The sequence below is a fragment of the Cydia amplana genome, chromosome 20, assembly GCF_948474715.1.
Source record: "Cydia amplana chromosome 20, ilCydAmpl1.1, whole genome shotgun sequence".
NCBI lineage: Eukaryota > Metazoa > Arthropoda > Insecta > Lepidoptera > Tortricidae > Cydia > Cydia amplana.
The window spans coordinates 41,748-96,439 of record NC_086088.1 but is presented as its reverse complement, the minus strand read 5'-3'; the positions used below and the strand labels follow the sequence as shown (position 1 = coordinate 96,439).

Here is a 54,692-nt window from a genome sequence, read left to right as displayed (position 1 = left end):
TATTGAGTTACTGAGCCTTCTATGAAATGAAAATATTAAGTCAATAAAATGAGAAACAAAATTCTATGAATATGCAGGCTTGGAAACAAGTTTTATATAAACTTAACATTACAAGGAATAATAATATATGACCTGAAATTTTATGACATGAATTTCGAAACATTAATTTTCTGAACTTTTAAAAATCTACAAATACAGCTTCTACAATGTAAGTGCACTGGAAGTTGATCATTCTATGAAATGATAATATGAGAAACATTTTCTATGAAGCACAATTCTACGAAAATGTAGTATATGAAACAACGTACAACCTTTAAACAGATCTGCTTTTTATTCATCCTTCTTTTCATCCCCAAATTGGTGCACTCTATAAATTTTCACCCCATTATTTACACCCTAAATTCCCTAAAGGAATGATTTCGGGGATAAAAACTAATTATATATCCCTCCCCACAGCTCATACTATCCGCATACCAAGTTTCATCTAAATCGATTCAGCGGTTATTGATTTCCCATACAAAGTTCCACCCCCCTTTTCACCCCCTTGAGGGGTGAGTTCTGGGATAAAAAGTATCCTATGTCCTTTCCCGGAACTCAAAGTGTCTCTATGTGCCAAATTTCAACTAAATCGGTTCAGTGGTTTAAGCGTGAAGAGGTAACAGACAGACAGACAGACACACTTTTCGCATTTATAATATTACTAGCTTTTGCCCGCGATTTCGTCTGCGTGGAGTTAGTAATTTGGGTTATTTTTACCCAATCTGCTTTTTAACGATTCCCCATATACAAACTTCCACCCCCCCTTTTCATCCCCTTAAAGGGAAATTTTTGGTATAAAAACTACCCTATGTCCTTCCCCGGGACTCAAACTATCTCCATACCAAATTTCAACTAAATCGGTTCAGCGGTTATTGATTGCCCATACAAATTTCCACCCCCCTTTTCACCCCCTTGAGGGGTGAGTTCGGAGATAAAAAGTATCATATGTCCTTCCCCGGGACTCAAACTATCTTCATACCAAATTTCAACTAAATCGGTTCAGCGTGAAGAGGTAACAGACAGACAGACACACTTTCGCATTTATAATATTAAGTATGGATTAGTATGGATTTCGGGGATCTCGGAAACGGCTCTAACGATTTCGATGAAATTTGGTATATGGGGGTTTTCGGGGGCGAAAAATCGATCTAGCTTAGGTCTTATCTCTGGAAAAACGCTAATTTTTGAGATTTTATATGTTTTCCGAGCAAAGCTCGGTCTCCCAGATATTACTTTAAATAAATAAGGCTAAGGACGTTATAAATTCCCAATTTTCTTTCATTTTGTGACCACATTTGTACATTGTAAACTGAACTGAATAAATTCAATTGCAGAAAGTATACCCGGAATGAGATGATAATATTTAACATGGAAAAGACGGAAAGGAGATGACACTTCCCACTTCCGTTCGGCCCCAACACGCGTAATGTGATTATAATATAGTGATAAACATGTTAAGTTGAGATAAGTCAATATTTAATATGTAAGCATTGCATAACGTGTCGCGTCGGTCAGAGCGAGCAGCAAGCGAGCGGCAAGCGGAGGCGGCGCGGCGCTGGCGCGTCCGATCACGAAATGAAAGTTTTGACTTATTGATTGATACGTACCGCAGGAAACGTATACTTTACGTAGTACGTACACATACCTATATTCAATAAATAATAAATGAGATGATATTATAAAAAGCGGCCAAGTGCAAGTCGGACTCGCCCATGAAGGGTTCCGTATTTAGGCGATTTATGACGTATAAAAGAAAAACTACTTACTAGATCTCGTTCAAACCAATTTTCGGTGGAAGTTTACATGGTAATGTACATCATATATTTTTTTTAGTTTTATCATTCTCTTATTTTAGAAGTTACAGGGGGGGGGACACACATTTTACCACTTTGGAAGTGTCTCTCGCGCAAACTATTCAGTTTAGTAAAAAATGATATTAGAAACCTCAATATCATTTTTGAAGACCTATCCATAGATACCCCACACGTATGGGTTTGATGAAAAAAAAAAATTTGAGTTTCAGTTCGAAGTATGGGGAACCCCAAAAATTTATTGCTTTTTTTCTATTTTTGTGTGAAAATCTTAATGCGGTTCACAGAATACATCTACTTACCAAGTTTCAACAGTATAGTTCTTATAGTTTCGGAGAAAAGTGGCTGTGACATACGGACGGACAGACGGACAGACGGACAGACAGACAGACATGACGAATCTATAAGGGTTCCGTTTTTTGCCATTTGGCTACGGAACCCTAAAAATCAGTCTAGACAATTAATAGGTTTAAAGATCTAATTTCTTTATTCAGACAATATACAGTCCACATTTGTTACTCGGCTACTTATAAATTAGGTTAATTGTACTCACATACTACTTATATTTTTACTTATTTTTAACCCTTTACCGCATATTTATGAAACATTAAGCATTAACTCCAAAGATTCAGGCCTCAGCTAACTCTGCAGCGTAGTTGAAGATAGCACAGAGTGTAGACTGTCAATAAACGTCAAACTTCTGTGAAATTATGACGTTTAAAATAACACTTGCACACTCTAAGATCCTATGAAACACTATATACCATCACAATAAGGTGTTTAAATAGTTAATTGACAAAGTGAACGTTGGTGCTATTCTCGCCCCTCGATTGAAAGACACTATCAAGGCTGATAGATCAGCGTCTATGTATAGCGTCTTCTTGATCGCCTACCATCTTGCCGTCATTATTAGTATTGGTTTGCCGGAGGCGATGCGTCGGTAAGCAGTGACTAAGCTGCCAAATCATAATTATTGTAACGTTTGTTGGCGGAAGGAAGCTCGCTCTAATTTAGTCTAATTATCACTAGTTTATAATTAGCCGCTATCTGATCGCCGCCGCGACCTCGGCTTGGTTGCGTCATGGAGTGGAGTGGAGCTGAGAAAGCTCGCGGGAAACCTCAATTATCTACATTATGTCAAAACGTGACATAATCGGATTAATCAAACTCACAAGACGATGTGCATAATTATGAAGCTAACGCTGGGCGCTAATTGATGGCAGTATTAACAATTCACTATAATGATATAAGATGGGTGAGGGTCTAAGGGTGGGTGCGTGAAATTTGTGAAATTATGTCATAGCCCAGATGTCCGGCTAAAAGCTTGAAGTGATGCTTGATTCAATTTAAGGGTACAGATAAAGACGCTCTACGTGCACGGTCCCTAGTAGTTTGGCAGTTGGCACATATTTCGCCATATTTATGGGGGTGAACATTACACTTTCTGACCTTGTGTCCTTGGATATTGGATTGTGATATTTGAGATAATATATTTCTTGTGCTTGAGCATTTTTTGGAAATGCAAATGCTAACTAAGGAGTAACTGCCGACTTTTTCTGATAAAACAATCACACTTTGTTAAAGAAAGACCAAACATTTTAATCAGAGCTTAGTGCTTACCTGAATTACAGATATGACGGATAATCTCCAGTCCTAGACGAAAACTATATATTACTATCCTGTGACTCCTGAGGCAGGTTAGCGGATAAAATGACCCTGTACCGCTAAACTATCATTACCTAAGATATTAAACATCTCTTCCATCTCAAATGAAACCTCATTTATCAGGCCATTCATCTGCAAGCTCCTGACAAATGTTAGAAGCTTCTGTGTTTTGTTAAACTTTTCAATGAATAGCCACAAAACACAACGAAAGACGCGCTCCGATGCTCACGCCATCTCCGTATCGCCTTCACGTCTATTATATGGTCGATCACAATCACAATATTTGTCCCTTTCACTCAGTTAAAGCCGGAGAAAGATGCCAACACGTAAAGAAACTGCCGCTGGCGCAGATTATTCATAAAGCTATGACTTCGCTCCAAACGACCGCTCTGACATCCAATTTCGTATAGGTACCTACCTCTTGTTATGAGAATTCTGGTCAAGTTATGTCAGTGTACCTCCTACCTACATAGAGTATGCAGACTAATACCATCTTAATTCAACCCTGTTAACTGACAATCATAGGCGTTTTTAGGGTTCCGTAGCCAAATGGCAAAAAACGGAACCCTTATAGATTCGTCATGTCTGTCTGTCCGTCTATCTGTCCGTCCGTATGTCACAGCCACTTTTCTCCGAAACTATAAGAACTATATACTGTTGAAACTTGGTAAGTAGATGTATTCTGTGAACCGCACTAAGATTTTCACACAAAAATAGAAAAAAAAACAATAAATTTTTGGGGTTCCCCATACTTCGAACTGAAACTCAAAATTTTTTTTTTCATCAAACCCATACGTGTGGGGTATCTATAGATAGGTCTTCAAAAATGATATTGAGGTTTTTAATATCATTTTTTTCTAAACTGAATAGTTTGCGCGAGAGACACTTCCAAAGTGGTAAAATGTGTGTCCCCCCCCCAGTAACTTCTAAAATAAGAGAATGATAAAACTAAAAAAAATATATGACCATGTAAACTTCCACCGAAAATTGGTTTGAACGAGATCTAGTAAGTAGTTTTTTTTTATACGTCATAAATCGCCTAAATACGGAACCCTTCATGGGCGAGTCCGACTCGCACTTGGCCGCTTTTTTAGGGTTCCGTAGCCAAATGGCAAAAAACGGAACCCTTATAGATTCGACATGTCTGTCTGTCTGTCTGTCTGTCCGTCTGTCCGTCTGTCCGTCTGTCTGTCCGTCCGTATGTCACAGCCACTTTTCTCCGAAACTATAAGAACTACACTGTTGAAACTTGGTAAGTAGATGTATTCTGTGAACCGCATTAAAATTTTCACACAAAAATAGAAAAAAAACAATAAATTTTTGGGGTTCCCCATACTTTGAACTGAAACTCAAAAATTTTTTTTTTCATCAAACCCATACGTGTGGGGTATCTATGGATAGGTCTTCAAAAATGATATTGAGGTTTCTAATATCATTTTTTTCTAAACTGAATAGTTTGCGCGAGAGACACTTCCAAAGTGGTAACATGTGTGTCCCCCCCCCCCTGTAACTTCTAAAATAAGAGAATGATAAAACTAAAAAAAATATATGATGTACATTACCATGTAAACTTCCACCGAAAATTGGTTTGAACGAGATCTAATAAGTAGTTTTTTTTTATACGTCATAAATCGCCTAAATACGGAACCCTTCATGGGCGAGTCCGACTCGCACTTGGCCGCTTTTTTTTTGTTACCCCTACACTTTTTTTTCAAATTTGGGTTTTTTTTTAATGTTATTTCTACTCAGAATCACGAGCTATTTCTATCCTAATAGGAGAAAAAAAGTGTCCCAAAATTTCCATACATTTTTAGATCTTTCCATTCCGCGACCGCCATACAAAGTCTATGAAAAATGGTGACGTAATGGAAATAAAAACCTTAGGACACTTTTTTTCTCCTATTAGGATAGAAAGAGCTCGTGATTCTGAGTAGAAATAACATAAAAAATCCCAAATTTGAAAAAAAAGTGTAGGGGAAAAAAAAAACGCCCTCATAACCTTTGTGCAAAGATATAAGATCCACGCATAGGTATGATTAGTTAAAAAGAATGTTGCTAAATGTTAGTGATGTTAATGTATAATATAATGTTTCGTGAATGGTGGTATTGGTGATAGACCGCGCCGGGAGGCTGGTCGGCAGCGCGCGCACTATAGTTTGACGCCCCGAGCTGCGCGCGCGTCTCGGTCGCTCTTTCTCTCGATCGCTCGATCTCGCGTGTCTCGCGTGTGCACTTCCATTTGGATTTACTTTTTTTTTCATTGGTGAGTGGTTTTCATTATTGCGATATCTTAATAGAGAAATTAAAGCGATTAGATATCAACACTTTAGAGAATAAAGAGGCAATTTTGTTAGGCTTGTAGTGTTGGGAAAAATGGAACGGACCTAGAATAATAGGTATTTCTGAGTGTCAATATAATCATAGGTACTATTAAGGTAAGTATGGTCGATCTTCTATTCTATAGCCTTTCCTTAAATTATTTGATAATTTATTATTACTTTAAAGGCCGTTATAGGCTGTCCAATTAAGTACTTTAAATGTTTCAGCCGTTTTTGGCTAGACTTGTTGACTGAAGCGTTAGCGAAAGTCTCTGTTTTGACTCGGAAAACTGCTTTCGAATGTGCGGATGTTCTTTTCTACATGCATGTTATAATAATAAATAATACACTAAATGTTTTGCTTACTCAAATTTACTGAAACCACGCTCCCCGCCAACATCGCATCCATAAATTTCAGTCGCAGATATGTATGTCTGTAGCCGGTCTGTAATTAATGTTCAATAAAAAAAGAGATATTTAAACCGTGAAGATGTACCCGATCTATACAAACTGAACTGAAAAACATCTTCGGCACGGCGCGGCGCGGTCGGTGCGAGGCTGCATAATTCCAAGATTTTTTTTTCCAGTTGTGTCATTATTCTATAAGGGCTGAAAGGCTCTCTGAATTCGAATCATGTTTGGTTTTAATAAGCCGTTTAGTAAACACAAAGCGAATTAGTGATTACCGGCGGCCCAGTGGATAAAACACGACGGATTAGGTACCTACCCATCTCTGCGGAAAAATAGTAACACTTTTACTTTGATACCTAATCTTCGTCGTTGCTACTAATTTCACTGATATAAATATGCAGACAAAATTAGCTTCTAGTCCAACTGGTAGGTATCTTTTAAAACGATGTATCACTTTCCATTTCACCCACATCAAGTTTACGGCCATACCTATCGTCCGTTTTGCCCAAAATATGCAATAGCATGGGCGTGCGCGTGCGGCGGAATGTGAGCTTTCCAGAGAGAGCGACAAGTTGCGCGAGTAGGTACCTACGAGTATCCGATACCAGTTCTGGATGTGTGTCGCCAAATTTCACCGCGACCAGATTATGGTATCAAACGGGTATTTTGCTACAAATCACGTTGACGCGTTAATCGTTAATGCGCGAGCCGAACGAAACCCTCGGGCGACGGCGCACTAAGTGTAAGGGCTATTATTGCGTGTAATTTATTTGCAAACGATACACGATGTGGAAGACTTAAGATACCTACATCTTGGACAGGTAAAATAATTTATTTGCTTTGAATTTGAGCGATTTAGCGTTGGTTGCACTAAACCGTTTGAAATGTTACCGTTAAAATTAAAACATAGGTAAAAAGAAAGTTTTGCCTAATTCAGTCAAACTGAATGATTAACTTATCAATATCAATACAAAACAAAAATCATTTATTGTCTTACAGACTAAACGTACAATAATTATAATCTTAAAAATAAAAATCATTTTGGCGACATAACAGTTTTTTGCGGTGCTATCTGTCCTGGTCTGTATCGGCAGATTCCCTCAGAACCGCCGATATTCCGCACCCTTGGGTCAGAATTCCGCGCTTACGATAGCTTCCAGCAGCGTTAAAAATGTGATGTGAGAAATATTGTAATTGCGTCGTCCTTAGAGAAATCCAATTAAAAACATTAAAGAATTTACTATTAAACTAACCAGTAATTTTATTAATGTTTATAAATCACATGCATGATCCCTGAGTAATGTTCTGCAATGATCTAGAATTTGGCACTATTGCGCACCAGCAATAACTAATGCTTAACTGACCGTCAATACGTAAATCTTCTTGACAAGAGATAGATTATAAATGGCAATAAAATGTATTGCCATGGAAAAAGCGCGGGGAAATTGGAAAATCTCTCCTCACGCACACCTCCAGACGATATGCCATGCCATCGTCAGCACAGGTGACTGACCATTCGTAAACCTTTTTGCAAGGAGATAAGGTCCAGGTAGCAATTAGTCTACTGAGACAGGACACATAAACACAGGCTCGAGTAAGCAGCTGTTTGGTCAGACGAGTTTCTCGACTGCTATAATATAAACGCTGCCGTCAAAACAAGAAGTGCGTGAAGTGTTTTTCCATCTGAGGCATTAGGCAAAGATTTAATTGACTCTCCAAACAATTAAAGATAAATAAACGTGTTGTTCCTCGTTTATTTTCATCTTTACATGATTTGTTTGTGAGTGGGGAATATGTATTACGAGTCGATGCGTGATAATCTGATAACGCAAGGGTCCCCTAACTTGGTACACTAACGCGCGAATTGGTACAAAACATGCGATTTTGTAATAATGCAAGAACACGCAAGTGTTGTTCACTCGCGTCTTTTATTCATTATAGACTTCTACATTCGATCTTCTTGGTGTTATAGTACAACAACCTACGCCTCAATAGTAATCAATACTCATCACTAGTTTACGTTGTCAACCAATTAACTTTCAGAACTTTATTGAATGCAACTTTATTGGGGATTATGTAGGTATAAGTACACTATCTTTGAATACATGTTATGATTTGAAGGTGTTATCTGTGATCACGTGCGATATTAATATTTATCACTGCGACAAAATATTGCGGTCGGCAGCGCTCGCGCGCCGAAGCGATCTAAAAACGTAAAAAACATCATTAGCATTTACAGGTTTGATGACAGTGGCACAGTGGCGATGGCGTTACAGTTAGATCATCGTGCGTGCGCGTTATGCGGCAACCGGGGTAGCCGTTACATACATTACGACAAGACTAGCGCGTTCCTTAGGTACTTAATATATCTATTACATCGCGTCATCAGAATAGATAGCGATTAACGCACGTTGATATACCTAATACTATACACTCACGGCGAGAATACCGGAAAGCTACATTACATTACATTTTATAGACTAGGACCGACGTGCTAACATTATGTCGTGTTTCAGATCGCGACGCCACGGTGTCGCGCGATGGGCTGACTCTTCCACCATGGAGAAGGAGAGTCGCGAGCGCATCAGGCGCGGGCGCGAGGCGCGCGGCACGTCGCCCCGCGCGGCGCTGCGCCGCGTGCTGTTGCTGGCCGAGGGCAGGCAGTTCCGCGAGGCGGCCGCCGTGGTGGCCAGGGCGGGCAGCGGGGTGCTAGCGCCGCTCGCCGCCGATCTGCCGCTGGACCTGCTAGCAGACAGCCTGCCGCACTCCGCTGTACTCATCGAGCTGCTGCTCAACAGGTAACCATCAGGGCCATGTTGCATAACAAACTACAACTAATATTACAAGCGGAACTCCTTTTCTAATTTCATTAATTAAATAAAAAAAGCGGCCAAGTGCGAGTCGGACTCGCCCATGAAGGGTTCCGTATTTAGGCGATTTATGACGTATAAAAAAAAAAACTACTTACTAGATCTCGTTCAAACCAATTTTCGGTGGAAGTTTACATGGTAATGTACATCATATATTTTTTTTAGTTTTATCATTCTCTTATTTTAGAAGTTAGGGTGGGGGGGGACACATTTTACCACTTTGGAAGTGTCTCTCGCGCAAACTATTCAGTTTAGAAAAAAATGATATTAGAAACCTCAATATCATTTTTGAAGACCTATCCATAGATACCCCACACGTATGGGTTTGATGAAAAAAAAAATTTTTGAGTTTCAGTTCAAAGTATGGGGAACCCCAAAAATTTATTGTTTTTTTTTCTATTTTTGTGTGAAAATCTTAATGCGGTTCACAGAATACATCTACTTACCAAGTTTCAACAGTATAGTTCTTATAGTTTCGGAGAAAAGTGGCTGTGACATACGGACGGACAGACAGACGGACAGACAGACAGACAGACAGACAGACAGACAGACAGACAGACAGACAGACAGACAGACAGACAGACAGACAGACAGACAGACAGACAGACAGACAGACAGACATGACGAATCTATAAGGGTTCCGTTTTTTGCCATTTGGCTACGGAACCCTAAAAAGGAGTTCCGCTTGTAATATTAGTTGTAAATAGTTTGTTATGCAACATGGCCCAGGCCATAAGTTTCATTTCCAATGAATCAAGTGCAGTCCGGGTAACCCAGTAAGAATCATCTTGGTAATATCCGTAACAACTAAAAACTTACCTATGCCTATGCGAAGCCAAGAGGTGGTGTAACGACTTTTCTCGAATTTCTTGTGATAAAGATGAAACAGTTTTAATGTACCTGCTTAAGTACTTAATTGTAATGTAAAAAACCACATCGTAAAGATCGCGTATAAACACACTTATTTCGAGACTGAGTATGTCTACAGTGTTTATACTTATGCAATGTTTTCATCACCAAGCAATCTGCGGATAAGTGCTTGAAGTGATCGTTAACAACACAATCATTGAAGGGGCCGCGCCGCTAAATAGTGGGTGTCGAAAATCATCTTCAAATCCGAAATATATTTATTAAACAACATAATAATAACAGCATAGGTACCTTCAGATCCACAGCGTCGGCTTCGTCATCATACAGATAGCTCATCCACCTCAGGTTTCGTCAAAATAAAATGCATATTTTCACATTAAATATGTCATCCGCAACACGCATCGTCAAATTTTAAAGAAAATTGGTCATTACAAAATACATAATAATAAGCCATAAACCTATATCCTAATCCGGTAAGTACCCGGCACAGGGCGGCACAAACGTCCCCAAAATACCAGCGGCGTTCCCGCGCTGAATAGCCAACGATATACGCTGGACCAGGTACGAACCAGACCTAGGACCGCAACCCCTATCCCGCAAGCGTTTTCCCAGGTCCCTCACTAAAACCTTCGCCCCGGAACACCAAGGTCCAAAGCAGGGATGTTGCGAACATCCGCATCCGCAACCGCGGAACTTCCGCATTATTTTCAACATCCGCATCTGCATCCGCATCCGCATAAAATCGATGCGGAGCTTATGCGGATGCGGATGTCGAACAAGTCGGTACAGGAACGTCTTAGCGGCGGCGTAAGTGCTAGGTAATTTCGTCATTACCTATAACGAAATCGTCTAGATCCAGAAAAGTCGGTCAAGTTACTGTTTATTAAATATAACGCACCTATATTCTTGCTTAAATACTAAACGTTTAGTTTTTTTTAATAACAAAATACTAAAAATGTAATATTTGACGTTTTCTAAGTACCTAATCTTGACATCCGCATCCGCATCCGCGGATGTGAACCTTTAAATATCCGCATCCGCATCCGCATCCGCGGATGTCAAAAAATCTGCATCCGCAACATCTCTGGTCCAAAGGGTCTTCAAATTGGGCGTGATCGTGACATTATCTCAATGCAACAATGATCAATGGTAATTGAAGTGCGTTGATGTTGAAGATATAAAATAATTAATGTATATTATAGTTACATACAAGCGTTGCACCAGTCGTATTAGAAAGAGGAAGGCGCGAACTGTTATCACTAATCACTTATTAACTTGGCTATACGGTGCTATTATAAATTTTTAACCCATCTGCTAGACGGGTTAAAATATTTGCTTTTGGGAATCGGGAAAAGCCCCGTACATTTTTCAAATTTTGGCCCAAAAATTTCGGCTCCCATGAGTGCCACCTGTTTTTTAAATTCCAAGTTGGCAACATTGGAGTCGAGGCGCGAGGCAGGCGGCGCAAGGCAACCGGTCCAGCCACTTCGGGGACTTTCTCCCAAACTCGTTTTGTTTTACTAATCTCGGAGTGACAGTGCCATCGATCTCATATCGGCGTATGCGATCATTCATTACTTGATTTACATTCACTCGTTCGTTACTGTAGTTAGGTAACGAGTAAATCCGCGCGACATGATGTTATTGGATAACGTTATGTTATGTGATATGACTGGTGACAGCTAGTGTCGAGGGCTGCTGACAGCTCACTCGCATATATAAGCATATAAGCCCATTATGAGCCCAATCAACCATGGATAAGCATAAAACATTTTGGTGAAAGATTAGATAGATAAGAAGACAAGATTATGTTTATGGTTGCATAAAGGAAGATATTCCTTGTTCTTACAATTTAAGCAAAAATATACTGAATAATGACGCTTTGTTTATGGTAGCTTTTTAAATAATTATGATCGTGTCAAAAAAATATGCGCGGATGCGGATCTTCGTCCAGGGTATATTATTACAGATGTACAAATCTAAAAATACTCCAAAATTGTGTCTATTAAAAATGTATGTTAAAATAAAATACGTTCAACGTGGGAACCGCTTGACGAGATTGCACAACCATAATAAAGAGCTACAAAGCGTGTCATATATTTTTTTACGAATAAGAAGAATTCCGCTAATCATTTCCATTACGCGCGCGAACGCTGGCTGCTGCGATGCGAGATCCACGAGATAAGCCATCCCGTAACTCGATGATTAAATATGAGAGAAAACTAATAACAGTGGATAAAGAAAGCGGAGAGCGAACAATGAATAATTAAAGCTGCCACCACACCACCGCGCCATCGCCGCGCCCAGCCCAGCGCTTCTGCAGATCTGCACTGATTTCATGATTTGTTGCTCACTCCACTCATAGGCGAGTCGCACGATTTAGTATTAATATATTTGCACGTACACAATTATACACTCTCGCCGTCATTGTCGGCTGACGGAACAAATATTCTGCAGACATGAAAGTGATTTTGTGTTAAGTGAATAGATAAGAGACGAATGTTTAACAGGCGACACGTTGAGTAAGACACGTTTACTGAGGAAACAGAAAACGCAAACACAGATTATTTATAAATTGTACATGTTTAATACAACAATTACAACAGGATTTGTCGAAACCGACGAGGGGCCGGCTTTGGTTGAAATTGGAACATAAATTTAAACTGAATATGGAAATTTAAACTATAGAGATGACACTAGACATTTTAACTAGACATGACGATTGGAGAAAGGTTTAACCTGTCATGTTATGCCAACTATGGTTCATCTGCATTCCTTACGTCGCAATTCCACTTGTAGAAAATAAGCTTTCATAAAAAAAATGTTCTGAAAAACTTGTTAAGAAAGGTGGAATGGAAGTTCTCTATCTGAATGTAGGTTTATTTACTTAATGTTTAAAAAGAATATTTCAGTCGGCTCCCAACCATACGAGTTTCATTAAACAAATGTTATCACTACACCTTATATAAAACAAAGTCCCCCGCCGCGTCTGTCTGTCTGTATGTTCGAGATAAACTCAAAAACGACTGAATGGATTTTCATGCAGTTTTCACCTATCAATAGAGTGATTCTTAGAGGCTTCAGTGTATAATTTGTTAAAGGTCGTGCCGTGCGAAACCGGGGCGGGTCGCTAGTTTTAGTAACATGTTTGATGTAGATATTTACTTGTCAAGTTTGTCTCTACGTCCACATATTTACTAACGGCAGACAAGTCAGTTTATTGCACACAAATTAAGAATATTAGTAGGAATAGTAGGTAGAGTAATTGTCTACAATTCAAGTACAGATCAAAAATAGATCGGTTTTAGGCGGACTTCACCACCAACAATTGTATCAACTCAATTCTCAACCTTTGGAAACAGAAGCAGCTGGCATACTTATATGTGATTCGGTGCGCAGAAGTGAATGCGACACAGACGTAGCTGCACTGCATGGGAGCCGTGCTGCGCCGGTGCCGTTACGCGCGCGCGCAGCTCGCCGTTCAGCAGTTTTTGCGGAACACTAATCAGAGCGCGCGCCATTGTCTTGAGACTCCCGCGGCGCTACAACTATTTGCCTAAGATGACAAAATAGATAGTTTACGCGTCTGCGAGTTCCTGCCTAATATATCATGGCCCGAACAGTTGTAATACTTGTTTGTAATAGAGAGTCAGAGTTATATTGGCCTGACAGTCTGCCATCTTAATATGAGTAGCGTCTTCAAGTTGGATACGCTTTGAAGCCTGGCGCCGCGATGATGGCCGTAATGCTCAATATCTTAAAAAATATGTTATGTATACTGGCGCAAAGAAAACATACAGTAAGGAATCAAACAAAAAAAAAAGCGGCCAAGTGCGAGTCGGACTCGCCCATGCATGAAGGGTTCCGTATTTAGGCGATTTATGACGTATTAAAAAAAAACTACTTACTAGATCTCGTTCAAACCAATTTTCGGTGGAAGTTTACATGGTAATGTACATCATATATTTTTTTTAGTTTTATCATTCTGTTATTTTAGAAGTTACGGGGGGGGGGGGGACACATTTTACCACTTTGGAAGTGTCTCTCGCGCAAACTATTCAGTTTAGAAAAAAATGATATTAGAAACCTCAATATCATTTTTGAAGACCTATCCATAGATACCCCACACGTATGGGTTTGATGAAAATAAAATTTTTGAGTTTCAGTTCGAAGTATGGAGAACCCTAAAAATTTATTGTTTTTTTTCTATTTTTGTCTGAAAATCTTAATGCGGTTCACAGAATACATCTACTTACCAAGTTTCAACAGTATAGTTCTTATAGTTTCGGAGAAAAGTGACTGTGACATACGGACGGACTGACGGACAGACAGACAGACATGACGAATCTATAAGGGTTCCGTTTTTTGCCATTTGGCTACGGAACCCTAAAAAGGAAAGAGACACAATAAGCACATAAGGTATTCCCACTTCCTAGGATTATGGTGATTTATACGTAGATATATAGTCTGTTGTTTGTTATGTAAGTCTGTACTTTTCACAGCTTGTCTCTATAATAATATTAGACATTGAAAATGCGAGTGTCGTTATAGCTTTTTTACACGAGGCCAATAATCAAAACTCATTAAACCAATATTATAACGTATAAGTATTTAGTAATAATCCACTAAATTCATTAAAGGAGGATTGTTTTTAAGCAGTACTTGACAAAAGTAATTCTTAACCGGTGGTCCCTGAGATCACTTGAAGTGCAAGAATAAATTTCATCGATCGGTGGTCTCTTATTTTCATTGAAAGTTTTTATAAATACTTTAAATTATGAACAACCATGCAATGATTTAGATTTAGACGATGCGATGACTATCTCGGGAGGTAATTGACCTGAAGTAAACTCTGTGTATAACGCATCATTGCGTTTACGAAGCTTCATGTTACGCCGTCCACTTCAAGGGAAGACCGTCTATAAGGGAAGATCATCTACAGGCTCTTTCATTGCCTTTAACTCTTGCATTTGTACACGTAAGCTTCTTTAAGAAGAAGAAGGAGTCGTCACGCTCCTATTTTCTGCCTGAGTCTGACAAGGGATAGTTCGCCTTCGTCGTATGTAATTTACTCTGTAAGTAACTGTGTTTCTCGTGTCTCTGTTTTGTACCATAAAGCATATTAGGTATATATACTCGTATACATATACATACGGTCTTCCCATATTTTTTATATTACCATTGTTCTTCACTTTATCAATTTAACCTTTTTCATGTGTTTGTGCAGGCTGGTGGAGTTGGACGTGTCACCGCGGCCGTCGCTGCCGGTGGAGGCGCTGGCGTGGCGGCTGGCGGCGCTGCTGGGCGGCCCGGCGGGTGCCGGCGAGGCTGCGCGGCTGGCGGGAGCGGCGCGAGCGTTGGCGCGCTACCAGCCCGCGCTGCCCGCGGCGGTGGACGCGCGGCGCCGGCAGCTCGACCAGGCCGTACACGGTATGTACCTATCACACACACACAGCTATACGATAAGGTACTCAGTTACCTAAATTGGGCGCTCCACCACCATACTCACGGTCACAAGGCACATGCATTTACCTACGTGTCGTTATCGCATTGCGAATCGAACAAATACGTGCGCACATTTGTTGCCTCCCCGAATAGTAAAACGAAACATAAATCGTTTAAACTAGGTAAGTACTTATTGAGCTCTAAGCTCTACATCCTACATCTGTCGTATGATCTGTATTAGTGACATTGTCTCGGTTTTCTCTGCTAGCCCACATCGCGATAATGTCGTCTTGGCAGCAACGGGTCCAGCTACGGTTGTTGAGCCAACTGTTAATGCGTCGTTATTGTTTCGGATGCGGCCCCGTTCCCACTCCGACGGCGACGCGACGGCAGGTGCTTGCGAGTGGAGTAAGGCAAGGCAATCATCGGACTTATAACAATTTAAACCTACCTATTAGTGAGTGTCCATTTGATGAAAAAGGAAAGAGACCCAATAAGCACATAAGGTTTTCCCACTTCCTGGGATTTTGGTGATATACTTAGATATAGTTTGTTGTTTGTTATGTAAATATGTACTTTTCACAGCTTGTCTCTATAATAATATTAGACATTGAAAATGCGAGTGTCGTTATAGCTTTTTTTACACGAGGCCAATAATCAAAACTCATTAAACCAATATTATCTATTTATCACGTATAAGTAATTAGTAATAATCCACTAAATTAATTAAGGGAGGATTGTTTTTAAGCAGGTACTTTACTTGGCAAAAGTAATTCTTAACCGGTGGTAGTGGTAGATCACCTGAAGTGCAAGAAGAAATTTCATCGAGTGGTCTCTTATTTTCACTGAAAGTTTTAAATACTTTAAATTAACTGCTTTATGTCATTTTAGTTTAAAATATTTATTATTATTTAGTATTTCTCTCTTTATCCGGATTGGCGGGAAAATGCAAACGACAGGGTTGAGTGGAGGAAGGGAGGGGAGGCCTTTGCCCAGCAGTGAGACACTAAACCAGGCTAACAAAAAAAAAGTATTTAAAACGTAAAAGTAATCTCAAGTTTAGCGACAGCGAAGACGGATGACAGATTCTCAGCTTTCTCCCGCCTTGGGCCATTAGCGCAATTAAAGCGAGTTAATAACATGTTGGCAAACATCAGACACATGGGTGATGGCACCAAGCCCCGGAAGTACAATGACGATGGACGAGTTATCGCATCGCGGATCGCAGCCATCCACTACGCGGTGTACGAGGTACACGCGCCTAACCCGAGGTAATCTACCTAGGTACCTATAAGCTATTACATAGGTACAAGTAACAATTTTACAGGTTTTTATGAGGCAAGCAATATTATACCGACTAAAATGCGGTCCTGTACTTACGGATTCGATGGACGAACTTGTCTACTACGTGACAACGTGACAATGACAGTAACAGTTCCTTGTCTGCCTCTTTAGTGACGTTTATTTATCAGTAGATAACGCCTTGCAGTCGATGCATCCATTAATTCGCCTGCTCGTTAATTGTAAAGTATGTTGCCTTTTAACTAGTCATTGCTCAATGCTCACGCCATGTCAAGGGTAACTCTCCGAGGCAACTAAGCATTCTGACTATTACTTATGAATAATTTACATGAGCCTATTAGGTAGGTACCTACACATTGAAATCTTCCTATTGAAATAAAACTGGCATGGTCAGTATCAGTAGCATTAACTTTATCATGTTTGGATATGTTGAATGGACATAGATGTTTTCTACATATACCTATAATTGACTTTGTGTTAATACTGTACTGTGCTTGGTAAACGATTGAAAAGCTCCTTAAGCCGATTATTTTCAATTTCCCATTGCCAATTAGCTAACTTCTTTAATGATTGTTTTGAGAGATATGTGTAGACCCCAAAAATGTATAGTTTCCATATGTAGGTATTACCATTCAATATTTATACGGTCAATGTGAACCGTGTACACTGTATGTATATGTAGGTATAACAGATCTGCACCAGCAATAGGAATCACTCGGCCACAGTTTAAACGGCCCCGCCCCGGTGTGCGATAAATATCGAAAGCTATGGAAACGATTAAGATTAGCTACGGGTAATAATAATAACATGCAAATGTAATGCCTCATATCCGCGCTACAGCCTTGACTTCAGGCTTACGAAACGACGGCCTTCATACGAGGGGTCAAATCAAATCAAAATACTAAACATAAGCTCATAACATAATAAACATGGCGGACTTAATGGCGGACTTAATGCCTTTAGAGGGAGTGAATTCCAAAGACGGCTAGCCTGGACGGCGAAAGAATGAGTCATGAAACCAGTACGGTGAGAAGGTATGGTCAGTTTGAGAATGCGGGAGGTACGCAGCTCACATCCTGGGCGCGGAGTGTCGAACACGAATTTACTTTTGAGATATCCCGGAGCTAATATCTTATTGATACGGTTTTAACACCCCCTGGCAGGCTGGCACTGACTAAAATAACCGACTTGGTTTCACATTACATCTCAAAACTTTTTTGTAAGTAGTAGAAGCGTTGCGAGACTTGCACCTTTTTAAATGTAATGTTTTTGATGGGTTTCTTTGTTTGTTTGTTGTTTGTTTTTTTTTAGTAACCTGAGATATTTGTTCGTAAGTTACCTAAATTGGTTTCTACTCTTCACTAGATGGCAGTAGTAGTAGAATCAACGCTGCTGAATCCGTCTGCAGGAAATTTCGTATACTCGTACTCGTAGCAGCGTATTTATCCGCCTTTATAAATTATCCGCGGGCACAATAAAATTTTGCGAGATCAGGAAAGATATTAAAATATCAATCCCAACAAAATGTGAAAAAAAAAGAGCCAGGTTCAATATTAAGAATAGGCTGCTATTTAACTGATCACCAGATTTAGTAAAATTTAATACCAAAAATATATATTTTACCACCCTAAAATAATAAATGATCACCAAAATTGTATCTCCATTTTAATGTGAAATGATTACCAATTTTATTACATTTTACTATCCTTTAAAAGGAAATGACACCAAACTAATCATTATTAACCCAAAAATAGTAAATGATTACCAAATTTCAAACCCCATTTTAATGTGAAATGATAACCAAATGTTTAAATCTTGCTATCCTATTAAAGAAAATTACACCAAAATAATCATTGTATACCCAAAAATAGTAAATGACCACCAAAATTTGAACTCAATTTTAATGTAAAATTATAACCAAATTTTTAAATCTTGCTATCCTATTAAAGCAAATAACTCCAAAATAATCATTGTAAACCGAAAAATAGTAAATGACCACCAAAATTGTAACCACATTTTAATTAAAAAGAGACAAATATTTAATATATCGTTATCCTATTAAATTAATTAATCCACTTCGTCACCTTTTTCTAGTAGCATTTTATTTCTGTAACAATCGCAGTTCTAACCTAACCTAACCCACTTTTCTAGTAGCATTTCGTTTCTGTAAGGGTCGCAGTTCAAACCTAACCTAACCCACTTTTCTAGTAGCATTTCTTTTCTGCAAGGGTCGCAGTTCAAACCTAACCTAACCCACTTTTCTAGTAGCATTTCGTTTCTGTATGGGTGGCAGTTCAAACCTAACCTAACTTGCTTTTCTAGTAGCATTTCTTTCCTGTAAGGGTCGCAGTTCAAATCTAACCAAACCCACTTTTCTAGTAGCATTTATTTTCTGTATGGGTCAACCTAACCCACTTTTCTAGTAGCATTTCGATTCCGGAAGGGTCGCAGTTCAAACCTAACGTAACCCACTTTTCTAGCAGCATTTCTTTTCTATAAGGGTCGCAGTTGAAACCTCACCTAACCCACATTTCTAGTAGGTAGCATTTCTTTTCTGTAGGGGTCGCAGTTCAAACCTAGTAATTTTGGCATCATTTTACTTTATTTGGTAATATGTGTACATTTTTTGGTAATCATAGTGGTTTATTTAGGTGAAAATATCGCATTAATTTGGTCTTCAAGATTTGGTGATCATTAATGATTTTTGGTAATCATTCAATATATTTGGTATTCGAATACAATTTGAAGTGCAGTCGTAATTAAAACGGTGGTGCTTTTGTAATTTTAGGCCTTATTTTTTTGGTGTTCAGTATTTTTTTTTGGTAAGCATGATTTTTAGGGTTCCGTAGCCAAATGGCAAAAAACGGAACCCTTATAGATTCGTCATGTCTGTCTGTCTGTCCGTCTGTCCGTCTGTCTGTCCGTCCGTATGTCACAGCCACTTTTCTCCGAAACTATAAAAACTATACTGTTGAAACTTGGTAAGTAGATGTATTCTGTGAACCGCATTAAGATTTTCACACAAAAATAGAAAAAAAAACAATAAATTTTTCGGGTTCCCCATACTTCGAACTGAAACTCAAAATTTTTTTTTTCATCAAACCCATACGTGTGGGGTATCTATGGATAGGTCTTCAAAAATGATATTGAGGTTTCTAATATCATTTTTTTCTAAACTGAATAGTTTGCGCGAGAGACACTTCCAAAGTGGTAAAATGTGTGTCCCCCCCCCCCCCCCCGTAACTTCTAAAATAACAGAATGATAAAACTAAAAAAAATATATGATGTACATTACCATGTAAACTTCCACCGAAAATTGGTTTGAACGAGATCTAGTAAGTGGTTTTTTTTTTATACGTCATAAATTGCCTAAATACGGAACCCTTCATGGGCGAGTCCGACTCGCACTTGGCCGCTTTTTTATTTAGGGTACCAAAGTATTTTTTGGTGGTCATTATATTTGTAGCCTTAAGGCTATTCGTCGTTGTTTACTTCGCCGGAAAAAGAATTGTGATCTATATGGGTGCCAAGTTCTAGTTTGCTTGGGGTGTAATTCAAGTTCAGGATTTGACTGTCTAGTTTTTACGTACACGCTATATTATTTCTCCTATTTCTCCGGCTCTAACGACTTTGATGAAATTTGCTATATGGGGGTTTTGGGGGGCGAAAAATCGATTTAGCTAGCTAGGCCTTATCTCTGGGAAAACGCGCATTTTTGAGTTTTTGTATGTTTTCCGAGCAAAGCTCGGTCGGCCAGGTATTATATATTATTGGATAGTGTCGTCAGTGTTTCCCTCGTCGTCGCTTCGATTGCTGCCACTTTATCGCTGCCGCAAGAGCTAAAGTTAAGTACCTATATATATACTGCCACGTCACTTGCAGACTTGTATTGTAAAGACAAGATGCACCCATGCTCAGTTACGATACACTTTTACTAACGAATGTCTGTCTAGCATTTCTATCTAGCAATTTTTATTTAAATACCTAGGTACTTACTATACCTCATCTTGTTTTGTGTAAACGCCAACACCCCGAAAAATTTAAACCTTAAGGTAACCTTGAAACCTTAACCCGTTACTATAAATAGGGTTTGGTGACGACTATAATTAACTGCGTCATATACCTAATTTTAAAATTTTCCAAACTATGGTCACGGTGGTGCTTCGATTATGTGTGTGGTTGTCACTGTTGTCATCAGTTGCCACGGATGAAAAAAGATTGAATTACCGCAGGAAACACGCGGTCATCGTTTCGTAACGAGAAAGCATCTCCGTATTTCATTACTTTGGTTATTTATTTAACGTGCGACAAGTGGTGATTGCCAGTGTTCGTGGAATAGCAGTAACCTTAAATGATCTTCGAAAGACCTTATCTCCTTATCATAAGGTTTACGATTGGTTAGTTAAGTATGTAACTATGTTGGCGATGCCACTCGTGGGTTAGCTCACTGAAGATTGTATTTGACCGACTTTTTCTTTCAAGCATTACGGTATCATAACATTCATAACATAACGTCATTTTATGCGTTATGTCGTTAATGAACCGCAATAAAAAGTGTTCCGAACGGTTCACTTGAAATACCGTTGGTTAAATACCGGGAAAACGTTAGGCGTCACGTTCACGTAGTTTTTGTACAATTATTTTATTACCGTATGCACCTATTTAATTTATGTCATAATATTTTAACAAATTAGATTGCGATTGTGCTAATAATGTTTTTGTAAATAGGTTCACATAGTTAAACTACGCGTACCTTACTCATGTCAATTCATGTTTAAATGAACAAATGTCACGGGTAGCGGCTAACTATACTTACGTATAGTAATAGACCCTATAATGGACGTGGAACCAGTAATGGGACATAAAACCACAAATCATCTAAAATAAGTATGTAAAAGTAGTTTATAAACACTGGCTATATTTTACCATAAATAAGAGTTATAGAGCTGTTTAAGTTTGACTTTTTATTAATTTCGGTTACTTTTTAAGAAATTGGCGACAACCCAAAGATTGCCGTGTCACTGGAAGAAATAACCAGTAAGAATTCTTAACGACTTCGCTAAGAGAGTTGACTTCATATATTAAATTGTAATTAATTATTACTTGGTGTAAACTAGAATGTGTTTTGTTAATTGCATTTACCAGTAGATAAGGTATACAACACACTATGTTGTGACTCTAGAGATGTATAAAAAATAGTGGTATTTTGCCCAATCCCATTATAGGAGCTGTAAAACTGCATACCTCCTATGATGGGACAATTTACATAATGGTGCTTGCCATAGCGTGATTTCATGTTTTTTAAACAATACAGAAGTATAATTTAGTTACGAACTATGTCAGCAGGTCTCCTCGGACTTCGAATAAAATAATATCGTTTATACAAAATTTTATTTAACTTGCCCTGTTAGTTTGTACTCGTATGTTAGTTAGTGTGGTTCAAATCTTGGAAATGGCATTTGAGCCACTTTCGGATTTCCGATTGAGTTGAAATTTTGGATACGTGTGCAAACCGGATGACAATGCAATATTATGATAACATGGACCAGAACTCATGATGGAGACAGGAGGTGGCCATAGGAACTCTGTGATAAACGCAACCTAATTGTGTTTGGGTTTGTTAGAATTGTCTCGATGAGTATTAGTTGACTGTCAAAAGAAAAATACATTCTTACATAAAAGCTTATACCAAAAATGACTAATAACTAGTTTTTTCCCAAAAACTTATTCCCTATTCCAATATCTTATACTGATAGGGTATGTCCATGTCCATTATAGGGGGCCCATTACTGGATCCACGTCCATTACCGGAGTTCCATTACTGGAGCTTTGGTGTCCATAACTGGAAAAAAAAATTCTTTTAATTTATTAATTGGAAATTATATGGAGTGGGCATTCGCGGAAACGCACACAAATTGCTACGGTCTTACTTGAGCAACAGATCTCAACTAGTAGAAATCCCATACTATGACGAAGAGACAGGGGAACTCAAAAATATTCGATCTGAAACGCGAACAATAAATTCATCCATACCACAGGGAAGCGTTATAGGCTGTATTCTGTTTATAATTTACATAAATGATTTGCCCAAAGCCCTAAAACAACATAGCGTGCTCTTTGCAGATGATGTGTCCCTACTCTTCAAATGCCCTAAAAACTATGACATTGAATATGAGATTAAATCGACGCTTACAGACGCAAAACAATGGTTGGAAGACCACTGTCTGGACTTAAACCCTAAAAAGAGCAAACTGATACAATTCAAGCCATATCAAAAGCTATCTTTGGACCTAACAAACTTAACTAATGAAATCGGAATAGAAGAAGTAAATGAAGTAAACCTTTTAGGACTACAACTTGACACAAGCCAAAATTTTCGCGTTTCGTGTACGCACTAAGCGTAACAAAAAGAAGCACAAATATCGAATGCGCTCGCTCCGCATATTACGCCTATGCCTACGCCTGGCTTCGTTATGGAGTGATCCTTTGGGGACATAGCGTAAACGCTCACGAAATGTTTGTTGAACAAAAAAAATGCCTGCGTATTATTATGAATGTTCATCTGCCAGAAAGTTGTAGAGACCACTTTATACAATTGAATTTCTTGACTCTACCATGCATATATATATATGAAATTAGTATGTTTGTAAGGAAGCACATATATATGTACGAATTTCAAAAAAGTGCACGACGCCAGAATAAGTTAGCTGCCCCAGAATCGAAACTGAACATCTACAAGCAAGGGCCATACTATCGATCAATAACAATTTACAATAAAATACCAGAATTTATAAAGGCGGACAACAAACTATGTATGTTCAGTAAAAAGCTAAAGACTTTTCTCATCCATAAAGCCTATTACTCAATTGAAGAATATATGACTGACATTGCATGATATTAAATTTTTGTACATAATTATAGATACTTACCTATTAGTGAAATAATTATCTTCTCTATCTTATTTTTATTTTTCAAATTTCATTGAATCTTTTTTTGACATTTACTAAGTTATTTGTGAATTGTGCTCCTTATTATTATTTTCTTCTTATTATTATTTTTTTAATTTTTTGACATATTGCAATATAAACTGCTTTACTTTGAATGTGCACCCGTGTAGCGTTAAAAATAGAAATCTGATTTTTGCTTGTTAATAATATTGTTTAAAAAAAAAAACCCTATATGCATGACGTTTGTACCTAAAACTTAGTAGTTTAAGAGATTTTGCAATGCCCTGACAGGGTATCATGTACCATCTACTTTACGAATAACACCTGTGTATTGTAATGTACCTGATTATGCAAATAAATAAATGAAATGAAATAATTATGTGGAAACTAATTGCAGTATCTTTGATACAACACGCCTGAAACATGAAAGAAGGATATTCATAGGAGGAGGATATTCATCTTTTAACAAGCTAAGCGGTAGAACTTTTACAAGTATCAGGGAAATATCACAAATACTCCAAATTTCCTCTTAAATGTCCCATGACTGGTGCCGTTACTATAGGTATGTATTCCAACCCAAAACCTAAAACAGCGATCAAAAGACTAGAGGCCTTTAAAAGCTACCAACAGGACCCCCACGTCATGTACTTATGTGGACGTACAGTACATCCAACTAAAATTAATAATTTCGGAGGATTAATCGAAATTTAGTTCCACACATTGATAACCAGCAGACCAGTTTTCATCAAATCCGGTTAGATAAGTAGTAGTAGGTAGTAGGTCCTGATGGTCTAGTCTGCTGACTATTATTTTGTAAGAGCATTTACTTCCTTTCATACTTTGAAAAAATAAAGTCTCGTCAGTAAGACAACTATATATTTTTCACCTCAGCAGCTCGAACAAGGGTATTTTGCTACTTAAAAACAGTGAGCAAAATCGCATTTTGCTCACTGAGTGAGACAAAATGACATTCAAGTGACCTTAATATTCAAATGTCAACATGCGGGGTCTAATACAAGTTCGAAATACTTGGATTTTATTATCTCTGTCCCTTTCACGTCGTTAGCAAAAAGAAACAGACAAAAAAAAGTTCAAACGACATTCAACGGTATATTGACGGTTTATAGGTAATAGACCCCCGAAAAACGTCAGAACGCATCGTTCCAAAACACATACAAGTATGAATTCTTAATAATTAATTAATTAAAATAAAGTTTCAGATTTGATAAAAACTGATAAAACACTTACGTAAAATACGTAATTTATTGTACGATTAAAATAATGAACTCAAAAATACACAGTATATCACGTAAAATAAATAATTATACTTTTAAGAAACTTTTTTTATTTATTTAGAAACAGTCTTATAAACATGTAGGTAAATAAGCTAAACAGCTAGAATTTTTTATAATGTAGACCGATAGTTTCCTATATGCAAAACATATTTTGTAATAAACTTAATACTATGAAATGCTATCTGAGTAGGTATGACAACTGTAAAAAGTAACAAATAATGAGATAGCTTAACCTAACTTTCACACGAATTTAATAATTAGAATAGACCTTCTTTTTAAATAACCCTAACGAACTGCCAAATATATCTACGTTCATACACTTTTCATTATACAACCTGCATGCGCGTTTAATGTACGATTGCTGAATCTTTACAATAGTTTACAAATAGTAAGTATCCGCAATTCGGACCGTATCTTACAATGTTTTTTTTACAAAAAAAAAGTTGCCGATTCAAATGTCAATCAATTGATGGTCGTTGTTTTCATATTACCTATTTTACTGAAATTTACTACGTTTTGTTTTTGTGTTTGATTGTGGTAATTAAACTTAATTGTTAGTATATCTTAAGAATACATGACTAAATAGGTAAGTGATGAAGAAGGATTCCATTTTTCGGGTTGTCTAATATGTTCTCACTGCTGAGGTGAAAAGTTTTGTGAACTACACGAGATCAAAGTTATTTACATCTCGTGCGCTTTTGAGCACCTTACTACGCTCAAGATTCTAAATTATAGACTATACAGGGTGGATTTTCTTTTTGGGTCAGTGAGGGCAGCTACCAGATCCCGTGCTGCTACGAGAAAATGGTCTTAGAAGACCTTCCCTCGATTTCAAATTAATGAAGATTGGCTTTTACAGATTTTGGAAAAAACATACAGGGTGCGAGAAAAAGGTCATTTTTGACAAACTTTTTTTTTGATGCCAATAGATCTCATTCCTATTGAGGATCAAAAGCTTGTATGGAAGCAAAAAAAAATTTCCGGCTAGAAAAGCCACAAATTGAGGAAAACTTTTCCCATACAATTTGTATGAAAATGAAAACTTTTATTTTTCACATGCTATTTTTGTATGCCAATCGATTCCATTCCTATCCAGTATCAATAGTTTCTTTGGGGTCAACTTACGGTAATGTACTAAAAAGCCACAAATTAAAGAAAACTTTTTCCATACATTTACTATGGAGAAAACGTGAAATTTAATTCACAGTTTTCTATCTGGCCAATCAGTCCCCGTACGGTTGGACTGTAGCAAAGGGGGGGCTGGGACTTATATGCTGTTAGGTATGTGTGATAGAGAATTTATTTATGATTGCGCAGGTCTGGGCACTCATGGCCTGACCGCGGCCGCAGGTGACGGCGGCGACAGCGAGCTGGTGTCGCTGCACGCCGCCCTGCGCGACGCGCTCGCCGCCCACGTGGAGGCGTACAAGCAAGCGCTGCACAAAGTTCAGGAGCTGAGCGCCGTGACGGCGGTGACGGCGCCCGCCGCCTCCTCGCACCAGCGCTTGCTGGCGCTGCCGGCGGCGGACGTGGAGCGGCGGCTGATCGACAACGCGTCGCTGCTGGCGGCGGTGCGGCGCGCGCCGCCCACGCTGGCCGCGCTGGCGGCGGCGCTGGACGCGCGCGTCGCCGCCGACAAGCAGGTGCTGGCGTGCGCGGGGTTAGTGCGCCGCGCCGACCCGCACAACCATAAACCACCGCCCGCTAACGACACTAGGTCAGACATCATTTCATTACTTGATATTTTTCATTGCCGTATAAGTTCATCGTGAAAGATTTGCAAGCTATGGTATGCAAGCTTCTTTGCTTATGGCGTTTTCTGGTTGCCGTTAGGTATAGCGTAAACCATGAAGTAAGGAAGGATAGACTTAAGCCCTTGCTACACGGTTGCCGACAAGCCTTCTAACCGTCTGACCTTGGTCTGACCTTGGTCACTTTTGGTCAAATTTTGTTGGAAACAACTGTCTACACGGTCCGTCCAGACCAAGGCCACGCGGTCTGAGAGGCTTGTCGGCGACCGTGTAGCAAGGGCTTAAGCTGTTATTCTATCGGCTCATCGTGGATATTTAAGTCATCACTTTTTTACTATCCTGGCACATAGCTCCACTACAGCCTACAGCACTATTCCACTCCACCGTTGGTGTTGTGTTTGTTACACGGTCAGAACGCATTCAGAGTATACATTCAACTCAAATCCATTCTTGCTTGTCCTTACGCGTTTGACTAACTAATGAGATGAGACTTGGAATCGGTCATGCCTGTCCTGTTTTAATTAATTATACTTTTATGGTGTGGTCACGTCTCCCGTATGTCTAGTGACAGAGTTGCTAAGCGCATCTTCTACTCTGAGTTGCAAAGTGACAAGCGGAAACAGGGCGGCCAACTTTTGCGCTACAAAGATGTGCTGAAGCGTCACATGCGGAGATGTGACATTGAACCATCGCATTGGGAGACTTCGGCACAAGATCGGCCGAAGTGGAGGCATATAGTGAGTACAAAAGTGCGAGCCTTTGAAGAACAGAGGCGAGTGGAACTCGACGCGAAGCGTGACGAGTTAAAGGCCCGACCACCTGCGGTCATAAACTACAATTTTGTCGGAGGGGTGCTGACCTGCGGTGAGTGTGGACGTACATTCGCCGCAAAAATAGGCTACGTCAGCCACCTGAGAGCTCACGATCGTCGCTCTCAATAGCCAGTGAATATCCAGTCGCCGAGGCCGAAATCGGCTAGGACAGGATGATGAATTATAATTGTTCATAATGGAAAATCATTGATTGCTTTCAATTTCCACAATCCATTAAATATTTACCATTCGTTTCATTGTAATTTGTTGTACCTATGTTACCGTATAGTATAGGTATACGTAGGTAATATCGTGATTCGTGACTTTGTATCCAGTGTGTGGGTACTCGTACAAACATGTGGATTGTGGCCTGTGGGAGTTATTTGATGTTATCCAAGACGTCGGCACGCACTGGAAGCGTCGAAAGCCTTGGACATTAAAATGTTTTCTTACTTCACGATTGCGGCATTTCCTGTTATATAAAGTGTAATTTAGCGATTATAAAGTAGATTAAGTGCTGACCAGGAAACATACAATTTTTTACATGTGTTGTGATCTCGCAGTTTTAACTTAATAACGTTAATAGGGCTTTTAATAACATATTACATGAACATGGCGTATAGTTTACGCGTAACCTACATGCGTAGGTAGATATTATCGCAACGCGTCAAGTAATTTGGTTGGTCTGCGGTAATAAAGGTAAGTAAACAGCGAGAAGCGAGGGCACGCGGTCAGCCCGCGGGTTTGCTCACCTGTTCGATGCGGTCAAATGCCATAATGCACTTACGGTGAGGAAAACTCAGTAGAACAGGGGCTAGACCAGTGGCAATCGTTATAGAAATTGCCACTAGAAACTTAAATACTACTTAATTCAAGGAAAACTTTTCTTTTCATCCAACCCTGGAGCGCGCAAGTGGCCCTATCCGACAGGGCACTATAAGATAAAATTATATTTATCAATTTAAAACTTATGCTAATTTGATGATACAATGGTAATTATCCAATATATGCTTATATACTAGTAAATTCATAGATTCAACTATATCCCTGGTTCGCAAGTGACTTGATTATTCTGCTGCGCTCGCGCTACCAACGAGAACATATGAGTGATGGGCCACTGCACTCGATCGGCATGCGATCAATATGTAATTACATTGATATTATGTATCTACAGTCACCAGCATAAATAAATGACTATGGGCAGCCGTGCAAAAATATCTGATGCTCCATTGGAGGCATAAGTATATGACGACACTACCTCGGTAAAAATATGTGATCCTTTGTGACCAGCAAAAATATCGTTAGTCCGTATCCGCATAAATATCGGATCGGGTCGCTTAAAAATATTTGATTACTCATAAAATTCAAAATTATGTGATTACTCTCATCTGGAATAAATATATCTCCACTGTAAAAGCAAATACATCGGATGAACGACAGACCGCCTATTTATCTGACACGTTGGAAAATCACAAATATGTTATCGACCTTTAAAAACGAACCATACATGTTTGGTATAGAGCCGTAAATTGTATAAAGTGATTTGACAATTCACGAAAAGAGTGCCGACTTGTCATTGTATATGTCTGTCTCATATTATATTCTATCATCGATTTGACGGAATAAACTGGATATAATTTTGAATTGTAACGTATTGCAATCATGAATCTAGTATATAACTGGATCTGGCATGAGGGGTGGGGGAAATGACAAAACGGGATAGTCTTATGTATCTTTCAGTAGGAGTAGCAGCGAAAGCGCTATTATTGTTTGTCCTTGTCAGTCTCACAGGTTGACCTCTTCATCATTCTTTTTTATGTAAGAAGGAGGTTTATTACACATTGTCTATTAAAAGTCTACCTGAATTATGTCACAATTTAAAATTGCAAATGAAATATGTGAGACAGACATATGAAATGACAAGTCTGCACTCTTTTCGTGAATTGTCAAATCACTTCAAACAATGTAAGGCTCTATGCTATCCAGGTACGGTTCGTTTTTGCCGATTGATGACATATTTCATAATAACGTGTCAGATATATAGGCGGTCCGTCTGCCATCCGATGTATTTGCATTCACATTGGAGAGATATTTATGCCAGATGAGAGTAATCACATAATTTTGATTTTTATGAGTAATCAAATATTTTTAAGCGATCCGATCCGATATTTATGCGGATACAGAGTAACGATGTTTTTGCCGGCCACAAAGCATCACATATTTTTACCGAGGTAGTGTCGTCATATACTTATGCCTCCAATGGAGCATCAGATATTTTTGCACGGCTGCCCACAGTCATATATTTTTGCTGGTGACTGTACGTGGTGACAGGAAAACTAGTGAGGCGAGCGGCCACGCGCCGGCTCAGAACGAACACGCTCCACGACGCAAGGGCACCGTCCTCTTATTATAAATAAAATAGATTAGCATTACCACACGTTAGATAACTCCGCTTTCCCTCATAACTTGCTCACAGTTTGCATAAAAATCCATATTTAAATACTCATTATGTGTCAGAATCAACAGATCTGATAGCCACAGCCCACAATGGCTTTATATTGCGTACGCTTAGGAATGTAACTATCGTTTCCTCTTCAGAGTGTTGAACTGCGTTGTTCTGCTGATATCTAAGTTGCGTGAGGGTGGCGACCTGACGAGGCGAGGTGGCTTAGGATCATTTAGCTTGCGAGATAGCTTACTTCATTACTCTCACTTGACATGCCAACAGCGCGTGTTCTCGCGGAAGCGACCGGAGGAAGCGTTTCCCTCGTAAATCGCGTACGAGCATCGTTTCCCATTGTCTAGCGATTTCTCCGCGACATTATCGATTATTGGTTATTGTGAAAACTGAGAGCACATTCTCGTAAAACTTTATGCGTACGATTTCATACGCCTGCGTATATTGTTTCGACCTTTGACTGTTGTTATTGTTAAGAAACATTTAGAAATTTAATCGGCCTTACGTGCTGTCTGCTGTGTAATTACAACATTCCAATATTTCGTGGCGATTCGGTCTCACTGAGGCGCCACGTACCTAATATATAGTGTGAAAATCGCTTTGGTTACTCCAGTTTTATGAAATTTAATCTTTTCGCTAAATCATGATATTGTGTAATAACCTTTTGCGAACCAGTTAGACCCAGTCCGACTCTCAGCATTGTGCAGCGGCGAGCGGCGACTCCGGCGCCGGTATCACTGTTTACTCACGTTCCATTCATAATAAACAGTAAAAGCACAGAACAAGTAATAAAGTACGTATGACTCCTAAGAACTATACCTAATAAAGTCGGATTTATAGCTAGGTATACATATATACTGGCTGGCATGTTCGCTTTCGATTGGTAGAAAAGAAAATAACGGAGCGATAATAAAAGCTACTGTTGCGAGTAAAAGTTACAGCGACACAACATACGTTATAAGTGTTGACAATATTAGACGCTTTTTCAAACAAGTTTACACGTTTTTCCAATATTCTTACAATGCTATCGATATTTACATATCAATCGTGCGATCGTTCTGTTAGAGAAGTTAGTACTTTCTAGTCTATAGTTTATCGCAGGTTTAAGGAGCACTTTTTTAGTACCGTCGGCAATTTCACTATGTTAGTATTAGTACCTACCTTTGTTGGAGATTTTTATCCAATAATCAAAGAAGTAACTTATTTTTATTCCTGTTGTTATATATTACACTTAGTACCTTTGGATTGGACCTACTTTATACAATGATTGCTGATTAGGTATAACTTGCAATAATCTAAATACATAAGTAGATAAAACTAATTATACTCGTATGAAACATTGACAATGAATGACATGTTTCTGTTTGCAGGCCGGTGGCTGGCGTGCTGATGAGCTACTCCCGCGGCTGCGCCACGCTGCTTTCCCTGATGACGGACGGCAAGGGCCCGGCGCCGTCCGGCGCGCAGCCGGAGCCGGGCCCGGAGCCGGAGCCCGCGCCGGAGCCGCCGCGCTCGCCGCCGGACTCGGCCAGCGACGGCTACCACTCCGACAGCGACCACTCGCACCCCGCCCCCGACAGGTACGTGTTGACTCGTCCGGTACGGAGCCCGCGCCGGAGCCGCCGCGCTCGCCGCCGGACTCGGCCAGCGACGGCTACCACTCCGACAGCGACCACTCGCACCCCGCCCCCGACAGGTACGTGTTGACTCGTCCGGTACGGAGCCGGGGCCGGGTCCGGAGCCGGAGCCCGCGCCGGAGCCGCCGCGCTCGCCGCCGGACTCGGCCAGCGACGGCTACCACTCCGACAGCGACCACTCGCATCCCGCCCCCGACAGGTACGTGTTGACTCGTCCGGTACGGAGCCGGGGCCGGGTCCGGAGCCGGAGCCCGCGCCGGAGCCGCCGCGCTCGCCGCCGGACTCGGCCAGCGACGGCTACCACTCCGACAGCGACCACTCGCATCCCGCCCCCGACAGGTACGTGTTGACTCGTCCGGTACGGAGCCGGGGCCGGGTCCGGAGCCGGAGCCCGCGCCGGAGCCGCCGCGCTCGCCGCCGGACTCGGCCAGCGACGGCTACCACTCCGACAGCGACCACTCGCATCCCGCCCCCGACAGGTACGTGTTGACTCGTCCGGTACGGAGCCGGGGCCGGGTCCGGAGTAGTGTTGAGTCGCTCACTCGTGAGGCACCTCATTTGTACCACTCATTTTGTTAATTTGTTGCAGTACTTCGTACCGCAAAAATGTCTTACTTCACTCCTCTATTCATTTTACTCATGCCACACAAATCACCCGTTCAAATTCACTCGCGAGTCTCGCGACCCTCAAAACTCATACACTCCTCACAACTCGCAACAGAGTCCCTGGATCGCGCGAGGCGCTAGGTGCTCGCCTGCTCGCCGACACTTAAAACTCAAATGTCTCAAATGAAGAAACGAGTAATGATCCACACTGTCAACTGCCGAACTACAAACCTTATGGCAACGACAAAAGGTCCACCGAGAAATGCGTTGAGTTTGTACCACTCACCGCCTCTCTGTGACATGAACCCCTCAAAAATCCTTTCAGAATGAAACAATGAATTAGAAATACCCAAAGAGGGAGTGAGACCGACACGCGACGTACTTCAATATCGCTTCGCGTCACCACCGAAAATACGTTAAGCGTTAACAATTAAACACGAAAGACAACAAGCGTAAGCGCTGCAAGCTTTCATACATCTTAAAAAAATTGTCGCTGTTGGAATTAATGGAATAGTTGACGCTGAAAATATGCTAGTACCTCACCTCATTTGAAGTAATGTAACAGGTATTGTCACTTTTGTTGAGCTGCAGACTATCGGTGGTTTTTCTCAGGGATCATAGGTTCGACGCTTTGCTGTCACACAACCCGTCTGTGAAATTCCTTAAGAAATATACTTACTAAACGTATTTATAACTAGGTATGGGCGCCAGCACGCTGTACAGCGTACAAAAAAAAGGTTAAGCTAGAATGAGATAAAGTAAACTATTTCTTTGAGCTTGAGACAGTTATGTATTCTAAAAAAACTATCAGTTAGTATAAGAAGGTAGTACAGAGGATAACCTTACGCTATTATTATGTATCTAAGCTTAATACTATTACAGTAGACTGGTTACGCAGTCTAGATTAAAGTTTATCAATTTCTAATCACTAAAGTATGCACCGAGCATTCAAAGTCTATAGAGAGGCCACTGTCGTGTTTGCTAAAGTTTTAAAATTAACTGAGAGATTAGATTGGACCACACCTGAGTCACGTGTCTGTAGCAGAAGGCAGTGGAGCCGTGGCCACGCTGTTCCAGTGGCGTGCCGAGGATGCAGCCAAAAGTCGCGGTGACACGCGTCGAAACCGTCGGCGCGCGTCCAGTTGGCTGACTCCCCAGTCACGCCAACGTCGCAGTGAGCAGCATGGACCACGAGCCCAAGGCTACAGCGGCATCCAGCATTGACACGTGCCCGGAGAAAGAGTAAGCGTGCCCAAGTAACGGAGTGGACCGATGGGTGGATGGGTAGATAGGTAGAGGGACGGATGGACCGGCATCAAAGCTAAAGAAAAGAATTATTATAAGAAACACGTCACACCTTGACTATGCATGTGCATTTCCTGCCATATCCTACAGAAATAAACCCAGCAATAATTAAAACTCCCATCTTACTTCAAGAATTTAGAGGAAAACTTACAATCTGCCACGTGGTCATTTGCCACATATGAACAAAGACGGAAAAAAAGGAAAACTACACTCCCTACAATAAATATGCGAATTCTTACCCGGATTTTCATTGAAACTGTCTGTGTGTATAAAAATAAGTTTTAATTTGGCCCTTCAAGGAACCACGGTACACGACGCCATGCTTGTGTGTGCTGTAACAAAGGAATGGAAAATCAATAACGTTGCAGAGACTGAATTATATTATTGTAACACTAAACTTTCGAGTTGCTACTTACCTTGCTACACGAAGTGTGGGTGCATGTTTTTAAGGGATGCCTCCCAGGACGAATTGACTCCAGACCACGACGCTGTTCGCTCACATGCCGCCGGATCTCAAGTGATGAGAGGATCGCGTTCGACAATCGATTTCCTTTCATTCTTTTTTAAAGCTTGCGTCTATGACGCGGAGTCGAGAAATTTTGCCATGTAGCAATCGATGTCCCAAAATATTACAAAACAACAAATTATAGACAAATTATATTGCGTGTCAATATTTTCGAACTATTAAACCTAAATATTTAAACTATTAAAGAAGATATCTAAAGTTAAAAAAAATAACCATAAACAATATAGAAATATAGTTGACTTTCACCTGATCGAGTATCTCTGGATGCCAACAGATGGCGTTAAAATTAATCCGTGACGACAGCTATTCCGCCACTAGATGTCGATAGGAGTATCATAACGAGGTCAATATTACCATAGAATTTTGAACCGTTACATTACCACCTAACTTAGATAAAAAAAAATGTTTAACTTACATTTTTTTTTTTTTAATACCCTACTAACTATATTCACCATACCATGAGGCATATGCAACGCTAACTATCAAGTTAAAATATGTTTATACCTAACATGCAAGAAACTATTGACTAATGAGAAGATTGGGAGAGTAAATCTCGGCGGTGCAGCGAGCGAAGAAAATTCTAAGCGGGGTGCACGTCCGAGCTTCGCCTACACCACAACCACTAAAAGCTAAGAGTTGACTGCAGGAACACCACAGTGGGGCGTACAGACAGGAAGAAAACAAAATTTCGACCCTTGTCGACTTCATGGAGATGTGCATCAGAATAACACGAACTCCCCATGCACGGACCGCAAGCGAGAATCCAATGCATGAAATAAAGTAGACCGCGACTTAGCAGTCAAACCCGTTCCTAATTAAAAATAAACTACAAAATTATTCTAAGTGTCGAAACCGGTAGTACATTTTCCCCTATCTCCCCTTTTGTACCAAATGTGTAGAAACACACCGAAGACTTCCGTCCCCTATCAGAGATACAAAGAGAAGTATTCAGAGTCAAGTATTTTATCAAGAAATAAAGTTACGTAAGTATTTGTCCTTCAGAATTTGTTCCAACAGAAGTGAAAACAATATCCTCGTACACTGTTCATAGAGAGAGAAAACAGTGCACAACAAGCAGAACGTACCTACTCAGAAATCTTCAATTTCCAATTAAAGTTTAAAGTCATCACAAAAAATTAGAGTTTTAAAAGAGATGAGCACCGAATTGCCTCAGTCTCCCCTTTTCTAGTGTCAAAATGTGTAAGAACACACCATGAAATTATTTTCATAATATAAAACACAAGAATAACCCTTGATCACAGATGCAATTAGGTTTTTACGTGAAACGGAACGCATATAGCTTGACGTATAGGCTTCCCATTCCAAAAGGTCATAAGCGCCAAAAGAAACGGAAATGGAGGCTATATATAAGTGCTTAATGAAAAATTTCGCTCCAGATGGGACCGAAATTTCCTCCAATGTTCAAGGGAACATGGATAAACACATCACTGCACTTATAACCACCATTTTCACTTCACAAAGCACTTTATCACATCACTTTATTAAATGAACAACTGACCTTCAATTCAAGACAAGAATCCAGGAAATCAGCTGACGCCTTAAGCATCAAAAGACGAAGTCACATCCAAATCTCCTCAACAACGAAACATCAATGTCAAAAAGCAATAGTTACAAGCCAGCAATATTCTCCCTATAGAAGAATTTAAAGTGAAATCCAACATAACAAAAACACTTTATTGAGTTATGGGGAATAAAAAAGTCAAGTTCTAGATATGTTTTGTAAACAGTGGGCTCCGTGCCAAACTATTCAAACATGTAGTGATATTAAAGTAACTAAATAACTTGCATTGTTGTTTTGTTTACAACCATGTTCATGGAACATTTAGATAGCAAAGTTATAAAGTTTAGTGAGACCTAACCTAACAGTATTCTAAGTAAACAGTATTTACAAGAGTAAGTAGGTATTTGTACTTTGCAGAGAGGCAATAGTACAGCGTTCATTTTAGAACAGAGAGAAATACCTATGCAATATTCCTTTGTTGAATATCGCTTAAAATAAAAGAGATAAGTTTCTTAAGAGAATAACTACACCTATAATTAATATTTAAGTTGTCTTGTTTACAGTATACCAACGACTTAGAAAATATGGTAAAATTATAACATACCTATTAAAGTAAGATAAAAATAATATCTAAAGCTAAGAGTAGGTATCGAGTACGGTTATGTTCATCGTTAGAACACAATAGAGATGAGTAACATTTTCTTTATAAATATTACTTCTAGTAGGAAAAAAAAAAAAAAGTTTCTTAGACCTAACTATAGTAAGTAAGTTCGGAGTATCAAGAAAAAGTAAGGCGGTAATGGAAATTACTTTAAGAACTAAGTTTCCTTAACAAAAAAATATAATTAAGTAGGCATTTGCATAAATGACTACAGTAGGTACTAGCAAATGGCTTGGTACAGAGTTCTTATGTTAGAACATAGAAAGTAGCTTCACTTTCAGTAAGTATTGGTAATAAAAATAGAACGCTTTAGCCCTAAATTGCAAGGCCTATAAAGCAATAAATAAATAAATATAAGAATAGTTATAGTGAGACAGAGCGAACTAACTTTGACCTTCGAGTGGAGATGACCTGTGCAGAGAAGACCAGAGACGGCTGCGAGACAACTATGAGAGGTATAACCCACCAACGACTTCTGCAGACCTGAAATTTACCAGCGACCAACAAACTTGAGGAAAAAAAGAAGCAGGTTAATTTTAGTGTTGTCGCTTGGTGCATTTTGAAAAAAATAATGTTTTTAAGTTTTACTTAACAGTGGTCTCTTTTTACATAAAAAAATAGTGCATCTTTGAGCAAACAGTAAGTAGTTATTTATATAAGTCTGTCTTACATACAGAGTTATTATTAAATCATTGAGATAAAATTTAGGTACAGATTGGTACAGAGTAGTCAATGTTTAGAGTTTCATAATCAAAATTTAAAGAAAAAATACAGTTTCTTGTTTTTAGCAAAAAGTATCACAATTTATAAAGTTGTAGTATTAGAAAATAGCTTTATCAGCTTTTAATATATTATGTTGACATACATAGTCAAAGGTCAAAGTATCAAATAAGTTGTAGGCAAGCAAGCAGAACAAACCATGGCGTCTTAAGCTAAAATTGAAGGTGTGCACAGTGCATTAGTGAGCTCAAAAAAATAGCAAAAAAAAAGGATTTCTTTCAGAATCCACAGACTGCGACAGCAATATAAAAGCGAAAGCGTAGCCCCACGAATTGGGATGCCAAAATTGTAACAGGTATTGTCACTTTTGTTGAGCTGCAGACTATCGGTGGTTTTTCTCAGGGATCATAGGTTCGACGCTTTGCTGTCACACAACCCGTCTGTGAAATTCCTTAAGAAATATACTTACTAAACGTATTTATAACTAGGTATGGGCGCCAGCACGCTGTACAGCGTACAAAAAAAAGGTTAAGCTAGAATGAGATAAAGTAAACTATTTCTTTGAGCTTGAGACAGTTATGTATTCTAAAAAAACTATCAGTTAGTATAAGAAGGTAGTACAGAGGATAACCTTACGCTATTATTATGTATCTAAGCTTAATACTATTACAGTAGACTGGTTACGCAGTCTAGATTAAAGTTTATCAATTTCTAATCACTAAAGTATGCACCGAGCATTCAAAGTCTATAGAGAGGCCACTGTCGTGTTTGCTAAAGTTTTAAAATTAACTGAGAGATTAGATTGGACCACACCTGAGTCACGTGTCTGTAGCAGAAGGCAGTGGAGCCGTGGCCACGCTGTTCCAGTGGCGTGCCGAGGATGCAGCCAAAAGTCGCGGTGACACGCGTCGAAACCGTCGGCGCGCGTCCAGTTGGCTGACTCCCCAGTCACGCCAACGTCGCAGTGAGCAGCATGGACCACGAGCCCAAGGCTACAGCGGCATCCAGCATTGACACGTGCCCGGAGAAAGAGTAAGCGTGCCCAAGTAACGGAGTGGACCGATGGGTGGATGGGTAGATAGGTAGAGGGACGGATGGACCGGCATCAAAGCTAAAGAAAAGAATTATTATAAGAAACACGTCACACCTTGACTATGCATGTGCATTTCCTGCCATATCCTACAGAAATAAACCCAGCAATAATTAAAACTCCCATCTTACTTCAAGAATTTAGAGGAAAACTTACAATCTGCCACGTGGTCATTTGCCACATATGAACAAAGACGGAAAAAAAGGAAAACTACACTCCCTACAATAAATATGCGAATTCTTACCCGGATTTTCATTGAAACTGTCTGTGTGTATAAAAATAAGTTTTAATTTGGCCCTTCAAGGAACCACGGTACACGACGCCATGCTTGTGTGTGCTGTAACAAAGGAATGGAAAATCAATAACGTTGCAGAGACTGAATTATATTATTGTAACACTAAACTTTCGAGTTGCTACTTACCTTGCTACACGAAGTGTGGGTGCATGTTTTTAAGGGATGCCTCCCAGGACGAATTGACTCCAGACCACGACGCTGTTCGCTCACATGCCGCCGGATCTCAAGTGATGAGAGGATCGCGTTCGACAATCGATTTCCTTTCATTCTTTTTTAAAGCTTGCGTCTATGACGCGGAGTCGAGAAATTTTGCCATGTAGCAATCGATGTCCCAAAATATTACAAAACAACAAATTATAGACAAATTATATTGCGTGTCAATATTTTCGAACTATTAAACCTAAATATTTAAACTATTAAAGAAGATATCTAAAGTTAAAAAAAATAACCATAAACAATATAGAAATATAGTTGACTTTCACCTGATCGAGTATCTCTGGATGCCAACAGATGGCGTTAAAATTAATCCGTGACGACAGCTATTCCGCCACTAGATGTCGATAGGAGTATCATAACGAGGTCAATATTACCATAGAATTTTGAACCGTTACAGTAAGACATCGTAACACCTCATTTTAGAAAATGAGGTACTCATACAAACTCATTTTAAATTGATGTCCTACCCATCACTAGTCCGGAGCCGGAGCCCGCGCCGGAGCCGCCGCGCTCGCCGCCGGACTCGGCCAGCGACGGCTACCACTCCGACAGCGACCACTCGCACCCCGCCCCCGACAGGTACGTGTTGACTCGTCCGGTACGGAGCCGGGGCCGGGTCCGGAGCCGGAGCCCGCGCCGGAGCCGCCGCGCTCGCCGCCGGACTCGGCCAGCGACGGCTACCACTCCGACAGCGACCACTCGCACCCCGCCCCCGACAGGTACGTGTTGACTCGTCCGGTACGGAGCCGGGGCCGGGTCCGGAGCCGGAGCCCGCGCCGGAGCCGCCGCGCTCGCCGCCGGACTCGGCCAGCGACGGCTACCACTCCGACAGCGACCACTCGCACCCCGCCCCCGACAGGTACGTGTTGACTCGTCTGGTACGGAGCCGGAGCCACCCTCCGCCGCTCTTGCCGTCACATCAAAAAAATATAGTGACGGCAAGTGGCGAAATATATCGTGACACATGATTCTTCCTATGGTGACAAGTATGTTACAATATTAGTTGGTCACTTAATTTGGCCGTTACTATTTGTTTTGATGCTTACTGTTTCAGAAGTCCAAAGTGTTTCATATGGTTTCACTTGGCTGATCATCCAATGTGAACTCGGCTGTTGATGTATTGTTAAAATGCGTGTTGCAGGAGCAGCGTTGTGGCGGGCGCGGTGGCCGCGTACGGCGAGGCGTGGGCCGGCGCGGCGGCGCGCTGGCTGCCCGCGCTGGCCAACCTGCCGTGTCTCCGCCGCGCTCCGGCCTTGCCGCACAAGATCGTCTTCTCCGTGGTGGTGGTGAGTAGGACTCGTATTCTAAACTAAAGGACGACGGTCTTACAAACAGCTATGTGCAAGATTCCAGTCGTCTACTTGTTAGCAGGGTCGTAACGAGGGATCAGAATTTGCTAGCTAAATTACCGGTCGGATAAAGTCGGACAAAATTTAAATAGTTGCGGCTCTTTACCGCGAACATGTTAGGAGGAGGATGTTGATAAATTTAGGCACACATATTGAAAACACAGGTAAAATCCCCGATAAAAAAATACCTTCTCTGTTATGACGTCTATTTATTTATTCCTTTATGATTGCGTTTCAGTTATCGTTCCGCGCGGCGATAAGTCTGCGCGACAAACGACTGGCCGAGGTGAAGGCGCTGCTGGGCGCGGACGACCCCCCGCACCCCGCGCAGGCGACGGCGGGGGAGGACAGCGGCTCCGAGGGCGCGGGGGCGGGGGAGGAGGCGTTAGCGCGGCTCACGGCGGCCGCTACCAGAGTATTACGGGCGAAGGCGCATGTCACGCCGCTGCATGATGCCGAGCGGACCGTCGTCACACAGGTACAGGCTACAGACAGGTGGCGGAGGGCGTGAGGCCGAGAAGGAGGCGCCTGCGCGGCTGATAACGGGCCTACCGCGAACCACGTTCCCTGTCGCATTTGTAAATTCGTACGTAAGTGTGACAGGGAGGCAACAGGCAACACGTCGAACGTGGTTCGCGGTAAGCCCTCAAGTATAATACCACGAGGGTCTACGGGCGAAGGCGCACCTAACCTAGCGTCGTTCCAGGACGCCGAATGACCTGTGGTCATGTGGTCAATTTTGGATTACGAGAGGCCGCTCCGACATTTTTGCCTCCGCCTTTCATCAAATTACGATTCACAACTGTGAGAGAAATTTTGCACCGTAATTTTTGGTTAGTAGTGGCATCAGACTAATTGGGCTTAAGGGGAGTATGGTAACGGAATAGGTTAATAGGTACTTATAGGCAAGTGTAGTGAGCTGTGATGAACTGACCAGGTACTAAAACGATCAGCGTACCTACCGAAAAATCTTCCTTCAGACTGATATGATATGCAGTAACCATTAAACAGAGTCTCGAAACAGACATAGATGTAGCAACGCGTGGCCAGACTGGTGACATCGAGTAATCCCGCTGTTGGTTGTAGGTGGCGAGCACACTGCGCGAGTACACGGGCCTGGCGGAGAGCTCGGCGCTGCGCGCGCTGACGGCGGCGTGCTGCCGCGCCGCGTGGAGGCTGGTGCTGGCGGCGCCGCAGCTCCGACTCGACACCGACTTCACCGCCAGTTAGTATACACGCTTCACCACTTTTAGCACACTAACGCGTCAGGAACGAAACGCATGTTCCTAGAGCTAGAGCTCGAAGAGTGCGTTCCGTGGTTCTCGCACTTGCAATTGCATCTAGCCGTCGCGGTTCGGTACAAACGTAAGTGCGTAATACGAATATGCGACCTAAGATTGTATGGTAATGTATGGTGTGGCGTGTTGCAGCACGCTTCGACCCCGAGAAGCACGTGGTGTGGGTGGCGGGCGCGGGGCGCGCGGCGGCGGCGGGCGGCGCGCGCGGGCAGCCCATCCGCAGCTTCGTGTGGCCCGCACTGCTCGACCGCCAGCGCGTGCTGTTCCGCGCCGTCGTGCTGGTGTGACGGCGGCGGGCAGCCCATCCGCAGCTTCGTGTGGCCCGCGCTGCTCGACCGCCAGCGCGTGCTGTTCCGCGCCGTCGTGCTGGTGTGACGGCGGCGGGCAGCCCATCCGCAGCTTCGTGTGGCCCGCGCTGCTCGACCGCCAGCGCGTGCTGTTCCGCGCCGTCGTGCTGGTGTGACGGCGGCGGGCAGCCCATCCGCAGCTTCGTGTGGCCCGCGCTGCTCGACCGCCAGCGCGTGCTGTTCCGCGCCGTCGTGCTGGTGTGACATCGCTAGTTCGTCCGGCTGTGTGTGACGACCCGAGGTTGACCGTACTCACAACCGTACACTGGACAGGATACTTCGGGTTTCTTGCCATTGTTCAAACGGCAACTCTCGAAGTCTAGAGCTGCCCTATGAAAGTCGCTAGGAACCTCATTATATTGTCGCTGTGCCGAGGTACGAAATGGTACTGAAATTAAATTCCTTGACCTTACACCGTGTAATGTAAATGCACATACAGTGTGTTGAGACTGTTGAGAACAATGCAAGCGATCACACGAGTTTTTATTTAAACAGTCGGTTGTTGGGTGCAAAGCTCTAAGCGAGGATATTTACCTGAAATATGCCTTTTAACACGTCGCAACACCAAATACAACATTTTAAATACTTACGAATAATTTTATAAGACGACTTCTTACAATAAAAGTCGTGACTAGTTTAGTTATATATTTATTTAGGTTTAAGTGTACATTTTTATATTAAGAACAATAAAAATATTCGTCATAACGACTACTGTTATCATTTTATACATTTACCAACAAATAAATAGAGACAAACCAAAGAAAGTCTGCAGCGCTAGATTAAAAGTAGTTTTTAAAAATCAGTATGCGACAACACCACAGAAAATGGATGAAATAGTCTTGATACTTGTGAAATTTCTACCATATTTACCGTCTATGAATAAATTAAGCTGTATGCACAGCTTAATTTTTATGGTAAAATAAATTTCATTCCAACAATAGATGTCACTATTAATATGTAGACATATACTAATATTGATAAATAATATTGGGAGAATGTGACATTTGGCTTCATCAAAATTAATAAGCTTTTGTAATATCCGCGACGGCGGGAAATAGGTACAGAGGGCCTACCGCGAACACCGAAGTTCTCAATATGCGAGCATTATATGCGAGTAATTAGATTGACAGAGAAATTGCCCGCAATTTGCGAACTAAAGTTTTCGGAAAAACGAAATAGACCATTAAAACAATAAACATATATTAAAAATTAATTTTAGCTTTAACTAGTAGGTACCCATGCCGTGAGCATAAGCATGGAGGTTGTGGGTTCGAGCTCAAAACCCGGCTAGTACCAATGAGTTTCTCGAAATGTTAGAGGAAGTTCATAAGTATGCCTATACCTATTAGGTGTGTTTAATTTGCTGTGAAACCTTAGTCTAAACCAATATTATATTATCTAAAGTAGGTACATATGGTGAAGTATTAAGATGTTTCATTCCACTTACCCGTCAGCAACTCCAAATTTTGTAAACATTGTCGTTTTTCAGCTTGAATCGCCTCGTGCTGACTTTTTACAAGTGTAAAATTATTCGTCATGCGGAAAAGTAACTCCCGCACGCCGGTTTTGTAAGGTTTCACCATGTTTATTCCGTTCATCACAAAACACAATGAATATTTAAACGATTTTGACAAACACATACCATAGTGCATGACGTTTACTGACTGCTTAAAAAACATTGCCATATGTAGTTTTTTAATTCGATGTCAAATTATTGCGCTGCAGACTTTCTTTGGTTTGTCTCTACCTACTTTAAGATAAGTCTTCCCTAAAGTAGCCTATTACGTATTTTAACAAAAGTTTTGTTCTATGAGATTTGGCTTAAATAAAACCGACTTCAAAAAGGATGAAATAAAATATTATCCTTTTTGAAGTGTATGCGTTACCAACTGATATGTTTGAAGTCGGTGCCAAGCCAAGTAGTAACAATACCATGTGTAGCTACTATACATTAAATTAGAAAATCGTAAGTTTGCCATAAGCCGTCCCTGTTAAATTTGTCCTCTGCTGATTTGGAAGTTAGATAATTATATGCTTATCTGTTGTTCGCCATTGTCCATGTATGTATAAATAAGATTTACATTACAAAAGCGGGCGGAGGTTATCAGACGCTTCAAGACTGCGTATAAAACTAGAGATGGTCTTACTAGACGTACAAATGGACGGCGGCACGCACATAGACGCGCCCTCTACTGCTTCGACAAGCGGGGGAAGTTCCTCGGAGACATACCCGTCCACAAACGGATCCTGCCGAGTTTCTTTTATTAATCAATCATCACGTTTACCTATGTATAGGCTATATAACATTGTGTATTGGTTCAAAATACTATACCCACAATATTAATAAGAACGCATACTACTACAGCCCTCCAGCGGGGAGTAGAAGAACTGAAACACCAACCCCGCCGAAACCTGACTTACAAAGAACCAGCCCGTCAATTCGAAACAGTGGTGAGTACAACGGACGAAACCTGGAACCATTCGGAGGGATATTTATATATTTTTACGACGGAAAAAATACCGACAGTCAAAAATACGTCCGCTTAGCAACAGATGTCGCTGGTAGTACCCGTAACTTGCAATAAGAGTAATAGAATAGTACCCTCACCCAAGAGCTTTATTAAAATAACATCATCATCTTCCTCGCGTTGTCCCGGCATTCTGCCCCGGCTCATGGGAGCCTGGGGTCCGCTTGGCAACTAATCCCAGTAATTGGCGTGGGCACTAGTTTTTACGAAAGCGACTGCCATCTGATCTTCCAACCCAGAGGGTAAACTAGGCCCGTATTGGGATTAGTCCGGTTTCCTCACGATGTTTTCCTTCACCGAAAAGCGACTGGTAAATATCAAATGATATCTCTCACCCAAGAGCTTTATTAAAATAACGTTATCAAAAATATGATAACATGAAGTAAGTACGTACTTAATTGATTGAAAAGGTAACGTAAACTACACTATCCCAAAATATTATACTAGGTAGTTACCTAGTCAGAGGACTAGGTACTCAAAAGAAAATAAGGCCAGTATAGTCGGATTATTCCTATTTGCATTCTTTGACACATGTCACTCACAACAGCAGTACAACGTAAAATGTCTCGCACATCGAAATCACAAAGGAAGACAATTGCACTGCGAACGTTTACGTTCAACGTTTACGTTTAGGGTTGGCCGGACACCACCGTTATGAATCGGTAGTCGTCTAAGTAAATCGATATATATATATATATATATTTTTTTAGGTCGCCACAAAGCATTATTAAATTTATTATATTTTCTTATTATTATATATGAACCATATAACTCTAGCTTTATTTAAATCTCAAATAAAAATTCATTAAACGTCTCAATTCTATACCTCAGTCTAGGTACCATCCAATCGTAATCGCTTGCTGTGACAACCGATTTGGGTTTGTTAAGTGACGTGAAAAGCACAACGTGAAACAGGGTGTTTGGTGCCACGTTTGCCAAATTCAAATGTCTGATCTAGACACGCGGCATCGTGTCAAGCCAAGTTAAAAAGAAAAAAGAACAGGCGACGCAGCGGCCGTGTGTCACCTTTAACCCCTGTGTAACTCTGAATCTATTAAACATTAACATATGAAATTAAACTCATTTATTAAGACCCTCGAGGCTAACTAGAACCTGAAATTTCATGAATATAGCTCAAACGGTTGTTAAGATACCATCATCTAAAAATCGGGATTTTTCTGATGACCCACTTCCAGATGACCTAGCAAGTTGAATTTGGCATCCAGCCTGTTAATTGTGTGGTTACGAAACTGAGATAAAGAAGTGTTTTTTTTTTTTTTAAGTTAGTTTTTATATCAAAAAACTAAATTTTACAAAAAAGTAAATAGGAGAAATAATCCCCACCCCAAGCAAACTAGAACTTGGCACCCATATAGATCACAATTCTTTTTCCGGCGAAGTAAACAACGACGAATATTCTTAATATTAAACTTGGCTCTCTTTTCACATTTTGTTGGGATAAATAATAATATTTTAAAAATCTTTCCTGATCTCGCAATATTTTATTGTTCTCGCGGATAATTTTTAAACGCGGATAAATACGCTTCTACGACAACGAGTATACGAAATTTCCTGCAGACGGATTTAGCAGCGATGATTCTACAACTACTGCCATCTAGTGAAGAGTAGAAACCAATTTAGGTAACTTACGAACAAATATCTCAGTAACAAAAAAAAAAAATACAATCATCAAACAAACAATGAAATCACATAAACAATCCGCCCTATCATTAGATGAAGACCGACGTCGACAACGTCGAGTCGCCTACGAAAGTTTAAAATTGAATGCAGCCGATAGATGGCAATTCTCATTATGATCGCCACAAATAGAACGCGCTATTAAGATTTTTCTACAAAAAACCCTGTCATTCGACGAATATAGTGGTTAGGTAAGGTTCGGAGTTAGTTAGGTTAGGTTTTGAGTTAGTTAGGTTAGGTTTTGAGTTAGTTAGGTTAGGTTTTGAGTTAGTTAGGTTAGGTTTTGAGTTAGTTAGGTTAGGTTTTGAGTTAGTTAGGTTAGGTTTTGAGTTAGTTAGGTTAGGTTTTGAGTTAGTTAGGTTAGGTTTTGAGTTAGTTAGGTTAGGTTTTTTTTTTTTTTTTTTTTTTTTTTTTTTTTTTTTTTTTTTTTTTTGAGTTAGTTAGGTTAGGTTTTGAGTTAGTTAGTTAGGTTAGGTTTTGAGTTAGTTAGGTTAGGTTTTGAGTTAGTTAGGTTAGGTTTTGAGTTAGTTAGGTTAGGTTTTTTTTTTTTTTTTTTTTGTTAGTTAGGTTAGGTTAGGTTAGGTTAGGTTAGGTTTTTTTTTTTTTTTTTTTTTTTTCCCTCCTCCCTCCTCTGTTATTTTATTGCTGGTATTTCTTTTCCAGCATTTGTCTCTATTCTTTTTTCCATTCTATCTTTTCTTTCAATTCTATCTTTTATTCTATATATTTTTTACAATTTACAATATTATTCAATTTACAATTTAAACAGTTTTACAATTTAATTCTATTTGTAATTTGTTCCAATTTACAGTTTTATACTTTTAACTTAATGTGTGTTCTTCTTTGTTAGACACAATATATTAAACAATTTCAAAAAGGACTTTTCCAAATTATAATTAAACACTACAGCGAATTTCTTTATTTGTTTTTATTTATTTATAACTAATCCTAAATCTAGAACTAAAAACAAACCAAAAAAAACTTTCTTCTTTAAAGATCAACGATTATTCATTTTTAACATTATTCGACTTGGGACATTGGGCTGGCAACCGAAGAATATGTGTAAAGGTGATGTGGAATGAAATGACGTGAATTTTTGTTGTGTTCTTCTTTCCCCCGCGGGTCTATTTGGCTGTTTTCAGCCATATTTTATTGACCCTTTGCATCTTGGCCAGGATTTCCCTTGGCGGGGTGAATTTCGGGGGGCAGAACTTATGGGGAGTGGCCGTTCTAAAATATCCATAATACGTGAATATTTGTGAGCCTTCGTGTGCTCCCAGTCCCTTCCCGTGAATATTTCGTAGGTGTCTATGTATGTTCCTCGTCTTGGTGTGATATCCGCAGAATACACATTGCTGAAATGACCCCTCCTTTGTTTTCGGTGCTCCCGTCGTTGTGGGGCCCTGGAATAAGAGCTCCATATTCCTCCACCGCCTGGTTCTCGGGGTGTCTGCCCTCACCGAGTTTGGGCTCGTGGCCTCCGTTCCGGAGGATCTTCTATCTTCCGGTGACGGAGCCCATGAGCTCCCTGAGTCCTGGAACGGTTCCTCGTCTTCGTCATCCGTGAGCTCCGGTGCTGGCTGTGCCTCTCCTTCTCTGGTGGAAGGGGAGCCAGCCACGCTTTGGCCGGATGCGGCCACGTCCGCGCCTCCAGGGGGCTGCGGCGGAGGCGAAGATGACGCAGAGGAGGAGGAGGAGGAAGAGGACGACGAGGAGGACGAGGTGGAGTCGTCCGATTCCAGCTCCGCGAGCGGTTCCCCTGCGCGTCCGATCCGCCCCAGTGGTATAGCCACTCGTATTCCTTCTCGGTTGCTTTCCCCCTGTCGTGCCTCATCCTCCTCCTCCGATTCGGCCTCCAGCTCCTGCAGTTGTTCCCCGCCGCTCGATCCCGGAGCCGGTGCGTCACGCTCCACCCCATCCGGTGCTCTTCGCTCCAGCTCGGTTAGGTTAGGTTAGGTTAGGTTAGGTTAGGTTAGGTTGGGGTGCGGGCTCCACGGACCTGCTCGGGTGTCCGAGTGGGCGGGGAGGTGAACCCCGACGTGGCGCGTCCCCAGGTGGTGGATAGGGGAATGCCCCGGCCCGTTGTTGTGCTGGGGTAGGACGTAGTCCCGCGAACCAAACACCAGGGGGGGGGGGATTTGGGGGGCTTTGTGCCCGAGAATGGCTCTCCACGCGTCCCTCTGAATAAGCAGACGGCGCAGTGGACGAGCAGAGAGGAGGAGCTGTGTAGTGTCAATCGAGTCACTGTTTCGCGGGCGGACGTCTGGGGACTTCCCCCCGTAGGCGCTGGGGGAGGCTGAGGGCTCCCTGACGCGTCGTGGATGTGGGTGGTTGCCGGATTGGAGAGCCTTCTGCTTTTCTGACATTGCCTAGCTGTCTGGAAGGATTGTGCATTGGGCTTCTGTGAAACCCAATTGCAGATCCATTTCTCCGGGCGGGTCGGCGGTGTTAGCGGATCGGGAGGATCGCGCACCGGATGCCGCGCGTATCTGTTGTGCGTCTGGGGGGCTCTTGGCTTCCAATGACGGCTGCGGGGGGTCACATTCCGGATCTTTGCCCGAGGAGCAGTTTCTCGATTGAGGAGTGGCTGTGGAGGAGGAGTGGGGATGGCTCCGGCCACCAAGCGCGGCGGATGGAAAAGTGGAAGAAAACCACTATAAAAATCACCCCAATCCCAAGGTGTGTCTGACGTGCCGATGGGATGCGTGGCTGGAGGGAGTCCAGTCACAAGCGTCAGGGAGGGGCATACCTCCTCAAAATAGCATTCAAAATGAGTGGAAACGAAAATGGAAAACTACCCCAGGAGGTTCCAATCCTCCATGTCGCCACAGGACGGGCAATCGCCCATGCTGTGGCGACATGTCGCCTTCCGTATTCTGGGGGGGCAACCCACTCACGATCCCGAAACGACGACATAAGCAAATACTTCATGGACACCGATTTGCAGAGTGATTTGGTCTTGAGGCTGCAAGGAGGGGGTGATGGGGAGAATAGTCGCCCGGCGGAGGCAGGAGCCTCCACTGGGCCCCCCAAAGATGGATTACGTGCGGTACCGCAGGAATACGTGCGGTCGCCCACGCCAATCCCCACGAGGGTGTTTTGTGGGAGAAGGGCTCGCGGCGGGCTGGAAATGTTCCCGTCAGGTAGCGAGGAATTTTTTTCCCCCCAAAAAGTGGACATGCGCGACCTGCCTGGTGGGGACGTTTACTGGTCGCCGCTGCAAACGGACACCGAAAGCGAGACGACCGACTGCGACGGCTCGCTGCATGGTCCCACCTCCGCCCAATCCGGGGAAGTGCGGAAGCGGCTGCTGAGCGAGGAGGACGGGTCGGGGGCATCTGATGGTGATGCTTCCGTCTCCGGAGCAAGGCCCGGCTACGGGCCAAATAAGAGAGGACGAGGAAACTGTGTGGGTGCGGCCCGAGCCAGAGCTGGGTGCTCGGGGCCGGAGCAGCCACTCGAGACCGCCCCACGGCCCACGGAGGCCGTGGCGGGGCCCCCGATCGCAGCGGCCCCCTCGCGGAGAGAATCTCTCCCGGATTTGCGGGTGGTGCTGACCCGCTGCGACCGCGAGCTTGTGGCCTCAAATGAAAGGTCGCGATCTAGGTCGCCGAATTTTGACGATGGTCCTGGTACCTCGACAATTGTAGCGCCTACACGCAGAGGAAGAGGCCGGACTCCCACCACGGGGGAATATGTCCGTTATGCAAAGGCTGTTGAAGCGGCCAATAAGGCGAAGCGCGAAGAACTGCGGCTTCGCAACGAAGAAGAGGCGGAGAAATTTTGTCGGTCTTTAGGTACCCGCCAAGTGAGATTATCGGAAACGTCCACCGACGACGAGGTGAACCTTAACGATCGCGTCCGTGCCAGCCTGGAAGCCATCGACATGGTGGCCCAAAAGTCCAGTCATCTTAAGGGCACCTTTCAAAAGGCCCTGAAGGACTCAGCCAAGGAAATGAAGAAGGTCTTTGAGGTGCTGAGGACACACTCGGTATCCGACGAAACCCGGCAACTAGAGGCAGAGAACAAGCGCCTTAAAGCGGAACTGGCAGATGTCCGCTCTGAACTCCGGAAAATTCGCGAGGACATGCAACGTTTTGAAATGTCGCATCGGAGCTCGCTTCCCACAGAGGAAATGAACGTGGCTCAATTTGTGCCGTCGGGACCTCATCCACCGGCGCCATCCAAAAAGAAGGCTAAGCCTAACGAAACTGCGGCCCTAGACATAGAGAGCATTGTCCAGGCTGTTACAAAGCAAGTAGGTAGCATGATTAATGCCCGATTTGACGGTTTAGAGAAGGAAGGCAGACTTTTGCCAGCTCAAAGTCTCCGTCCACCACTAGCAAGCGACAAGAGGAAAGAGTCGGCTGCTAACGTCGTCCAAAAGCCCGCGAAGTCAGTGGTCCCTGTCGCCGGTAAGAAGGGACCACCAAACTATACTGAAGAGCCGCAAAAGATCAGCGGCAAGGGCAAGGGCAAGGGCAAGAAAAGCGCTGTCCCACAGCCCAATGTCAACCAGAGCACGGCGACCTTTCGGACCCAGCCAGCATCTGCATGTCCCTCTACAGGGGAAGAATGGCAAAAGGTAGGCCCCAAGGGCAAAAGGAAAAAGAAGACGACCAAAGCTGTTTCCAAAACACAACCGAAACAGAAACAGCAACCAAAGAAGGCGCGCAAATTGGTACCCCCGCGTTCTTCAGCGGTGGTTTTGACACTGCTCCCAGAGGCAGTAGAAAAGGGGGTAACGTATGCGAAAGTCCTTACGGAGGCCAAGAGCAGGGTCGATTTGGCTGGACTCGGCATCACTGCTTTACGGATCAAGCGCGCTATCACTGGGGGCACCGTTCTAGAGGTCCCGGGAACTACCAGTGGTGACAAGGCCGACCAACTGGCCAGAGCGCTGGTGGAAAAACTAGGCCCAGAAGCTGTTCGGGTATCAAGACCGGTCAAATGCGCAGAGCTCCGGTTGACAGAGTTGGACGACTCAATATCGCCCGAGGTGGTAGTAGCTGCGATCGCCAGCGTCGGACAGTGCTCGGCAGCACTGGTAAAGACCGGCGAGGTTCGTCGAGGTCTTAGAAGACTCGGCACTCTGTGGGTGCGCTGCCCTGTCACGGCAGCCAAGAAAATCACTCAGGCTGGTCGCCTTGAACTCGGTTGGGGCCTCTCGGCTAAAGTTAGCTTGCTGGAAGAAAGACCCATGAGGTGCTTTCGTTGCCTACAGACGGGGCACACTGGGGCCCAATGCATAGCGTCTGAAGACTACAGCAACCACTGCTACAACTGCGGTCAACCAGGACATAAGAGGTTAGCTTGCTCAGGATCACCTAAATGTATCTTGTGTCATGCTGCGGGAAAATCTGCGGACCATAAAATCGGGTCCAAAGCATGCACCAATCCCAAACCAATGACAAAACACGCTGGCGATGGCCCCCGGGCCCCCTCCCAGGCTGTTATCCCCTCCACCGGTGCGGTGGAAGAGGCTGAGATGGAGATCGTAACAACCGACAATTAATGACAATAAAGGTGTTGCAAACTAACCTCAATCACTGCGCCAGGGCTCAGGATTTGCTTTTCCAGTCCCTGGCTCAGTGGAGTATAAATGTGGCAGTCGTGGCTGAGCCGTATTCGGTTCCACCGCGAAGCGATTGGGTGTCTGACATGGACGGAGTTGTCGCCTTGGTGGCAAGAGGAGGTACAGGCACATTCGAAAGCGTCGTAAGAGGGAAAGGTTATGTGGCGGCAAATTATGAACGTGTCACTTTCGTCGGCATCTACTTCTCTCCGAATCGCTGTTTGGCCGAATTTGAACGTTTCCTGGTGGAGGTAGGCGCCCGAGTCAGCCAGCTTTATGACCGGGGGTCAGTGGTCGTCGCCGGAGATTTTAATGCGAAGTCCACTGCGTGGGGTTCGCCGGCGACGGACGTGCGCGGTGAGGTCGTTGAAGAGTGGGCAATTGCGTCAGGGCTGACCCTAGCCAACCAGGGAGACACTAACACGTGCGTGCGGCAACAAGGCGGATCAATAGTGGATCTGACTTTCACAAATGCCGCCCTGGCACGCTGTGTCCGTGATTGGAGGGTACTGGTAGACGTGGAGACGTTGTCCGATCACCTGTACATCTGTTACGACGTCTCCACGTCGCCAGTAGCTCAAGTCGGCCATAATTGCAGGCTACCGATTGGCGGCGGAGGTCCAAAATGGGCTCTCGGTAAAATGGACCGAGACCTTCTTTTAGAGGCGGCTATTGTGCAAGCTTGGCTCCCTTCGCCGGAAGGCGAAGTAGTGGTGGAGACGGAAGCATCCTGGTTCCGGGATGCCATGACACTAATATGCGACACGGCGATGCCCAGGGCCAAGCCTCCACCACAAAAAAGAAAGGTGTATTGGTGGACGGCTGAGCTTGCACAAATGCACAAGGATTGTACAGCCGCGCGGCGTCGGTATACAAGGCAGAGACGCCGACGAACAGACGAAGATGCGGAAAGAAACCTCTACGCCTTGTACAAGGAGGCAAAAAAGTCCCTAAAAGCAGCCATAGGAAATGCCATAGACGCTGCGAGGGAAGCATTTATCGGCACCTTGAATGCGGATCCTTGGGGCCGGCCCTACAAGCTCGTCAGGAACAAATTACGCTCCTGGGGCCCCCCGCTTACCCAAACGTTGGAACCTGAATTTGTCAGCGACGTGGTCTCGGCATTGTTCCCTAGGGGAGGTAATAACAGGCCGCCAGCAATGGCACCACCACGAGCAGACGAAGGGGAGGAAGCTGAAGTGCCACCTGTAACAGCAGTTGAATTCGGCGTAGCAGTGACTAAGATGCGAGCCAAAAACACTGCTCCTGGACCAGATGGAGTCCCTGGCCGCGCTTGGGCCCTCGCGTTGAAAGAGCTGGAGCCGCGACTTATCCGTCTCTTCACGGCATGCCTGGAGCAGGGCCGCTTCCCAGTAGGATGGAAATCAGGGAAACTGGTCCTGCTAAAGAAAGAGGGTCGCCCGGCTGACTCGCCTTCGGCATACCGGCCGATTGTCTTGCTTGATGAGGTGGGGAAGCTATTCGAGCGCATCATAGCGTCCCGTCTCATCAAGCATTTGCAAGGGGTTGGCCCAGACTTGGCCGAAAATCAATACGGCTTCAGGAGCGGCCGTTCTACAGTGGACGCGATCCTGCAGGTGAAAAGGCTGGCACAGGAGTCTGTCTCTCGGGGAGAGGCTGTCTTGGCTGTGTCGTTAGACATAGCCAACGCCTTCAATACCATGCCCTGGGAAACCATAAACGAGGCCTTGCGCTACCACAGGGTTCCGCCTCACCTGGCCCATATTATCAGGGCCTATTTAAGTGAGCGATTTGTGACCTGGCCTGGGCAGCGAAATTGGGGACAGAAAAGGATGGAATGCGGTGTCCCTCAGGGATCGGTTTTGGGCCCGCTACTTTGGAATGTCGGCTACGACTGGGTCCTGCGGGGGGCAAACCTTCCTGGAGTAGACGTGTTTTGCTATGCCGATGATACGCTGGTGACGGCCCGCGGACCCAGTTTTCGCGATGCGGCAATTCTGGCAACTGCGGGTGTTGCCCACGTTGTCAGCCGAATACGGCGGTTGGGCCTGGAAGTCGGCCTACAGAAATCCGAGGCCATTTGTTTTTATGGCCACCGTAGAGGTCTTCCGGTAGGAGCCCAAATTATAGTAGGCGGGGCCTCGATTGCTGTCAAGCCGACCCTGCGCTACCTGGGCGTTATACTCGACAGCAAATGGAACTTTCAGGCCCATTTCCAACGCTTGGCTCCAAAACTGCTCAGTGCAGCGGCGGCCCTAGGGCGTATACTCCCAAATTTGGGAGGGCCCAAGGCCTCATGCCGCCGTTTGTACACGGGAGTCGTGCGCTCCATGGCCTTATATGGCGCACCCGTCTGGGCTGACGCCCTGGGAAGGCAAAACTCTACGCAGTTGAGAAAAGCGCAAAGAGCAATGGCGCTGCGGGTAATCCGGGGATACCGTACCATATCTACGGATGCTGCGTGTGCTTTAGCGGGATCCCTGCCCTGGGACCTCGATGCAAGAGCCCTCGCAGCTGTTTACCGCTGGCGCGAGGAGATGCATGAGAGGGATGAGTCACCAGCACCGAGGGAAATAGATGGACGGCGTGAAGAAATTCGGCTGGAAATGGTGGGCATTTGGGAGGAGAGACTGGAGCAGCCAATTGCTGGCCACCAGACCATAGAGGCAATACGTCCGGTCCTAAAACAATGGCTTGACCGGGACCATGGCCCTATGACATTCCGGGTGACGCAGGTCCTCTCTGGACACGGATGTTTTGGCCGATATCTGTGCAGATTGGGCCGAGAACCGACGCCGATATGCCATGAGTGTGGCGCGGCCGAAGACACGGGACAACATACGCTGGCTGTATGCCCAGCTTGGACTGAACAGCGGGCCACACTCGTGGCTGTAGTGGGGCACGACCTGTCCCTGCCTGCCGTGGTGAAAACTATGGCAGACAGCGACAGATCATGGAAAGCGGTGGTCTCTTTTTGCGAAGACGTGATGGCGAGAAAAGAGACCGCGGAAAGAGAAAGGGAGGAAGATCCGGCCTCCCAGCCGATGCGCCGCAAGCGCGTAGGAAGGAGGCGTTTGGCGCACAACCGCCGACTTCCCCCTTAAGGGTACCCGTGGGCGGCAGGCTCGGGACATCTGTCGCCTACACGAGGGTCCCTGGGACGGCCAATGCGCCAAAAAATGGCACACTCTAGAGTAGAGGAACACAGTTCCTCCGAAGTCGAGTCCGGAGTTCGGACAGCCGCTGGCGGGGTTCCGGAAGCATGGTCCCGGCCGTTTCCCGTGCCTCGCCTTTAAAGCCATGAGGCGGCCAACAGAGGGGTTTTAGTGGGTATACCTGGGGT

General features: G+C 42.8%; 1 protein-coding gene across 1 annotated transcript; it reads left to right on the top strand.

Moving 5' to 3' along the window:
- The first annotated feature begins 8,763 nt into the window (after nt 1-8,763).
- LOC134657682 (serine/arginine repetitive matrix protein 2) lies at nt 8,764-41,517 on the top strand. The gene is made up of 12 exons (XM_063513245.1): nt 8,764-9,042; nt 15,212-15,414; nt 26,291-26,690; nt 31,365-31,593; nt 31,691-31,849; nt 31,971-32,110; nt 39,050-39,170; nt 39,292-39,431; nt 39,714-39,858; nt 40,160-40,399; nt 41,008-41,146; nt 41,352-41,517. Exons 1-12 carry the CDS (start codon nt 8,804-8,806, stop codon nt 41,504-41,506), a joined length of 2,310 nt encoding a protein of 769 aa, XP_063369315.1. The 5' UTR covers nt 8,764-8,803; the 3' UTR covers nt 41,507-41,517.
- Nucleotides 41,518-54,692: the final 13,175 nt, after the last annotated feature.

Coding starts and splice junctions, on each gene's coding strand:
- LOC134657682 (XM_063513245.1), top strand. CDS start 8,804: ATGGAGAAGGAGAGTCGCGAGCGCATCAGGCGCGGGCGCGAGGCGCGC. Junction 26,691..31,364: donor CCGCCCGCTAACGACACTAG/GTCAGACATCAT, acceptor TTCTGTTTGCAG/GCCGGTGGCTGGCGTGCTGA. Junction 39,171..39,291: donor GGTACGTGTTGACTCGTCCG/GTACGGAGCCGG, acceptor CGCCCCCGACAG/GTACGTGTTGACTCGTCCGG.